Here is a 71,823-nt window from a genome sequence, read left to right on the forward strand (position 1 = left end):
ACCTTGTAAATGTGAGTGCTTCCATTTGTATGCACATTGGGCCTTACACTGGGTCAAAAATCTGGGTCAACCCAAACATCCCATAATGGCTTGGAGACCCCCCCCCCCCCCCCCCCCCCCAAACCCAAGTGAGATGCTGAATCAGCTCTTCTGCTCCACTTCAGACTCGGTCTGCCTCTCTGTCTGCCTCACTCACTGCCCTGCAGGCAAACCACAATTAATCCTGCTGTCTCTTCCAAGTCAGGAACTCAAGACTCTTCCTCCCTCCCTAGAAGCAAGGGTGTAGAAACAATTTGTTGTTCTTTCATTCATTTATTCGTCCACAAAACAAAACTTGTTTTCTCAGTTTCATGAGCTTGCTTTTGCCATTTTTTGCAGCCAAGTTGTTCTGTAGGATCGCGAGGAGTACAAAGGTAGGAAAGGGGCATAACATGGTAAAGAAGCCCAAAGTTGTGCCCAAAAACCCAAAGGCCACTAAAAAAGCCACCACTGTTGGGAAGTCCACGCCAGCCCCCGTGAAGCCAAAGGCCAAAGAAGCCAAAGAAATGCCAAAGAAACCAGTGAAAACAGAGAAACCAGTGATGCGTATGTATGCAGCTTCTAATTAGCATAGAGGTGTATGTGGTATGCATAACATGGACATAAGTATGTTATCATACTGTGTAGAACTGAAGGCTGGTGCTGCAACGTTTATCATGCTTCAGACGGGGAGACGTTGTGCTTCTCTGCAAGCTTCAGTATCAAGCTGACAGCTTCTCTGGTGGTCCGTCAGCCTGCAGTTGCCGCCTACAACTGTGTGCTTACATTTGCTTTTCGCTACTCTTTCGCTAGTCATTTGTCTTCTCAGCTATATAACACACCTTAATCATTTCACTTTTTTTTGATAGTTGTTCATGGACAATTTGCTGACACTCTTCTGATCTTGAGGAATATGAATAAGTAAAGGGTAGACTAACAGTGAAGTGCCAGATATTGTCAAGTTTTCGGTTGACGTTAATGGATATATAGTTGACAGAAATTTGAGAAATTAGGCTAGTTATAAGGAAACGCATAGCTTCTACAGGATTTACTGACTGTTTATAGAGTGTTTCAATCAGGCTATCCAAATAAAGTGTCAGTCAATCTGCTATTAGTGCAGCGAGTGTTATGGTCTGCTTTTGTTTTTGAGAAGTATCATATGACAACATCTGGGGAGTGTGACTGGCCGACTGAACATGACTCAAAACAATGTGGTGTTCAGCAGTGTCTGAGGGCAGGCTAGCCATTTCACAAGAGGCTGATTAATGTTCCTTAATGGAGTGTCAATATGTAGTTCTACACACAGTTCATGGAGATAGGAATAAGATTGTTGGTAATATGCATTGTGTTTGAAAGGTTTCGGCTAGAGGCACAGAGATATACAGATACACAGTATCACTTATCATAGCATTGAGAGTTGGTGAACACTACAACATGACCTACAATGCCTCTGAAAATGTTTTTTATTTGTAGTTTGGCCAGAAGCTTGGGGTTTAGTGGAAATCATTTGTCATGGAATTTACACTGATAAGATGTGAGGAAATTGTTGAGGAAATTGTCTTGTTTATTTGTTCCTCTCTTACATAACCTATACTTAAAAATGTTTGACAAGGTTCAACTTATCTGGTTTGCCCCAAACTATTTTTCAACAGAACTCAAAGAGAACAGACATTCCGTATGCTGAGACTTCCTGTTGAAAGTAAAAAAGTCCCTACGTTTTGCCTTGCAGAGTCTGGGCTAGCCATCTGCAGAATTTCCTCCCCATCTTCCCTGGTCTGTTTCTCCTGCTCTCTCTCTCTCCCTCCCTCTTTCTCCCTGATATCCATGGAGGGGAGTTTTTAGTCTGTTTTTCCCCAGTGTGTACTGCATGGGTCTCATGGCGAGTTTGGCTCCCAACTTCAGCTGGTGACCCTGCTCTCTGGGAGACTTCCTCTGAGGAACTCGAGGCCTGAATGTGGGGGTGTGAGGCCCCTTTTTCTGGAATCCACAAAAACGAGAACCACGGGGAAACAATAAAGGGTTGTGTGTGTGTGCGTGTGCGTGTGTGTGTGCCCCAAAGGCCAGTGAGAAGGTCTCGATCGCATGTTCCCCTCAGCTTGTTCTGTTAGTTTAACCCGTATTCCAAACCCTAACATTCAAATGTCCCATTCCGGGGGATGTTATCCTAAGCTCTGGAGCAGTCCAGATAGCGGCAAAGATGGATGCTGGCCTTGCACTGCATGCCTCAGTGCTTCTTTCAGTCGGAGAGATGTTTTATGGTCTCCAGCATTGTGTCAACACAAAGTCAACCAAGGGTCTTAAGACCGCCAATCATAAGTTTTGGGCAGCTCATGCAGTGATAAGACCCTCTGCTTTACTGCACCGTGAAAACGCCTGCGCTTTTATTGCATATTAGAGGCTTATCTTTTAAGCCAAAAGTTGATTGCTCACAGTCCCTCAGGGTAGTAAGAGGGTACTACGGAGTGGGAGGAGGGACATGTGGAGCCAGAACCAACAAACACTGATAAGTTTGCACTCTTGATCCGTGACAATGCAGTCAGCTGAGAGATCCAGCAGGCTTCAAAGGCAAAAGGGGGTATTCAGGTTTTATACAAACACTGAACTGACAAAAAAAAAGGCCTTGGCTTTGGGGTTCGTGTATGTTTAGATGGCTGGTGGACCCAGATGAACTTCTCAAACAATAGAAGTCTGTCTGCCCTCTCAGTTGGAGAGATGGTAATTGTGGGACTTCTTTTTCCCCTCTCTTTTGTTGAGATTTCCTTTCTTTTCATTTTCTTTCCATCCTCTCACTGTCTCTCTCACTCACTCAGTCTTACACACACATGAGTACTTACTATGCTATAGAATGCACATGGACTCTATGTATATAATACTGGCCACTGTTCTGTGATTGTCATAGAGAAAAGCATGTGCTTGAGGTGTCAGTGCTTTCCTGGGTTAAGGGCCGTTCACACCAACAACGATAACACAAAAATATCATGAATGACGACGTTCACACATAAACTATAACGATAACGACATGAAGAACGATATCTTTGGGGATCACTTTCAGAGCGATTTTGAGAACGATAAAAATGTAACAACACATCAGAACCCATCAGAACCCATCACATTTTATCCATCACATTCATTAACACAAGGAGAGACTTTGCTTATTGTTGGTCAGTGTGGACGCCTTTATCGTTATCTTTGTGGTTATAGTCATCGTTATAGTTATTGTTCTTGGTGTGATCGGCCCTTTAGACCTGACATATCAGAATGCAGGAGTGCACCAAGGACCTGCATTCTGTGCTCTTAAATAGAGCAACTCGTATGTCGATTTGCTTTCTATTGCAATTCAGTGAGCAATTTACAATAACATGGTGTTTACATTTGTCATACTTATCAACTTATAGTCATGTTCTGAATGGTCTGAATGACTCTCTCTTCTCCCAGAATGCCCTCCTCTCGGTCTGAAGTCTCTGCGGGTGAAGGACACACAGCTGACAGCATCGTCCTACCAGCGTACAGGGCTGGGACCGCATCGGGGGAGGCTCAACATCCAGGTGGGCCTGAACAGCAATGACAATGAGCATGCACGATTGATGAGGAGGAAAATGTAACATCATAACATTTCCACATGAACTGCATGCTGTACTGTTGACTTTGGAGTAAGTACCGGTAACTATGAAGCAGCAACTCTTCAGACATGGAGTATGAATATTCCTGGCAGCTTATTTTCTGTGATTCAAATGAGGAACAAATGACAAGAGAACAGTAGTTTCTAATGTCTTACTTTAACCGCTAGAAATCCTCACACTGCGGATTGTAATCTGTGTCTTTTCTTAGGACTCAAAACTGTTATCTTATGTAGTCGTAACATTCTGAAGACTGCAAATCTTCATCTGTGTATGTTTGCAAAACACTGTTCATTGCTAACCGTTATTGGCTGGTACCATGCTTGGAGAGAACACTACATTGGACTGTCTATACTCTCTTTCCATTGTCTGTGCTGTGGTCTGCCAATACATCTGTTCCATCTGCTCCTTGTGGTATATGTACTGCTCTGCTAGGTTGTTTACTGTAATGTGGAAATAAGTATTTGTCTGTGTGTGTGTGTGTGTGTGTGTGTCAAGTCAAGTCAAGTCAACTTTATTTCTATAGCACATTTAAAAACAACTGAGTTGAACCAAAGTGCTTACAAACAAACATAAAACAATGACAATGGTACAACAACAATAATAACATATGTGTGTGTGTGTGTGTGTGTCTGCGTGTGTGTGTGTGTGTGTGTCTGTGTGTGTCTGTGTGTGCGTGTGTGTGTGTGTGTGTGTGTGTGTCTGTGTGTACGTGTGTGTGTGCATGCCTCCTCTGTAGTCTGGTATTGCGGACGGAGACATCTACGACGGGGCCTGGTGTGCACAGTATGAGGATAAGAAGCAGTGGCTGCAGGTGGACGCGCTCACGCTCACCCGCTTCACTGGGGTCGTTCTGCAGGGCCGCATGTCCATCTGGAGGTCAGTGTCCCTCTCGATGGTCTGCACAGATTAAACACACAACTATTAACTATTAACTCCAGTCATACACATTGCATTGGCATATTATAGTTAATGAGAATGGATCTATGATATTTGTGAGGGCTCAGTATGCATTCTGGGACATAATCTGTGACATAGCTAAAGGTTAAATCCAGTGGGTTCAGATAATCATTTTATTCACCAAACTGAACTGAGTTTTTAGCTTTTAGTTTCAACTAGACTTAAATCTATGCTGAAATAACAAAACAAAAACTATGTAAAATACACAGGTGAATGTAAAGCTAGGTAAATAGTTACAGTAGATGTGTTCTTTTGCAGTTGGGACTTTGTGGAGACTTACAAGGTTCAGCTCAGCAACGACTCAATCACATGGAAGCTGTGCATGAATGGGACAGATGAGGCGGTGAGCATAACCAGTCCTGATACACTGTGGCCACATTCACACCAGTAGGTTATGTAATGCATTTTTCAATGTCAGAAACTGGACTGTTCCATGGGGAGGGACCCACATTTCTAGAACGAGGTCACAAATCACAAAGATTGTGCTGTCACAGAATCACACAGCCCACAGAGACCTGGCTAGTTGGGTATTCATTCTTCATCGTTAGCCTCATAGCATCATACTGTATTAGTGGATCATTTCTCCTTCCACACTCTTTTCCCCGAGCACAGGGACTAGCCAGGGCACTAACGGGCATGGTTGTCGTTGGCATTTGGGCACAGAGTTAAGTGGCTATTTTGGAAAGCCTGCCCTGCCTGTTGCAGTCCTTTTTTTTTGTGCCAGGCCGTGCCAAGGGAAAGCCAGCACACACACACACACACACACACACACACACACACACACACACACACACACAATCTAATGGGCAGTACAGAAAGTGGAATGTGATTCCTGCTGTCTGAACTCCACGACCTGAACTGTAGAGTTCTGAGCATAGTAAAATCTGGTTTTGTTGTTAGCTTAACTCATTGAGTGCCAAAAACGTAATATTAAGTTTTTAGCTTTTTTTTTTAATTACGAAACTAGACACTCTAACACACCTTATATGTGATTTTGGGAACTCTGTGATGAATGGAAATGAAATATATGACGATCGAAAACTCATGAAAACGCACAATCTGGACATATATCTGGACATTTTATCATAACTCGTTTGCCGCTTTGGGTCGAATCAGTGACGCATCCACGTCAGCTCAAAACCAGGCCATTTTCGTGGGTCTATCACTAGGTGGCAGTCTCGCCAGGTCTCGCTGATCACTTCCCGGAAAGTTTACAGGCAACACTTCATATTTCATGAAAGACGATATTTCTCCATTTCTAGAAAAAAACAGCTATTTTGATGAAAACTAGCCACTGTTTAGCTTGGGATTTCTCAGGAACAGAGGCGTGTAGAAATACACGGTTCGCACCCACTGAGAGCTTAAAGTGTCACCTTTTAAACGAGCCATTGTATGTGTTCATAGCTATAACACAGAATATACTGTGGCTGTACAAAAATCATCAACAATGGTCTAGATTGCTGGCACTCTAGGACAAAGCTTCCGAAAACAGCTTGGCATTCAATGAGTTAATGGTCTGTAATGTGTGTGATAAACGTAGGTTTTTGAAGGAAATGTGGACACCTATACCCCAGTCTTGGCCGTTTTCCCAGAATCAATGGTGGCCCGCTACATCCGCATCAACCCTCAGACCTGGTATGAAAATGGCACCATATGCCTGAGGGCTGAGATTCTGGGATGTCCTATTCCAGGTATGACTGCATGTCCTACAATCACCCATTTAACCCCCAATAATACCGTCTGTCAAGAAATCAACCCTCAGCAACACCAACAAACTTCTTAAGATCTTAATCACAAATGACACACGTAAGAACATTCACATGGTTACACAATGGTTGAAACACAGATTGTGTGCATCTGTGTCTTTATGCAGATGATTGATTACTATGTCCATGAATCACCATGCAGGTCTAGACTTAACACTGTGTGAATACCATCCTCAGACCCAAACAACATTTACATGTGGCAGGAAGAGGAGGGCTCTAGGGACAAGCTGGACTTCAGACATCACAACTACAAAGAGATGAGAAAGGTAGGATGGTTGTCTTGAGAAATGCTGTATTGTACTACAGTTAAGGCTGAAATCAGCGGTACCTTATTTGACCAGTTTTAGAGAAATTGTACCCCATACCTTTTGCAATGTTGTCACTCACTAGGTTGACTAGAGCACAGGTCACATTTCCGTGAAATCATGGCATATGTTTTAGTCTCAAAGCCAGTCTCAATGTCAAGTTTGTCATGAGAACACGTCTTTTTCTCATTTGCGTTCACTGCATGCAGCAGCTGTGTTTGATGTAGGTATTTTAAACAGATAGTATGTCTCTAAGTACTTCACGGATGAGAGAGACTGTTTGGCACATCTTAAAAACAACTGTGAGTGAGGAAGACATGCGTGAAATGTGAAAACTGCACTTTAAGCCATTTTCAGTAAGTTACAAAAAGTCTCAAATTCTGCTTTCTAAGAATCCAGGACTCAACCCATTTTGAGATTTAGGTGTTCTTCTAAAAAGCAGACTCACATGGAAAGGAAATGTACCAGTCAGACAGTCACATTGTTAACTTGGCACAGGAAGCTCCACTCCTCGACAGCTTTAAGTCGTGGAGTTCTTGGCCTCCATCTTGTTCATTAATTCCGTATCTCAGACAGGCTGTTGCACACTTGCACAGTTGCTGACTAATACAGAAAAAAAATAAAAAAATTAAAAAAAACAACAAAAAAAAACACCACAGCAATGCCAAAATCGCTGAGAATCTTGTTGAAGCAACACAGTGCAGTTCTTTTGAAATTACGCTTCAAACTCATTCTGATGCTACACTGACTTAAAGGTAAACTATGCAGTATTGGCAATTTCCTTTCTCAGTTTTTTTCTCAGTTTTTGCTTCTTTTTTGCTGGCTTTGTCATGACGAATGTCTGAGAAACTCCATCACTACCTTTTTCTAGCCGGTGCCTGGCGTGTATGTGTATTTGAATGCAGTAAAGCAATTCGTTACACTCGTTATACTTCCTGACACTGAGGCCGTCGGCCCGCCGGCCCGCAGTTGCAAGGGTGGTTTTTCCGCTCACAGGCGCTAGGGGGAAGTGAGACGGCCACCATTCAACCCGAAAAAAGTCATATAACCATTCCAATGACTCTGAAGCTGTTAAATGAAGGTAAATTAAGCCAAAAAAACTTGCATATTAAGCTAAAAAACCTGCATAGTGTGCCTTAAAATATGAAGAATGAAATCTCTGACGAGCCTCCAGAATTCCAGGCATTGCACTAGGTAACATTGCACTTTTGTATTGGTTTTAGAGGCACTGGCTAGCACCTTGGTGTTGAAGATTGACATCAAGGGGTACAAATACCAATTTTTCCATCGTGTTACTTTAAAAGCCAGTAAACTCGTGGCGAAGGTAACCAAAGCTCCCAGCATCCTCCTTCTCCCCCTCCCAGCGTGGCCGTCTTCGTGATTGGCAGTGGCACCCTCTCAGCGCAGGCCTGTGGTCTGAGGCTCCACAGTCTTTCCAGTGAACAAATATTATTCCAGCTCTGTCCTTTTTTTCCCTTCCAAGCTAGGCCAGTGCTACTGCAGCGGGCGGCTCTGTGGTGAGCTTGACCATCATTGCGTAACACTGAGTACATTAACACACACACACACACACTCACACACACACACACACTCACACACAAGGCAGTTGAGTCCTCCTTTCAGCCACCAGTGTCAGCGCTGTTTTTATCTTTTCGTTTTATTTATCTATCTGAAAATTAATGTAGCTCATTTTGTACATAACATTAAATAAAAATTACCGTATTTTCCGGACTATAAGTCGCACCAGTCAAAAAATGTTTCATGAAGAGGAAAAAAACATATATATAAATATATATACAGTATGTTGCACCTGAGTCACAGGGTCGGCCAAACTATGAAAAAAAGTGTGACTTATAGTCTGGAAAATACGAAAATGTACATTTCATTTTATTACATTTAATAAAAAATGGCATCAACAAATTCCAAGAATTTATTCCAAGAAAGTTAGAAGTAGTATGTGAAGTAGTATTTTACACAAGCTACCACATATATGATTTTACTATCTTTAAATACAAAGTGACAAATGTTTGGGAAAGAATCTTTAACCTACTCAACACCAATTAACACATTATACAAGTTTGATGGCAGATTCTGTACACAGATAAAGGACACTATGCTCCCCTGAATGGTGTCCAGTGCATTGCCAGCCTAAAAGTATTAGTAAATTGATATGATATAATAAAATATAATATAATTGACATGATAATAAAGTAAATTAATTACTAAAAAGAAACATCGAAAACACCAAGACTACTGGACCCTAGGGACAGACCACTCTTGTTTATGTGTCTCTCTCTGCCCAGCTCATGAGGTCAGTCCACGAGGCGTGTCCGGACATCACCCGCATCTACAGCATCGGGAAGAGCTACACGGGCCTCAAGCTGTACGTCATGGAAATCTCCGACAACCCAGGCAAACACGAGCTAGGTGAGAGAGTGAGCCGGCGCTGTAACAGTCCCACAGTTAAAGAGGAGCTTGGCATTGTGGGAAAGTGTGTGAGAGGGAACAGCAGGTTTTAATGTCTGTCATGTGGCGATGAAGGGAAATGTATGTATGTATGAGAAGTTTGGTGAACTGGTAGCCAGTGAGTCACACCTGGACTCTTAAATGCAGTTTATGAGAACAATGCTTCAGTGGTCTTTCTCTCTGCGTATGTGTTAGTTAGTGTGAGTGTTCGTGCTTGTGTGTGTGTGTGTGTGTGTGTGTGTGTGTGTGTGTGTTTAAACACTGTTTACTCACTTCATCTTCAGGAGTCGTGGGGTTCACATGCTGGGCCTCATTCATTAAGTCAGCAGCTTTGTTAACTCTAATACTGGTCCTGTAGCTCATAAACACTCACAGAGCCCAGATTACTCATATGAAAGCACCAATGTCTGGAGCCGGAGGGGAACTGCACTGATTTACTCTCCTCTCTCTCTCTTTCTCTCTCTCTCTCTCACTCTCTCTCTCTCTCTTTCTCTCAAATTCAAATTCAAATTCAAAAAGAGCTTTATTGGCATGACCATGTGGTATAGTGTTGCCAAAGCAGACACACAAACAAAAACAGCAACTAAGAAAAGTAAACTTATGACTGCTAAACTTCAACAATAAGACTATTTGTTTTAATTAATAAATTAATCCATACATAAAATGAAACTAGTAACTAAGATTCACCATATTTTTGGTAATATCAAGATGAAAAGGAAATTTAAATTTGTATGTCAAAATTGAGCTATGATAAAAAAAACTTATTAATGCACTTAAATAAAACTCTCTGTGCCAAATGTACGTACATTTGCGAACGTAGCGTTATCAGCGTCATGGACACACCGCAGATTGCGAACGCTGTCAGACCCAAGTTTCCGTCGTATTTATCAATCGTTCAATCCTTAGTGTAAACTGCACATTTCTCTGCCTTTCTCCGCCCATAAACGCAATTTACGAACGTCCATAACTGAATGGCAGAGCCTACATACAAGCGCAGTTGAATGAAGTTACTGTAACTGATGACAACATTAAAAAGAATCAAACGTTTAGCGATCATGAAATAATACCATACATGATAAGATGTAAACAAGCAGGGAGATAATGAAGATCAGTAGTTGTACTCAAACTACGTGTGCATGTAGGCTATGGAAGATTGGTCAAATCTAGCAAGTAGGAAAGTTTAAGTGAATGACATGAAAGTTAAAGTAAGACATTCGAAAGGCCAACGAAAGTTGCGGTTGCTTTTGGTAGTACAAATACTTTCACCACAAAAACTGGTGCTCTAAATAGCGATTCTGTTGTCTTTGAAAGGTTCTCTTATTGACGCATTGAACTGCAATTTGGATTAACACCTGCTTTTACAAGGCGGAAGTTTTTAGGCGCAGAATAGACGTGCGCTTTTTTAGGAGCAGTCTTATACCACGGAATACATAATTAGGCGCTCTTTACTCTTCCCCTCCCATCTTTTTACGTCAAACTCCCACTTTCCCCTGGATCCTCCCATGAATGCATATGCATGACATGACAAACGCAATCTGCCACTTTCAGCTCCCGCGACAGGCAGTTTGCGCTTTTACATCATTGCGGCCTGTTTGTACATACCTCGCAAAAGCGTTAGTACATCTGGCCCTCTATCTCTCTCACTCTCACTCCCTCTCTCCCTCTCTCTCTCTCTTTAAGCTTAAGGCGGGGAAGTGGCTACAGTATATCTTATGTGCCTCATGAGAAAGCGCTGTGATTGGTTCGGCCGGTTGACCCTGGAGTGTCGAGGTGTTTGCTTTGGCCGTCGCGTCGGCGTGCTTTGCCCGGCCAGCGCTGGCAGGCAGCTCTGAGGACCTCTCACGCCAGAACTCAAAAGGCGCTCGGGTCCCCCGGATAGTGATGCACTGCGGCAGGGCAAAGTGCCTGGAAACAGCAAAAAAAAAAAAAAACACCTAAAAATGGCACACCGAGTGTCAGATTGTGGGCCATGCAGCTTGGAATGAAGCAATACTGCCTTTTTATGACGAGCTTAAAAGTCCCATCTGTTTGTGATACTGTTCTCGTTGTGGAGTGATTGCTGGAAGTTGAAGCTTCCGTGGAATCTCCAGGTTTTTTTTTATCTCAGTCTGAACACTGGTCTCAGCCAGTGTTAACAGTCTGGGCAAGGAGTGAATTCTGATGTCTTTAGAGGGGATCCAAGTATTTTGTGGACTCAGACTCAGTCCATTTCATCATCCTTTACAGTGTCATGTAGAATGAATGAACCACCTCTCTGTTTACTGATATTCGGCTGTTTGACTTCTCCACGTGAATAATAGTCTGGCCACCTCAGTACAAAACAGCTCTAGGCGTACCAAACGTTCTTGGAAACATTACATTTTTCCTGATTATTTTCATGCATATCATAGATGAAAGCAAGATTTCAGACAGAAGCCAAGTTCATGCATCCCTAGTTTAGTGTGTTTTGCAGAAATACAGAAAAAAATAAACATGTGGATGTGTGTTACTCTAGGACTGTGAAATAGCAAAGTACCTGTTCCATTTTCAGTTATTGTTTTCATATCCTAGTGCAAAAAGGCTTTCAGGAGTTTGGGATACATGCAAAGACTGTCTTTGTCTTGATTACAGTTAAGAGATTATTTGGCATCATGGGACTCTGGTGATCGGCCATTAAGCCCTTGAACATGCTTCTCCATTCTGTTGATAGATCACAACAGATATCTAAGGGAAATGATCAATTATATTAATTATCATTATACACCAAAAAGGACCAAAACCTATTGCTGAGGGCTGCTGTAAAACCAAAAATGACGGCTCAATGAAAGCACCAAACAAACACGATACCTATTCATCATCATCATCATCCTCCTCATTGAGTGCCATGCCTAATAACGGTGATCATTGATTTCCTGCCTGTCTTCGCCCATACTCATTATTACACTGGTTGCGTCACTCCAAAGCCTGGTAGCGAGGCTTTCCAGGATTTTTTCTACCTTGGATTCTCGTCTCTTCAAGTTTTCCAGTTAGTCATTCTGTCTTTCCAAACCTTGCTGCCTCATGGCATGCTCGAAGAAGATTCCTTGTCTTTTGCAGACGCTGTGTGACAGACTGCTCTTCACTCCAGCTCTTTCCAGCTTCACCATGTGTCACTTTATGTGTCACTGTATTGTATTATCTGCACTCTCCGTATAAACTACATTTCTGATGTATTTATTGAGTGTGTTTATTCTGGTTAATGTTTACATTTTGGTTTTTGGCATTTCTTTGATATAACCATTGTCAAAGTTTTCTTGAGGTTGAGTCTGAGCCCCATTCTGTTACATATTAGGGACATTTAAAAATATACTCCAACCAGACTTTTTGTTATAAACACCTAGCCCACAAGTCTTCCTGGTAGAAAATTCACCAAAGCTTCTCTGAAAAGGCCAGAAGTGTTGAGAAGACAGCAGAACTGTTTTGCAAGGGTGTGTTTCGCTGAAGATAGTGCTGGCCCAAGCTCATCTCATACCTGTGGTTTCACGGTCCAATCGTTTGAATCTGAGGCGCATTGTTGCAATTGTCTAGGGACCACATGTGTTTGTCATCAGTGCTCATCAGAAATGCATTGATTCTGTGGTCAGAGGAAAGGGTCAAAGTTCAGCCTCTAACTGTTTTGGGAACAGTGTCTACGCTCCACCCCAGAGAATAGCTGGTGGTGGGAAGGCTAACTAGACCCAGCTTTCACTGAAAACTCTGGGTCTGAATAAATGGTGTGCTTGCCAGAAAACCAACTAAAAAGGGGGGGGTGGTTGCGTAACATTCACAGGCAAACCTAAAGAGAGTCCTTTCTGGGTGGGAACAGATAGAACTTGTGTCGCAGCTGAACTCGCCAGCGTGAAAACCGCTCATCATGCCATGTAAATATTTACGTAAATAAAGTCGATCTTGCTTGAAGAGACGTGTACGTTGCAAGTTGATGAAAATCCCTACCGTGAATGTATGAATACTTTCTGTGGAGCTAAGCATGGGGGAGCGCGAGTGAGCAGGCATCTGGAGATCTATGGGTAGAGAGGCATGTGGGAGCATGTCTATGTCTGAGTCAGGCCAATGATGGTGCGATTACATCCTGTGTTGGTAAATGGATGAACCTTCTTAGTGCCTCTGGAGCCTGCTGGTCCAACTAACAAAACTGTGACTGTTTATCATCTCAAGGAACTCGGAGAAGCCATCTTGACCAGCTTTAACGATGGGGTTGGGAAGGGAGGCAAGGGTCAACCTTGTGGAGCTGCAATGGCAAAGGCGGAAATTTCTAGAAACTCGCCATGAAAATGCTTTTGGAGCTGTTAGAAGGAGGGTGCCAGATTTCAGACCCCTCTGCTAGTGCATAGGCTACTACCAAGTCGAGACCTGGAGCTCTGTCAAGGCCTTTTCACAATGAATGTGTACAAACACTGACCACTGGACACTAAAAACTGCCTGGAAACAAAATAGAAATAAATATGATGGCAGACTCTAAAACCAGTGGAATAAAGTTGGCCTAAATATCAGAATCACAGTCACAATTGTGGTTTAATTGTGGGTTTTTTTTAAACTGTCCTAAAATTGTGAGAATTGTTCTAAAACTTACTGTTTACCATGTTGTTAGTCGCTTTGGTTAAAAAAGCGTCAGCCAAATGTAATGTAATGTAATGTAATAGCCAAGTATGTTTGTTGAGTAACATTTAAGTACCAACATCTGGTGTGTTTACATTCTTTATGTTCCAAGTTCATGTTTTGGGGGGGGGGTTGGGGGTCCATTGGCACATGTGGTATTTGCATTTCTTGTCCATGTATGTTTTACCTATTAAGGTGGCGTCAGTGTACAAATAATACATCTTATTCATGGGCGCCCTCTGCAGGTGAGCCGGAGTTTCGCTACGTGGCTGGCATGCATGGGAATGAGGTTGTGGGCCGTGAGCTGCTGCTCAACCTCATGCAGTACATGTGTCAGCTGTACAAACAGGGCGACCAACGCATCGTGAGGCTGGTCAAAGAGACACGCATACACCTGCTACCATCTATGAACCCAGATGGCTACGAAATGGCGTACAAGAAGGTTACACCTGTTCTGTTATCCTGTTTGATGTGTCCTCAAAGTTACATTTCTTAATAATTTAACTTATACACATTTAATAAATAATTGCACCTTACAATTGACATCTCAAATACTCACACGTTGTTTTCACATATACAATATATATACATATCTTTTTGTCTTTGAAGATTTGTATAATGGTGAATAAAGCACAGCATACCAACTTCTTGCCTCTTTTTTCAACAGGGTTCTGAGTTAGCTGGCTGGGCACTGGGTCGCTATAGCTACGAGGGCATTGATATGAACCACAACTTTGCTGACCTGAACACTGTTATGTGGAAAGCTCTGGAGCTAGAGACGGACAAGTCAAAACTCATCAACCACTACTTCCCCATTCCAGAGCAGTACACCTCCGAGGAAGCCTTTGTCAGTACAGTACACTCTCCCTCCATCTCATAGTGATTTCTAAGCCAACGCAAGCCTTTTGTTACTCAGTTTGTGCTTGTTTGACTTGCCTTAGGTGGCGTCTGAAACCCGTGCAGTCATTAACTGGATGCAGAACATCCCCTTCGTCCTCAGTGCCAACCTGCACGGGGGGGAGCTAGTGGTCACCTACCCTTTCGACATGACCAAGGACTGGGCTCCACGCGAGCAGACCCCCACACCAGATGACAGCTTCTTCCGCTGGCTGGCCACGGTGTACGCCAGCACCAACCGTGTCATGTCCGATCCAGACCGCCGCCCCTGTCACAACGAGGACTTCCTGCGCTTCAACAACATCATCAATGGAGCCAATTGGCACACAGTCCCGGGCAGTGCGTTAATCTCTTTGTTGTCCTGACATTTCTGGTTATTAGAAGATATCACAACACCAACATCAGCAATACCAGCTTGACTGAATGAGGCAGAATGATGGAGGATGGTGATAGTTTTATTTTTACTACCATATTTATCTGAAGACTCAGTCAGGACGATGGAAAATCGGTAAAAATAAAGCTGGTAATAAGCAAAAGGCCTCTAGACAGGCTCCTATTGAATTCTAACAATTGAAGGATAAACAAATGGTATAAGGCTGATTCACAATACTCTCAATGGCTTTATGCCTTTTACATCATTTAAGGTTGATGTTTCATAATGGCTGACTTGACTTTACTCTTCTAGGCATGAATGATTTCAGCTATTTACATACCAACTGCTTTGAAGTCACTGTGGAGTTGTCCTGTGACAAGTTTCCCCATGCCGGTGAGCTTCCCAGGGAGTGGGAGAACAACAAAGAATCTCTACTGGTCTACATGGAGCAGGTCATCAGCTACAAACATTACTAGTCCTATACAAGACTAACCTAACACACACACTTACGTAAGGGATAATGTATAGAATGCCGGTCATTATTGGGAAAATAATTAATTCCGTATAACTGGACACAACCTCGAAGGCTGTTATTCCGCTTATCACCCGGTTGCCACTATAAAGCAAAGGAAACACGCGGTTCCGTTTAAAAAGAAGCTCACTAGTTCAGCTTGTTGTAGAACTTTCGTTGGCCCAGTTAGCTTGTTTACAGTTGATTCCATTGTTGCGAAGCCTGCAACCAAAGATTCTAGAGCGCTGCAACCGTCGTCAAAGAGTTACTTCTACTCTTTGCCGTCGTCCTACTTTGGTTGTTATAGTATATCAGGAACGGTGTCCTGTTATTCAGAATTAATAGCCACCCCACCAGCCAATCAGAAAAGAGTATTTCTTCTCTCCGGGTGATAAAGGGAGGTAACAGGTGGGCACATAACTGAAGCATTCGCGGAGTGTCTGCGGCAACAATTAGCTGCCACTATAATCAGTGGAACTGGCTACACCAGACGTGATTGCGGCGCACACAATCGAAAACATTAGATCAGTTTTCTAAAATTATTTTTAAACTCCACAAATAGAGTGCTTCAGTTGCGGACCCTCTATAGCTCAAGCCTTACCATGCTCTCTTCCCTCTCTTCCCTCTCTTCCCTCTCCTCTCTATAGCCCAGGCCTTACCATGCTCTCTTCCCTCTCCTCTCTATAGCCCAGGCCTTACCATGGTCTCTTCCCTCTCCTCTCTATAGCCCAGGCCTTACCATGCACTACCCTCTCCTCTCACTACCCTCTCCTCTCACTACCCTCTCCTCTCTATAGCTGAGGCCTTACCATGCACTACCCTCTCCTCTCTATAGCATAGCTGAGGCCTTACCATGCACTACCCTCTCCTCTCTATAGCTGAGGCCTTACCATGCACTACCCTCTCCTCTCTATAGCTGATGCCTTACCATGCACTACCCTCTCTTCCCTCCTCTACCTCCTTCTACCATTATCTCCACCTACCACACTTTGACTAGTACTTATAACCTAGTCTGCACTCTTATGCTGCTGTTAAAGAGTTGGCTGGTGCAGTATTACTCTGCACTGCAGCTTGAATGGGGTTTCCCTTTCTGTACATTGCCTTTTATGCATAGTTAACCCCTTAAAGGTGTAGGTTTTTTAACATTCTAAGTTCCACAACAATTGAAGGTTCTAAAATTCTATGTTGAATTCAATGAACCCAGATATTCTTTAGAACGTTCATTTGTACTCCTTTAAGGGTTTAAAACACATTTTCTCAGATGTGTGAGTCATCTTGTGACTCGTTTGTCTTGGATTCTTTCTACACAGGTACACAGAGGACTCAAAGGCGTAGTGAGAGATAAAGACACAGAAGCTGGAATACCGGATGCAGTCATCCAAGTAGATGACATTGATCACCACATCAGATCAGGTGAATTACTAGCAACACTGACTCATGGGATTGGAAATAAAAACAGACTTGAACAAAAAACTAACCCACCCACACAAAGTAAGTAAGAGGTTAGAGTTGTTTATTTTTCTCTTGTTATAGCACCTGATGGAGATTACTGGCGACTCTTGAACCCTGGCGAATATGACATCACCGTCACTGCTGAGGGTTACTACCCCTCCAAGCGGCAGTGCCGTGTGATGTACGACCACTACCCCACCATCTGTGACTTCCGCCTTACCAAGACCCCCAAGGAGCGGCTGCGTGAGATAATCGCCAAGGGTGGCAAGATCCCCAAGGACTTGATGCTGAGACTACGGCAGCTACGCCTGCGCAAACTCCGCACCACCACCAAAGCCCTCAACCGCCGACGGGAATCACAGCGCCGGGCTCGGCAGACCCAACACTAGGCTGCCAAGTGACCTCTGGCCCAAGCTTCGGGCCAGTAACAGGACTATCGTTTGATCTAGTGAACAAACGGGTTGCCATTCTAGGCAACAGTGTGCTTTTAAATGCAAAAGGGAGATCAATGTGTTTAGACTTACATTTAGTCTTGTTCTCAGGGTTAGGCAGAACATGATAGGCCTATTTTTGCTTTTTGACATAGTGGTCTTGGAACAATGTGGGGTCTTATTTTTTGCTGTGGTAGTCCAACACATTGTGATACTTTTGTTATTCAAACTCAAATCCAGACAGATGTTCACTATGCTAAAAAGAGTGAGTGAGAGCGAAAGGATAATCAAATTGTTATACATAGAAATAAAATTGACTCAGCCTACCAATGACCACAAACGTAAGCTCATGTTGCTGGCAAATGGGGAAAAGATAGCAAACTACATAACTCTAACAAAAGTCAGTCTGGAACTGACACTGTATCTACATTAAAATGAAATATTTCACCTACCTCACTGGCTTCTGAAATTATTCTATAGTTGATGTTGGCCTAGCCCTGCAGCCTGCATAGCACATATTTGAATCTGAGATATTTGCTGCCATCTTGTGCTCACTTATAATGACCAAACCTTGCATATTTCACTGCAGTGTGCCTTATCAGAGAAGTTTTAATTATACCATATACACCTTGGTATAATATTATGCAGGCTTACCCAGTGTCCATGTTTAAAATCATTCTAATCACAATTATGCTGTTAAAGGCACACTATGCAGGTTTTTTAACTTAATATGCAAGTTTTTTAGCTTAATTTACCTTTATTTAACAGCTTCAGAGTCATTGGAATGGTTATATGACTTTTTTTTTTATATGACTGGCCGTCTCGCTTCCCCCTAGCACCTGTGAGCGGAAAAAACACCCTTGCAACTGTGGGCCGGCGGGCCGACAGCCTCAGTGTCAGGAAGTATAACGAGTGTAACGAATTGCTTTACTGCATTCAAATACACATACTCACCAGGCACCGGCTAGAAAAAGGTAGCGATGGAGTTTCTCAGACATTCATCATGACAGAGCCAGCGAAAAAGAAGCAAAAACCGAGAAAACAGTAAGGAAATTGTCAATACTGCATAGTTTAGGCCTACCTTTAACCTCACGTTATGACAAAACATATTGTAACAAACTGCACAGTTGTCTCAGAATGGTTTTTATTGGTTACGCACCAAAACACACAAACACATAATTCCGGGCCAGACCTGGCCCTTATGTTCCAGTACTAAACATCTATCTGAGGCTGTATCTAAAACACACACAAATCAACCCTAGTTATGAACAATGTAACCAGCTGCAAACATAAACACAACAGACAGGACATACAACGTTGTCAACCCACATGGTTTAGCACATGAACATTACACACATACACACACTGCACAGCATCATGGGAGCACAGTCATAAACAGCTAGGCTCAGATCATTACAATATTAATCTTTTCATTTACATTCATAAGTAAACGCACATACAGGAAAATACTTTTTAGTACCTAAACATGTGGGCCTACTACTAAAATACTTTCAACATTCAAACAGTGGGTTCCAGCACATATTGGAATTAGAGGAAATGAAAAGGCAGATGGATTAGCCAAAAAGGCACTAAAAAATAAAGAAATATAAATTAATGTTCCAATAGGGAAAGGAGAAGCAAAAACTACAATTAAATCTGAAATAATGAAGAGACGGCAACAGGAATGGAACCTAAGGCTAGACACTATTACAACAATCAGAAAAACATTGGAGGAAAAAGAATGAATATGCAAAATAGAAAAGAAGAAATAGTGTACACAAGATTAAGAATGGGACACACAGGACTAAATGCAACACTTAAACTGATAGGAAAAGGTGATGGATTATGTATAGAGTGCCAAACACTGGAAGATGTGGGGCATGTTTTGTTTAGATGTGGAAGGTACAGAGAACAGAGACAAACATGGCAAGAATTGGATGAGAGTTAATGAAAAGAATTTAATTTTTGGTTTTGTTTTGATTGGTTGTTTATTTGTTGGTTTCTGTTTTGTTATTATTTATTATGTCTAGATTTATTTTTACACCTTTCTGATTGAATAGCCAAAACCTCCAATAGCATCACTCTACACACTCCTGTACAGTAGGTGGCGGTATACATCAATTAAACTATGTAATCTGCCATTAAAGGAAAGAAGAAGAAGAAGAACATTGAAACAGGAAATGGTGTAGCCGACTTTTACTGACTTCCTTCGCACTATACAAAAACAGGTGCCCACCAGAAGAGTGCAGCTGGAGCCGAAAAGAAGAGCAAATAATAACAAGGCTTAGGATAGGCCACACTAGGCTGAACCATCATCTTCATGTTATTGGCAAACATGCCACGGGCCATTGTGATAACTGCAGGGAAATGGAGACAGTTCAACATGTTTTATTAGTTTGCCCAGCGTACAGCATAGATTGAAGATTCAAGATTTCTTTTATTACATCTCATTATAGGTTTATAATAGAGTAAAATTCGTTGTGTTTTTTTTCTCCTCAAAAAATAAATAAATGAAAGGGTGTGTGTGTGTGTGTGTAGGAAAAAAAAAGTGCCTTGTTGTCTTCAGCATGAGTTCAGCAATCTAATTGCTTGGTGAAAGAAACTACTTTGGAGTCTGGTGGTACGAGCTTTCAAGCTTCTATATCGTTTGCCAGATGGTAATAGCTCAAATAGTTCATGGTTGGGATGACTAGGATCATTCAAGATTTTTTTTGCCTAATGCATCTTCCCTCAAATAACTCCAGTATGGATGGTAGGTCACAGCCGCATATGGTCTGTGCTGTACGCACAACTCTCTGAAGTGCTTTTCTATTGTATTGAGAGCAGTTCCCATACCATGCAGTTATGGTCCCAGTCAAGATGCTCTCAATGGTGCCTCTGTAAAAAGACCTTAGGATCTTGGGTCGCATACCAAACTTTCTCAGTCGTCTGAGGTGGTACAGACGTTGTTGGCCTTTTTTTAGTGTTCTGAGTGTGACTGACAGGTGAGGTCTTCTGAGATGGTAACGCCCAGGAACTTAAAGTCTCACCATTGATGTTAATGGATTCAAACTGTTGTTCTTTCCGCCTGAAGTTAACTATCAATTCCTTCGTCTTGGACACATTCAGAGACAAGTTGTTTCCTTTACACCAATTCATAAGGTTGTTGATTTTGTTTCTGTAGGCTGTTTCGTCATTGTTTGTGATTAAACCGATTACAGTGGTGTCATCTGCAAACTTGATGATGGTGTTGGTGTTGTGTATAGCCACACAGTCATGCATATAGGAGTAGAGGAGAGGGCTCAGAACACAACCTTGCGGAGCTCCCATGCTGATGGTCAAGGAGGAGGATGTGATGGAGCCCATTCTCACCACCTGTTTTCGTCCAGAGAGGAAGTCCAGTATCCAGCTACATAGGCCGCTGTGCATTCCTAGACTCCTGAGCTTGCCGTCGAGTATATTGGGGACAATGGTGTTAAAGGCCGAGCTGTAGTCTACAAACAGCATCCTTATTGACTGTCCATGCACAATTTCAACCAAATTTTGCTGCTCTTATTTTTTCATTATTATATGTGCCCTCTTATTTACTTATTTACTTACTTTTTTGTTTACTTGAATGTTATGTTTGTCTGTGGACTTAAATTGGTAAAATGTCTTGTCTTCACCGTGGGATAGTGAGAAACGTAATTTCGATCTCTTTGTATGTCTGGAACATGTGAAGAAATTGACAATAAAGCTGACTTTGACTTTGACTTTGATCCTTACAGGGTGTGTCAGGGAGGTATGCAGTGCGCTGGTGATGGCATCATCAGTAGATCTATTCTGTCTGTAGGCAAACTGGTGACGGTCAAGCGTAGGTGGAATCATTTTGCAGATGATGTTCTTCACAGGACTGTCGTTATCCTGTTAAGCCCGCCTTAAGACTCTCTAACAAAATAGAGCGCTGTGATTGGATGAAGTCCATGGCGTCAACCAATAGAAATCCCTATGGTTTGATACTAGACGTACAGGCTGAGCAAATTAATTTGCCGCCGCTAGGGTGCGTCTAGATTTCTAGGCTAGAAGCACAAGGAAAGGAACACAACTTTTCTAGTGAGTGTTTCCCCACGGCAGGAATTGTAGGTGCACATTCAGGAACCTACACAACACGAGAACAGTCGGCATGAGTACGAGATAGGAAAAGAAAATCGTTTTCAAAGTCTGTAAGCGTGTACTGGTTAGATTTAGGTCGGGAACTTTTAAAAATGTGTTTTATAGCGTGAGGAAGTTTGCCTTAGAGTTTTGTGTTAACGTAATTGTACTTCGGCCCCGTTACTTTAGATCTCAGTTTTTGCACTAACCGGTCGGGTAACTAACTTATCCTAATGTTGCGGCTAACATTTGCTCACTTGGAAAACTTGAGTACATGAGTTTGTATTAAATAAAGAAGATAACTGTTCGTACGCGGGAAATTGTTTATTTTGCTGTTGAAACAGCTTGACTGCTTTGAAACAATGGTGTTTTTCACGTGCAATGCGTGCGGGGAGTCGTTGAAGAAAGCTCAGGTGGACAAACATGTAATGAAATGTCGGAATTGTGAAGTACTCTCGTGTATTGATTGTGGAAAAGACTTTTGGTACGTGGCATTTGACTGTTTCGGTGTCGTTATTTTTGTGCAATCTTCTGAGCATGTGCTATGTTAAATCAGCTGACTTTGCTGTCACCCTAGATGTCTAATTTATTTGAACCTGTATGGTTATGCAGGGGAGACGACTACAAGGACCATAACAAATGCATTAGCGAAGACCAGAAATATGGTGGCAAAGGCTACGAGGCCAAGTCCAACAAAGGTGATGTCAAGCAACAGCAATGGATTCAAGTAAGTTGATTAATTTATCATTCATTATTTATTAAAGTGGCTCGGTTATAGATCATATATGAAATGGCATGTAAGACACGGTGAGACGTAAGGTTGAAAACAACACTCTTTCCCCCTCAGAGAATTCATGAAGCTATGGACAAACCAGGAGTGACTCCAAAGCTAAGGGACATTCTCAAACAAGTCAGTTCGTATGACAATGTTCCAAGAAAGAAGGCAAAATTTCAGGTATGGGCCTACAGCATTGAAGACTTTCAGCATGATTTTGTTTCTGCACTTGGGATGAATTAAAAGTTTGTCTCTGAAGTGTGTTTCACTGTTTCTGTTGTGTAGAACTGGATGCAGAACAGTCTGAGGATCCACAATACCTCCCTGCATGACCAGGTGTGGGAAGTCTTCTCTGCAGCCACAACCAATGTAAGTGATTTGAGAATCTGTTTAGTCTAGGCATGCACAGATTGTGAAATTCTGGGCCGGTACCAATGTTTAAAATAACGATTAGTTCAATAACCGATATCAATACTGATATATTTTTTATTTGTTTACTTTGGTTTTGTTTGTTACTAATTATATCCTTTTGTGGCAAGGAAACTTTAAAGTGAACCATTGTCAAGCCTTTCAGGCCTTCTCAGCAATATCATACTAGCCAAAAAGGGTACAAAAGCAGCATATTTATTAACCACTGTTGAGGAATATTGAAATGGCAATATTTGTTCTGTGATCATTGAAGGGTCCAGAGAAGCAAGGTAATCAGGAAGCGCCTATAGATAAGACCAATGGGACCAGTAAGGCTGAGGAGAATGGGTCGGCACCGCAAGAAGCATCGGAGGAGGTGGCCCCTCTGAAAGAGAAGAAGAAGAAGAACAAACGGGAACGGAAAGAGGAGCGACAGCAGCAGCAGCAGAAGAAGCAGAAGAAAGCTCACGCTAACGCTAATGGCCAGGAGGAAGAGGAGCAGCAGCAGCAGCAGCAGAAGAAGCAGAAGAAAGCTCACGCTAACGCTAATGGCCAGGAGGAAGAGGAGCAGCAGCCCAGCGAGGAAGCCCCTGAGAAAAAGAAGAAGAAGAAGAGGAAAATGGAGGACGTGGAGGGGGATGACTGCACTTCTAATGGACAAACTGCTGAAGATACTGGGAGGAAAGCCAAGAAGAAAAAAGACAATTTAGATGGTGAGCACAGGTTACAGTTTGAAAGCCATCCACTTAATATTCAACTGAGTAGGAACATTTCTGAATTATTTGATTTTGCCACCATCCAGACACGCAAAATTCCGAGGTAGCAGATGATGCAGAGGGGGAAGCTAATGAAGCAAATGCCAAAGGTACAGTATCAGCTGTCTTGTAACACTTGCTTTGCTTGAATAGAAAATCATTAGCTTTATGTGCACCCAACCAATCTCTCAAGTGCTGTATTTGAAAAAAAGATTTTGTACCAAACAGCAGCATGGGTTTGGTGCAGCGGCAGCTGGAGACCACTAGGGCGCAGTGTTGTGTTTATATGGGGGTGCTGAGTCACTTTCCTGTGATCAGCATGTCAGCAAAATGTTCTCTGCTGAATCAGTCTGCATATTGATATCATGTTGGGTTTTATGTACTAAAGCCAAATATGATTTAGCCATTATAGATGGCATGGATAGATGAGTGAATCTTAAAAGAAAGAATTACATGCAGGTGATATGTTGGTGTGGTGCCAGATGTTGGCTTATGTCTTGTTCACTTTTGCTGTGCAATATTGATGACTTCTCTTTGCAGGCAAATTCAACTGGAAAGGGACGATTAAAGCAGTATTGAGACAATCACCAGATGAAGGCATTGCTGTCAAAAAGCTCAGAAAGAAGGTGACTCACCCTCTGTGTGGATATTTTTGAAAGGATCAGGGGCATTGGATAGTAATTGTATTTTTTTGTAAAGAATATTTGTACAGAGTTTGTGTCTTTGCAGTCAGAACTTTAGCCACAACAATACATTTCCATTTATATGGTTCCAATAGACCGTTCGCAAAAGCCACGCCCCCTAGTTATTGTTACTACGCCCGTCAAACTCAGAACGGAGTTGTCTAGAAATTCAATGGTACAGTAGCTGTTAAGACTGTAAAAGTTACAGCACAAGAGGCTCTTTTAGAGAGCCACGGACCTAAATTAATTTACAATAATTTACAATCCGTTGAAAGACTGCAGTATGACATGGAGACACATGTATAAAAACTCATATCTAGCTTTGTTGGGTGACAAAACTTAAACGGGAGGCGAGTGTGATTCACTGATATTAATATTAGCTTCTAGCTGTGCTAGATAGACTTGCATGCATGTTACAGACACTGGGCCATGTCATGTAAGAAACATGGTGCTGCCAAAAAACGGAAACATGGCCTACATTGCAGAGCCACTTCAACTTTATTATTATATGGTGAATAAATGTTACACTACTGTACACAGCCCACGGATCTATAAAGATCAGTGGCACAGCCCCATGCTTCTCTGACGTGACGAAGCTAGCACGTTATTAGCAGTGGTTAGCTAACTATGCTAACGTTAGTTATCTACAAGTCTCCTCCAAGTTTCAATCATATACAATGCTGCCTGGCAATGCTGAAAACAATTAACATCCTTATTTATCTGACTTACATTGAGTTGACTGTGTGGCCTAATCCACAGATGTCAAGTCAGTTTTATTTTTAAAGCGCATTTAAACATGCACAGAGCGCAACCCAAAGCTCCGCTCCACAAACAAGACACATAACAAGACAAAAGATGCCCGATGGAGTGGCATAGTCGCCAGTGTGCCCATGACATCAAAAATAACAAATACAAAAAATGCTGGACGGAGCGGCGTAGTCGCAGCGTACCCGTGACACCAAGACAGACAACAAAACAAATGAACAAATAAAAAGTAAAAAAAAATAAAAATATAAATATATAAATATAAAATATATATATATATATATTTTAAAAAGTGGGAAAAATGATAAAATTAGTCCAATTTCCAAACCAGCTGAAAAGTGTCCAAGGGCAATGATCCGTGAAAACTGCGCACAGAGCTGTGTCTTCACATGCAACGTCAACAAAGTTCTTTAGCAACTGACCAACCCGGTGAATTCACTGGCAGTCTGGAGATAACGTTAACGTTAGGCCTTGTAGACTGCAGTCTGGAGATCACTGGAAGCACAGTCTGAAGTAGTGGGCGATCGTGTAGATGGACTTTTAACAGCGACCGTTTGTTGCTCCGTGAGATTGTAGCTCTTCACCGTTAACGTTAGTCTGCAGTTGGCATGGCAGCTCGCAGGTCAGCAACAGCTCGGTGGCCACGGCAGATCTTTCACAGAGTAGCCTAGGTCCAGCTGTCCCGAGAGATCCCCTCGACCAGACAGTGAAGTGCACCGCTCACGGATGGATGGAAGGATGTCAGGCCCAGTTAGTCTGCAGTTGGCATGGCAGCTCGTAGGTCAGCAACAGCTCTGCGGCCACGGCAGATCTTTCGCAGAGTAGCCTTGGTCCAGCTGTCCCGAGAGAGCCCCTTGACCAGACAGTGAGGTGCAGCGCCGCTCACGGATGGATGGAAGGATGTCCGATGCCCAGCTAGGGCAAAAGCTAGCCATAGCAAGCTCCCAATGGACAAACGTCAACGACATCAGCTGACTTAGAAGCAGTAAAAAGGACTAAGAATAACACGAAAACTATAAAAAAAAAACATGACATTACATATAATTACGAACATTACATAAAAACAAACAAAAACATGACGCCAGACAGAGCGGCGTGTCTCGCCAGCGTCCCCGTAACCTAGCAACCAAACCACAGAGCCCAATTGATTTCCCCTCTATGACACACACACTCACACTCACACACACACACACACACACACCACAAGGATGTGGTGGAGCACTGTTTCGTTATGGTTTGCTAAGGAGTAACCCTTTACTTTAAAATAGTGGAGATCTGGGACCAGAGAATTTAATCTAATTTAACATAATTACAGAAAATGTAATCAAGATTGAAAGGCATTTTTCTGTGTATCGGTGTTGTTAATCCTACACATGTCATTTGACTGTCCTTTTCAACTCACTCAACTCAATATCACTATAAAATCCCATAAAACCGGACAAATATCAAGGCTCCCAATACATTTCTATGGAGCCGTAATGTGAAGTTGACGGGCCATGTCTGCCTGCACGGAGCTACTGGACTGCCATTGGCTCATCTGCGTTCGATGGGCGGGGTTTTGCGAACGGTCAATACAGAAGAGTTTGACATTCTGAAGAACAAGTTGAAGCCAAATTGTGACTACTTGATTTGCTCATTTCATTTCTGTACCTGTTCCACTCTTTCAGGTTCTGGCTGCATATTACTCATTCAGTGGTAATGGGAACTTCAGATCAGAGGAAGAGATCTTCTCCCTGTTCAACAAGAAAATCAACGGCAATCCCAAGTTCAAGGTTGTGAAAGACAAAGTCAGACTTGTGAAGTAGGCATTCAGTGACATTGCCCATGAATGATTCTGTCAGAGACCTATTTTTCCAAAAATCTCCCTCATGAAATGTTTTTAGTAAAAAAAATAAATGTTCTGTTAGAACCACCACATTTGCTTCTTCATTTTGACCAAATTTAAATTCAATAGAAGAGTCATCAGGTCATGCTGGTCAAAGTGGCGTCATGAACTGTCTATGGGCTTTGAATGTTAAAAGGAGCCGCTGGGCATCGAGTGGGCCTGGTTCTTCCACTCCAAAGAGCTAGATGAATCTCTTGGGATTTCTCTATTGTGTCCCTTTTGAAGAAACTGTGAGCCTCCTCACCCCAAGCCAAGACATGCCGCCGCCGCTGAAAGGCTCCTCCTAAATCGCCACCAATTTGGTGCGATAAGAACCGAGGACGACACCTAACCTCTCCTCCCTCCGCACCTCATTCAACACGGGAGAAAGGGCTGGGAAAACAGACCCTTATCTTTCGGGATTAGGCGTTTTCGGTGGGGTAGAGCACCTGAGGTAAATTTGACTCTCACGCGGGACGGGGCTAATGCACATTCCTCGGCACCCAAAACGGGGGGTTCGCTTGGCCGTCGACACAGAAGCCCCATAGAGGCCCGGCGAACGAGCGAGCGAGAGGCGGACCCCGGGTGAAAGTCTTAATGCTGGACCAATTTCCAGCAGGAGAATGAGAAGGCTGTTGGACACGCTGTAACACACACGGCTGTCCGCAAGGCACAGTTCCCTCCCTCCCATTATGAGAGAGTCCTGTTAATCCTGCATGCTGAAGCTGATCCCTATTCAGCGCGCTGCTTACCTGTAATTATATATTGCACCCTGCGGGTATTGGGGAAGATTTTACTCATGTGTTTGCAAGTATTATAAATATGTGCTCTGGCTTTAATGGTTATATCCTTATCTAGGTTATATTGTGAAATGCATATCACCACAAAGCTATTTAAAGAAAAATGATTAGACACAAAATGTACATTTTCCCAGTTTATGCTCAATGCATATGAAAGTTGTCCACATTAAGTCAGCCAGGATTGGATCTTATATGGGAGCTTGCTTTACTTTACCTTCCTCATCACACTCCATATGGCTCCCCACCTGAGGTTAGAGAATCTGTTCTGCCATTTTATTGGAGAGGCATAAAGCCTTGACTACACCATGTCAAGTTAGCTGTTATGGATGAGACTTGAGCTTGTGAAAGGTGTTTTTTGGGGGGCGAAGCCCCATTGTGCTTCTACATTTTCCTATTATTATTCTTCCGCCATGGGAGTCTATGGCGGCCCATAGAACCATCTGGTAAAAAGTTTGGCACACTGATTTGGGACAGTCCCATGATTAATTTCACCAAGTTCCATGTCGGTACCTCTAGCGCCACCAACAGGTCAACGTTGGATGTGCATTCACACATGTAACCTTTGACCTGTATGACCGATCTTCAAAAAGTATTGTTGGAATCCTTGGACCAAGCCGAGTTCAACGCACCCTATGACAACAATTTCCGCTATATTGGATTTCATCAAAAACATTCAAATAGGAAGTGAGCTCATATATCTCAGCAGCCCTTTCATGGATCATAACCAAACTTCCCACATGGACTCATCACCCCATTAGGAGGACACTCAAGAAATATAATGACCGTTGACTTCTAGGGGGCACTGCAATTAGCAAAAATGCATTTAGGCTTGTAACTCTTGATGTGTTTATAATTACAACTTACTAGGGAAGTCTGTTAATACTCTGGAAGTTCCTACGGCCGACATATACCAACTTGTGACCTCAACGTGACCAATCTTGCCGCCATCTTAGATTTTGTCCAAAATGCGTAAACGTTTTCACAGGTCACAGATTTTGTCCATTTGTCACTAAACCTGGCACAGATGATCCTCAAACTTAGTCTTAGATATGTTTTGATCTTTGAAGCAATATTCAAAAGTGTTCGTCCAACACAGCCAATCGAAATCCACTGCGAAGCCACCAAACTGGAAGAGACCATATATCTCAGGCAATCTTTGGTCGCTAAACATGTAACGTGCTCTGACATCTTACGGCCATATATCTGATGTAACAGCATTGAGTTGCCATTGCAACTCCAGCCTATCTGCTTGACCCCCCTCATTGCTGCTTGCAGCTATATTTATTTTCACAGAGCTGACAACTCTCACGCATTGACCGTGAGATTCATTCATTTGATTGGCTCCACGCTGTTGGATTCTCTGGTTGTTGCGTTGTGTTTTAGTTCTAATGTCTGTATTGAAGATGGTCAATAAAGCTTGACGGCAGGATCAGGATCGGCGATTAGATGATTTATTGTAGATGGTACAACAATGAATAACAGAACTACGGAGCCCCGGATATGTCATGGGGAAAATGTTGTGGCCACGAAATAGCAATTCGTTACCACAAAGTACTAATTTGTGGCCACGAAATATTAATTCGTTCCCACGAAATAGGCAATTTGTGGCCACGAAATAGGTAGGCCTATAGGCTGTGCACTGGACAGCTGGATGAGCAAATCAAGCGCAACTCTTCAAACAGGAACAGCCGCTGTCACACAATGGACAGGGATAGTATGGTAGAGTGCTATTTTAGGCTGGGAATGAAATACAAAGACATTTTGAAAAGCCTGGCATTGGAGGGATTCATTATTAGCGAGAGGCATCTCCACAGCCTTTTAAGAGGCAGGTCGCTGCACCGGCGTAAGTACGACTTGCAAACGAGAGAGACACGTTCGTTTTTTTATAAGGCGGCCGTGAATATTTCCATTAAAACATGCATCAGATAGCTGGAGGTGAATCTTCATTTCCCCCCCCCCCCTCCTCACTCTCACTTTTTCCCCATCCTCATCTCACGCCTTCTACCCCCACACCCATCACTGTTCCATTTCTTTGTTATTATTTGCATACGCTGCGCGCTGATGAAATCATATATCGGGCACTTCTATCTTTTGTAAAACGTCGCGTCGCAGAGGTGCGCTGACCCGAGGACCTGTGCCGAGATAGATGGACGGTCAGGAGCAACGCCGAGGCTGATGGAGAACCGGGACAAATGAAAAACTTTTTAATGAAACGTAATTTACAAAGACATTGTAAAACAATGAAAGTTAATATTTTGTCACTAGCAACCTACATCTGTCCTCTGTCAAATACAGTTGCATTTACAGCTCTGAACAAAACCGTTCAAGAGTTATTTAAGGAGAAGTCGAACGTGCGTTATGTTTCATTCGTCCCTCCTGGCTGGGACAAATGAAACAGCATGGGGGACGAATGAAACATACAGCTTAAATTATGTACACTTCCCACAACTTCAATATTTGACAACATACCATGAATGGTACTTCAAGTATGTGTTATTTTAGATAGATTGCTGCTGGGCTATATGTCTTGGTTCATGTCTGTTAACAACTCATTGCCATCATGGTAATGCGCGTATTTCGCGGTTATGGAAATAGCATGCACTATGCCATTAATATAGCTAGAATAATGCATGTTTCGAATTATATAATGTTTCTATAGTACAAAATGTTATTTCACTCTGTTTTTATGTGGTTAAAGACACCACATATCCAAATAAGTGCCCTTCATGACCCACAGGCCGTCAGTCTCCATAGGTTAACGTGGCAAAACTCGACCCCCTACCTGATATATTTGCATCTTTCTAAAACTGCTTTTCCATGTCTCACCTGCATAAAATATAGTATAAACACAGATACTTTGTGCATTGACTTAAAATAAATGGGGTTTACTGCGTGGTCGGGACAAATAGGTGTTTTAGTCGTCCCCCCACAGACATTTAGCATTATAGGCTGTTTTGCATCCATTACAAACAAACATGCAATGTGAACGTCTGGGATTGGGGAGAGCACTAAATGCTCTACTGCATAAGCATGAAGTCAATCCTTTAAATGAAAAACACTCTTTAATAATCCAAAAAAATAAACCGCTAAAGAAGTAAACTTGTGACCATCAGAAATCGTTTGATAACAGGACGGAACAGGATGGCATTTGGCTGAGCAACGGAGGTTAATATGCTCTATGTTTTGTCCAAATGATGTCTGTCTATCATCGTTGCACTTGGAGAAAACCGGAATGTTTCATTCGTCCCCCGTTTCAATCGTCCCGGTTGTACCCTACTGCAAACCAGAGAATTGAGAGCTGGTGAGGAGTGATGAGAAAAGACACGACAGGCTTCTACTGGCGCTCGATTTGCTCACCCAGCTGTCCAGTGCACGTTAGACTATACATATTTCGTGGCCACAAATTACTATTTCGTGGGAATTAATTAATATTTTGTGGCCACAAATTAGTACTTTGTGGGAACGAATTGCTATTTCGTGGCCACAACTTATTATTTTTTTTCCCCATGACATATCCGGGGCTCTGTACAGAACACAGGTTAAGTCTCAAACAGTAAAACTGTGCAGAGTCTAACAGTTGTGGTTGTTATTAGAAGCGGCTGCTGAGCTTTCCGACAGAAGATGCTCCTTGGGTCGCTTTCTCGATCCGTCTCCGTGACAAAGACTGTTATACTAAAACATACAAACGTCAATCATGCCAACGTGGCAGGTGCCAACCAGTGTACAAAACCCGGCCCTGGCCAGATGGAGATACAGTACTAGCCCGAATAGGCAGACATGCTGTCTCCCTCGGCCCATGTTATCACTGATGTTCCTCGGATGTTCCTAAACATCGGCCTGTATGACCTTCCTGCTGGTACACAGGCCTAAGGCACAGTTATGTACAATAAAATGGACCTCTCCCCGTTGTATACTACACACAGATGTAACATATGAACACATCAGAATACAGAGAGAATACCCCAGAATTCTACAGTCCCCCCTCTTGATCAATCAAAAAACAGATTTTTTATATGCATGGATTCCAGTTGCTGCTACTGGAAGAAACTGGAATCCATGCATTTCCACTGAATTATTTTTGGAATCTGATCCCTTATCATACCTGTTCATTCTTACTCGTTGCTCGACTTATCGTGACTAAATTCAAGATGGCTGCAAACGCTAAACTTCGTGAAGATACTGTCTGTATAAATCGTCTTGTAAGTAAACTACCAGTGCTTTTTCAAAGTTCTCAATGTCTCGTTTTAAATGTCAGGGCCCTCGGAAGTCTACCAATGAAGTGTGGAGATACATTGAGCCTCGTAAATTGGTGTAAAACAGTGATTTATTTGCATGGCTAGCCCAATGCCGAAGCACCACTATTGAAAAAGCTGTTGGTAGCATCGGCTAACTAGCGCCAGATTTTGGAGTGCAGGGGACAAGCTGAGATGGGCTATGAGACATACGTTCACACTCGGTATCATGTTTCAATACACTTTATTTTGAGTTTTTGGGGGCGATTTAGACAGATTTTTGGAGGATAAAAATTTTCAGTGTTTAGGAATAATTTGGATCCTCAAGTTATTTCTGAATTCCACAATCATTTTGGAAATAGCTATTCACTGGCCCTCTGCTGTGACACAATTGAGTAACAAAGGGAAGAACTAGCCTCTACTACTCCTCACGGTCCTCATCCGTTGTCCTGTCGCCGTCTTCTCCAGACTCTTCATCCCTGTCCTTCTGCTGTTTTTGCTGTGTAAATATATTGCCACATGTAACATCACTGCCTTTGCAGAAACAATAACTAGTACAGGCCAGGCCTACAGCTGCACTTTCCAGATACATGTACTGTATACACAGTTTTAACCCAGCTTTGCAGTTACAGCTGATAACATCTAACAAATCAGGTGGAGCAACAGGACTTGAATCGAGGGTGGGCAAGTTCCTCTCCTTTCTTCATACCTGTCTTCTAACTCCTTCCAAACGTGGTTATATCCACAGCCGGTGGATCAGGACGGTCTGCTGCTTTCCAAAGCAGCACCTGTAGATGGGCACGTTTTCCATGGAGGAGCAAGTTGCGTTCTGTAGGAGACAGTGTCTTCAGTGCTGGAGGAGCCGGGAGTGGGAGACCTCACCGCCAGGGATGAATTACTGCACGGGCCTACCAGGCCCGGCCCAGGGGCCCAAGGGGTCAGGGAGCCCTGAAGCCCAAGCCTTTGCATGAAATCATTGCCTCAATATCAACACATCAGGATGTAGGCTATGAATCTGATTGAATTTAGTATTGGCCATCCCCAAAATGCACCAGAATACAGGAAATCACATCAAACAAATGGGGGGTTTGGAAGGACCTCCAAACCCCCCCTTCCACATATGCGACAATTAATGGGGGGCCCTTAATACATCTGGGCCCAGGGGCCCGAAAGTTCATAATCCGTCCATGCTCACCGCTAGGTGGAGGCCCAAGCAAAAAGATCCGAAGAGAACCCTTGTAAGGGGTACTAAAAAGCTTACAGAGGCCTACGGATTACGGAGACCAGCCGTCGCCTGGGCCTGGCTACGGGAGGAGTGCTTGCCTGAAGAGGGTTTTGATGCAGTAGCCACAGCGGAGAAGGACTTCACGCGACTGGGAGAGCGGTCTGAGGAAGCGGCCTTGGAAAATAAGGTAGTGACGCTGGCCTGGACGCTGACTTCACCGAGAGAAGACCTTGAGCCCCTGCCCCCGCCGGACAGCTTTAGGCTGGAGTTGGCGGTGGCCCTGGCTGATGAGGTGGTGCCTTGAGGATGGTTGGCGGAGCCTGTTCGAGTCGGCCTGTTTGCCGGTACTCTTTAGAAAAATAAGGGAAAAAAAAAGTTTGTTGTGTGAAATCCGATGGCACGAGCCAGAGAGAAGGTCTAGGCCTTGGCGCGATTGTGGCGGTGTGGAGTGGCCGGGAGCAGCGGAGGACAGCTCTGCGACAAGGCAGCAGAGGAGGGACGCCAACGTCGGTAGCTGTAGCTGTGCGCAGCGTGGTCCGGCTGCGATGGAACTGGAGTCTGCTGCCCCGACTGGCGAGACGACGGAGTGGAGCATCGGAGGTGCAGTGCCGGGGAGTCTGTGGCAGTGGAGGCTAGGCCCCGCCAGGTGTTGGAGGAATGTTGCAGTGGTGCACACTGTGAAAGTGCGACCTGAGGGCGTTCTCTGAAGGGAGCTGGGGACGAGAGGCGACAGACCAGGTGACTGCTAGCATGCCCCGCATTGGGCCACTGGTGGTTGTGGTTCCCCAGGGTGAGTAGGGCTCTTGCGGTGTGTGCACCCCACCTGCTGTGTGGCAGTGCCAGAGACTAATTGCTAGACTGAATGTGTGACGCCCGCGCCGAGGATGGCAATGGCTTGTTGGGGGAGCTGTGCAAAGCCAGCGTGCTGGACTGTGCTCGAGATTCCCACGATGTTTCGCGCTGTGGATTCTGGGAGAACTGAATGATCATCTCAATACCAATGTTTCCCAAAAGGCTTGTCCCAAGGAGAACAGTATTACCTTAAACACACATGAGGAAACTGAACAGTCCAATCACCGGACTAAAATGTTTCAAAATGAGTAATTTCGGATTTGTCTGAACTGGCCATCATGTATCCAATGATATCGGCAAATGTTTGTTTTCCAAAGTAAGAATTTCACTTCACCATGCACCTTCGACAATGAATAGCTCATTACACTTATGTTACTGTTGAACGTAGGCCTAACTGGTATCATTACAAACATTATTCGGTGTCCTAAACACTGGCATTTTATGGCATTGTGTCATGTAAGGTCGTTGCAAAATCTACAGAAATGTGTGAGGTGGTCAGCGGGGGACAATTGAGACACACATTGGATTGTGTTATTACTTGCATTCCACACTATCCACAGCTGTGGTATCGGGGGCAGGAGGATTACTGTTAAAGCGCAGGCTTTATATAAAATTCTTCAACAGAAGGCCTGCCTCGAATGCAGGCTTGCCCAAAATAAAGGCCTGTGGTTTGCGCAGCCTACAGTAAGTAGGTTAAATAACAGACCCGCCACAATGTGCGGTATGATGATTTTTTACGAGCAAGATGTTTTTGGTGCTCTGCGTGTTCTTAAATAACAATTATCAGTAGCCTAATATTCGACCATTATTTTGTGTAAATGGGCTATGCATTGGGTTAGACACCAGGGGCCATATTCACAAAGCCTTTTATCTTACCACTAGGAGTAGGCTACTCCTAAATAGCAATAAAAGATTTTAGCTATAGGAGTTTCTCTTATTAAGTTATTCACAAATCCTTTCAGACCTAGGCTACTCTTAATAAGGGAAAATGACAACTCTTGAACAGATTCTGGAGCTGAGCGCTCTAGAATCTTTGACTAACAGTGTAAGAGTCAGTGAGTCTTCGTTGCTATGGATGACGTCAGGGGCGTGCAGAGACCTTTGAAGGGGCAGGGGCTCAAATTTAAAAAAGGGCATATGGAACAAAAGTTTCAGAAAACGTGTTAACTTTATTTAAAACTTAATTTTGATTACAACCCAATAGAGAATACATAGGCTTCATGCAAATTATATCAAAATAAAACATCTTCCATCTTATTGATTAAATTCAAAGCTAATTTGAATAGCCTAAAAATCTAGACCAGTGGTCCCCAAACTACGGCCCGCCAACTCATTTTGGGTGGCCCCCCAAAACATGTCAGTGGTATATAGCATCTGGCCCGCATGGGAGTACGACATCGTCAAAGTATAACCTCCTTAATTTCCCCCATTCATTCTCTATGGCGAGTCTTAACAGTACAGATGTAATACTCTTTTTGTTGTTTTGCCGCTGTTTCGCGTTTGCCATAGAAAACAGAATGAAATGTAGGCCTACTGTACCTGCAAACAATGTAAGAGGCCTATGATGACTGCATCAGTGCTCAAAGTATTCTAAAAGTGTATCAATTAATTGTTAATAACTAACTAACTTTTATTCAAGTCATATTTCTGGGATAATTACAGTGCATGAAAATGCACTGTACTGTTATTCCAAGGCTTTTTACAGTGCATGAAAATGCACTGTACTGTTATTCCAAGGCATTTTATTAGAGTGCATGAAAATGCACTCTACTGTTATCCGAATTCTTCTTATTATAGTGCATGAAAATGCACTATACTGTTCTTCCAAAATTTCTTATTACAGTGCATGGAAATGCACTGTACTGTTCTTCCTAGGCTTCTTCTTATTACAGTGCATGAAAATGCACTGTACTGTTATTCCAAGGCATTTTATTATTATTACAGTGCATGAAACTGCACTGTACTGTTATTCCAAGGCTTTTTACAGTGCATGAAAATGCACTGTACTGTTCTTCCTAGGCTTCTTATTCTTCTTCTTATTACAGTGCATGAAAATGCACTGTACTGTTCTTCCTAGGCTTCTTTATTATAGTGCATGAAAATGCACTATACTGTTCTTCCAAAATTTCTTATTACAGTGCATGAAAATGCACTGTACTGTTCTTCCTAGGCTTCTTCTTATTACAGTGCATGAAAATGCACTGTACTGTTATTCCAAGGCATTTTATTACAGTGCATGAAAATGCACTGTACTGTTCTTCCTAGGCTTCTTACAGTGCATGAAAATGCACTGTACTGTTCTTCCTAGGCTTCTTCTTATTACAGTGCATGAAAATGCACTGTACTGTTCTTCCAAGGCATTTTATTACAGTGCATGAAAATGCACTGTACTGTTCTTCCTAGGCTTCTTCTTATTCTTCTTCTTCTAACGCGTTTAATGCAGCTTCAACCGTTTAACGTAGAAACTTCATTCAAACTATGTTACGTAGGTCTTACTTAGGACATGGGTGCTATGTATTTTTCAGCTTTGTAACTTTTATACTTTTTAAACTATTAATTAAAAACTAGTCAAAATTTCCCCATAGACTTAACATGGGCTGATGACATCACAATAGAGCCGTTAAGCAATTAGAATCCTATGGCAGGTGTTCGGGCCACCTGGATCAACTGCCAGTCTCAGGCTTTAAGCATACAAACTGGCCCTATTAAGACTACACATCCTGTTCAACTGCTTCCTCTGCCAAAAACTGTTTCAAAATAAAAGTCCTCACTACAATATTTCACTGTTAAACAATGTAACCCTTTAAACTACTGAACTTTTTAACTGTTCAGCCATTGTAACTGTTACTTGTCATCAACTATGACTCCTACCCACTGTAGCTAGTTAGCTAAGTTAGCTAAGTCACATAGTTAGCATGTTAGCATGCTAATTAACATGTTTAGCAAAACTGCTAAAAATGATTAGCTAAGTTAGCTAAGTTAGCTAAGTCACATGGTTAGCATAGTTAGCATGCAAGCATGTTTGCATGCTAGTTAGCATAACTGTTAAAAATGATTAGCGAAGTTAGCTAAGTCATATGGTTAACATAGTTAACATTTTAACATTGTTAGCATGCTAGTTAGCATAGCAACTTGGTTATCATTATTATGTTTGTTAACATAGTTAGCATAACTGCTAGCAAACATTGGAGCCATTCCAACTGTTAGTTATCGTCAACTATCTGCCTAAATAATTTAACCATTTAAATTATCAACCTATTTAATTGTTCAGTCATTCCAACTATATTAAACCTTATCTACCAAGCAAATAATTTAACCAAATAAACCCATCATATTTTTGCATTTTCATGCACTGTATTTCCTTAAGGAAATGCTTTTCTAGTTATTTCTATTTTTTATTCACTCGTTCAAATGTTCATACAAATTCACAAAGTTCTCATCAGGTGAGTGAAATTGGTCATTTCAGATGTTTTTGCCAGCACTTCATAAAACTCTCATAGTTGGAGAACTTCAAGCAATATCCTACATATACTTTGTTCACAACTTGAGCTGTGTATGCAATGACACAGAGTTCAGAGTTCACACATTTTGAATAAAATATACTTTTGGGAATGCTATTTTTTTTATTAGTATTATTTCATTTGAGCTACATTTTACACTGATATGGCATGATTGCAATATAAACACAGCTAACAATGGTATTAAATTGCAGTAGCCTATGATTAAATGTAATGGAATATTCAACTAAGGTAGACTGCTGTTGTTCACAGCACTAAGCTATTTATGGTTACTAATATACTCTGGCCCTCTCTTAGAGCCAGGCATAGTGAGCTGGCCCTTGGAAGAAAAAGTTTGGGGACCACTGATCTAGACGCACCCTAGCGGCAGCAAATACGTTATTGCCTAGTCTGGCTTGTCAGGCTATAATTTTAATGTTTATCACAGTGAACTACCACCATTAGCAAGCTGGTGTCACGTTGCAGATTCACATGCTGTGAGTATGGCCACTGAGTGAAATGACTCATAATGTAGCCTAGGCCTACTGTAAACAGAGAACAACGTGTGGAATTGGGTTAGTTAAACAACTACAGTAGCCCATGTCGTCGGCTTATGACTATTTAGAAAAGGTTTACCTACTCTGTTTTATGAACTAGGTCTATAACATAGTAACCTAAACAGAATATGATATGAACGTTCAGCCTTAGATTTTCGAAGCTGCCAGGTTATTGAAATGGATGGATCATGACATGGTTAAAACGGGTTTGATAGCCTACTTCATTAAACATGAAACAACTTTAAACATTTTATTCTCTATCTCTAAGCTGAATACTATTGCATGTTCAGATAGGCTAACTGCCAAGTGACCTTACCGTGCTCCCAAACGTCTCCTGCAGCACTGTGCCTGCGTGCACCTTCTGAGAGTTCACTGAATGTATGACGTCACGGATTGGTGGCCGCAAGGCATTTCAATTAACACAGAAAATTGTTATTTTTGTAAATTTCTGATTTTCACAAACTATTAATGAGACATTTAAGGGAATATTTATGTTGGAACTAGCGGAAGTATTACAAATTTTAAAAAGTAAAAAACGGGTCTTGTCAAAAGGGCACTTGGACATCAAAGGGGCAAAAGGGCAGGTGCTAGAGCCCCTGTAGCCCCCCTTCTCTGCTAGGCCTGGATGACGTTATTACTCATGCACGAGCTTGACTGAAGTGACCACCTTGATTGGCTGATGATTGTAACGCGGGAATGATTCCAAACACCTCCCTTACGATGAGTGGCAGGTGATAGGTCTGAGAATGCGTGCGCTACACAAGGACAGAAGATGATGAATAACTGAATAAAAAGGCCTAGCCTAAATGAATCAAGAGTAAGGCAAAACAAATAGCCTAGTAGCCTAATGAAACATACGGATTGATGTAGTATCTTTGTAACATTATTAAATTAATCTGTTACTATGCCTACGTTTGCAAAAGAGAACCTTTTAATTTGATTCACAATAATGTTACATTTAATTTACATGTTGACAATGAGTAGCCTAGTTTTGGTTGTTGTTGGTGGCGTTATTGCATGTTAGTTATGCCTACAATGCAAAATTGCTTCCTCACGATTGGAAGTTCCTGTAGCCGCATAGGATTTCAAAACAGGCAAAATGAAAAAAACGGTTTGTGAATAGGTCTGTGAGTTAGGAGTCCTCTTGACTTCTTTTAAGCCATCACAGCTGGTGGGAAGGTGTGATTTGTTTGGGGCAGGGCCGAATTAACTGGGCACAAATGTCTGATGGCCCCCCCAGTCAACGTGAATCGGGTGGTCAGTTAATAGGCTATGCCGAAATAGTTTTCAACATTTTGAATATTAGTGTCGGGTGAATTAGGCTAGGAAAGGTTCTCAAAGTAGCCTTATGGCTGAAAGCTGCTTGGGATCCCCCCTGTCAAGCAATATAACCATATAAACGCGCGCACTCATTGTTTCATAAGGAGTACATTCGGCTTTGTCAGAACTGAGCTGTGGACGACACGGCACGGCATGCCCAATTGAAAATAAATTAACGCAACGCAACACAGACCCCGCTTCTCTCGCGTCAGTCACTGACATGAACGAAACACAGAACCCGCTTCTCACGGCAGTCACTGACAGTAGCCTAGAATAAATGCATGGGGAAAAAACACTTCCCCATGACAAAGACATCGTAAAACACTGAAAGTTAATATTTTGTCACTAGCAACATACATCTGTCCTTTGTCAAATGTGTTATGTTCCAAGTAGCCTATGCGTAATTCTGCTTCATAAAGTTGAACAAATACATTTGCTTATTTCACAGAAAAATATAAATAGCCAGTTAGGGTCTACAGTGCAGAGTTGGTAGCCTAAGTTATAGTAGGCCAACTTGGAGTGAACATACAAACAGGGGAAATTCTTTCTCTAGTAGCTGAGTAGCCTCATGTGCGCACGTAGACATAAGGCCGAACATGCAAGCGCCAATGAATCGTGCGCTCACGACAATCACGCCGTTAAACTTAAATAGGTTAACATCATTCTAAGTTCGCCTTCAAGCAAGGAAAACAATGATTTGAAGACATCTGTTTCGTTGGAAGGGCAAGGGGTAGCAACAGGGCAACACAGAGACAGGCCCGATGGCAGGGCTGTTATGAGAGTATTAAAATATGGGATATTCTACGGGAAAACATTAAAACGGCAAGACAGCGGGTGGGGGGGGGGGGAGTTAAAATACGTGAGAAACACGGAAAAAGTTGGCATGCATTGTTTCGGTCCCCATGCACAGGGATTATTTGTCATATTATTAATATGATTATTTGTGAAATTGTGCAAACAGGCGCAACACATTTCAAAAGGAAGGACTGGCAGCATGCAAGCTCACAGGAAAGATTGATTTAAGAACGTTATCACAGTGTGTGGCTGTGGCGCAAAGCAGCGTGGGCGGAAGACAGTGACAATTGGCAGGGGAGGGTCATGTCTTTTTTAACAATTCTGTCGGAGGGTCATTTCTAGCAGGCAAGGGAGGGTCATGCAACTTTTGACTGAAGCACTCAAAATTCCTCCGGTGGCCCCTTCAATAAATAACGAACAGTCCCTAGATTGCTGCTGGGCTATATGTTTTGGTTCATGTCTGTTAACAACTCATTGCTGTCAAACGCGTAGCCTATCTCGCGGTTGCATCCAACCAACCTAGCGCCGCTACTTGGCATTGGAAGACACAATAATGGGCTAAGGACAGAGCAGGGGCCTATTGCACAAAAGCAGAATTAAGACATCCGGGATAAGTTACTGAGCTGCGCTCAATGAATCCAAAACACGACCGTACAGGCTTAATTGGTTGCACAACGAGCAAGCCAGGATGAGCAGACACGGATTCATCAAGCCAGGTGAAACCTATCCTGGATAAGTGCGCGCTCGCGGCTCCCTCAAATAGACCCCGCCACCGATCACAGATTCACTGATTTACCATGGCAACTAGAGCGTGTGAAGTAGGTAGATAGCCTTCTCACAACAGCAAGAAACAGCAACACCTCTGTTAAGGAGAATATTGCAACTAGTTCCGCGACCACCACGCGTGAAATGGTTGTTAGGCACTCCCGTGACGTCACATTGTCGCATATGCAGATCGGGAATGGCGAGTATGTAAAAGTTATTTAATGATCACAAACGTTTAAATAATGACAGTGGGTCTAGGTATATGTGATAACAATGTGTAGTGGGCAGTGGAAAAAATATTGGTTTCCGTTTGTGGTGACTGCTGACTGAGATAAGGGATGAGATTAAATAGATCCTGGAACTTAGCCTGGTCTGGAGCAGGCTAGCTCCACAGAATAAATCGCCATGGTAACTTATACCATAACATATCCTGCTGCCCCCCATCCCGCGTTTGTGCAACTGGATCACGGATAAATTGAGCCAGGATAACCAAGATATCCCGGCTTAATCCCTTATCCTAGTTTTGTGCAACGGGCCCCAGGTCACCACTAGGGGCATACAAACAAGAAGAAACACAAACTAAATTTAATCAGGGGAAAACAGTGGTCAGGCTGTCACGCTGACAGCCAGCTGTGATCTATAGCAAACAAAAGAACAAGATTTTACTAATAAAATACATCATCTTCAATCATCACATACATGCTACATAAGTCATCATTTTACAGTTATAAATACAAAGAACTTTTAATCAGTACAAAATGTATGCATTTGAATCTTAAAATATAAATAACATACAAATAGATATATCTTTAGACCCATGTACCAACCCCAATCATTACTACATGGTTAACTGGCAGTACAAGTAAGCCATTGCTGCCTACCTTGGCCTTGTTTGTGCTATGGGCAAGAGGCCCGAGGAGTCCGAGTGGAGGAGGGAGGGCGCGTCGGCTATAAATGGAAAAAAAGGAACATTAAGCCCACCATAAAGCTAAACACTATGCATCATCCCCCCTTACCGTCACTAACCAAGCAGCCCAAGGTTTGTTTGTTAGTTAGCAAGAGAAACAAAGATAGCTAAAGCCAACAGACTACGATACTGCAGTTCAAGGTGAAACACAACTGCATACGTTAGCCTAGTATAAAAGTCCACCTACCGATGTCCAGCGTGAAATAAGCACAAGAAAACGCTCCTGTCCTCCAGAGTAGCCTACTGCCAGCGACGGCAACTTTCATCCCACGAGTCTCGCAGAACACCTTTAAATTTCCAGGGAGTGTTGTGCCCATTGGTTCCGTGTCATTCCCACAGGTGGGCACAATTAGTGTGCGTCTAATCAGTAGGCGTGCTCACAACTGGATAACAGATAGGCCTAATAAGGTGTTCCTCAGGCAACTGGTTCCCTGCAACTTCACCTGTGCTCCTGAGAACAAAGTTTCAGGTGTAATCATTTTGAATCAGCTTTAAATTCAGATACATATCATGAATTATTCCATTGGCTCGTTTAAGCCTCCCTTTGGGGCTAATCAACAGAGCCACTAAGCACATCATCTCTCACCTTCCTCTGTTGTAAACAAAGCGCCAGCCATTCTACCTCATGGTGAAACTATGGTAACTGCCTTTCACAACTTGTTTCCCTGCTTTGTGTCTGTGTGTGTTTGTTACCGTCAGGGTGTGACTGATCTTTCTTTCTCTCACGCACCCATTTCAGACAAAATATTCGGTCACAGCTTACTTTATGCTCCATGTGAAGAAACAAATCTGCTTAATATTTGTAAAATGTGGAAGACGAGCACAGCTGCACCCGGAGAGCAAGCTTCAATCTGAACGCCAGAGTAATCCTTCTTGAAAAAGCACACACTGGATGTGCAGTACCTGGTTTCTCTCTCTTTCTCTCTCCCTCTCCCTCCCCAGGGTAAAGATTTGTGATTTGAGTACTTCTAGGCTTACTGTGCGGTTAAAAATACTCCCCGCTAAGCCCCTCCCTATGATCTAGCTTTTGTTGAATCCCTCCCAAAAGACGACAAAGATATATTTTGTATCGAGCTCTCTGCATGGCATTGAGCAACATGTAATGTCCCTGTCATCAACTGGAACACACTTTGCTGCCAGCGCCCCAAACCCCCCCCTCTCTCAAGCTATTTAGGGATTGGCTGCATATGAATGTAGTGTGATGTATATGCATTAATTCAAAGTTGCCCGGAAAGCGGATGGCTTTGTGCATCTGAAGTAGCATTAGTCATGTAGGCTGGCATGGCAATCTCCAGGGAGCTCATTTGTGCATTTTAAAGGTGAGTTGTGTTGTGAGGACATGTGTGAGTGTGGCCCTTTTCTAGCCTCCAGCTGTGCACCTGTCACCTCCTAATCTTTCACTCTTGTCTACCGGAATAACTCACAGTGCTGCTATGACAGACAAGGGCTCATATTTGGACTGAACAGATATTCGCCATTATTCATATATCAAAACACCACAAGCACCATTCCCTCATCTTAAATAATCAATTTAAGAGGTTCTGTGGGGGAAAAAAAGTCATATCATGACAACTGACTCAGTGCTCTCAATCATTGGCCTCATTGCATCGGTGTTTAGTTTAGCACAGATTCAGGATCAGTAGGTATGCCACAGTGAATGGCACTCCAAAAGGACACAGTATACTCGACGATGCAGTGGTCACAAAAGTCACCTGAGTGCCAGACCAGTTTACTGGTGCACGGCACTAGTTGCAGTGTTCTGAACAGAGATGTCTCTGCTGGGGAAAGGCTTTCGCTACCGAGTACTGACTCTACTCTACTCTAATGTCTGCTAGTGGTCAGCTGGTTGGGCCACAGGTCCAACTGTCCTTGCAACTGAGCCCCATCCCCAGCAGCTTTAGAAGGAAGTTTCTTTTATGTGTCCAGACCCTCCTCTGAATGTGATCAGTCTGTATGTGTTGATAAGACATTATATCTATTTTATATTGATATCACATTATCAGGTCTCCATCTATAAGCCTTCTTGAAACCAAGACAACAGCACGTTATTCTTCTGTCTCATTTGTATGGCTGTGTTACTTAACCTTGACTTTTGTAAACAAGTCTTTCAATATGCAGTTGGTGCAAATACTGTAAGCCACAAATCACTCGTTGTTCAAGGTCATGTTGAATGTGTGGACTCTTATGTATCCTGCCAGACACCAGCTGTCTGTAGGTGTGTGTACTGACCACCCTTACAAATTCATTCATGGAGATCTGGGAGCTCTTCCTTGTTCAAGCACTTTTTTAAAAAAACAAATCTCTAGTGCCTTATCTTGCTGAATGGCAGGCTTTAAAAACTGAGACTGTGAACCGTTTTCAGCTCAAGGATTTGAGACATTATTCCAGTGAAAACCGAGCTGAGGTAGCCTACAGTCTGCCAGAACCAGGCAACTCAACCACAGGGACGTGCTGCATCACAAATTGAGTGAACTCACACTGAGTCTGTATGTGTTGATAAGACATTATATCTATTTTATATTGATATCACATTATCAGGTCTCCATCTATAAGCCTTCTTGAAACCAAGACAGCAGCACGTTATTCTTCTGTCTCATTTGTATGGCTGTGTTACATAACCTTGACTTTTGTAAACAAGTCTTTCAATATGCAGTTGGTGCAAATAAGCCACAAATCACTCGTTGTTCAAGGTCATGTTGAATGTGTGGACTCTTATGTATCTTGCCATACACCAGCTGTCTGTAGGTGTGTGTACTGACCACCCTCACAAATTCATTCATGGAGATCTGGGAGCTCTTCCTTGTTCAAGCACTTTTTTAAAAAACAAATCTCTAGTGCTTTATCTTGCTGAATGGCAGGCTTTAAAAACTGGGACTCTGAACCGTTTTCAGCTGAAGGATTTGAGACGTTATTCCAGTGAAAACCGAGCTGAGGTAGCCTACAGTCTGCCAGGACCAGGCAACTCAACCACAGGGATGTGCTGCATCACAAATTGAGCGAACTCACACTGAGACAAACTAATCTGTCATCGCTTACAATATCCAATTATTTGGTGAAAGGGATGAAGTGTTAGTCTTGAAAATATTGATTTTCAGTGGCCTATATTTTTTTCTGTCAGGCCCTGCATACTGCTAGCCTGGTAAACCAAACTCATTCACAGAGTGAATAGAGTCTGGTCACTCACGATTGAGAAACCTTTCCAGCACTTGCATCGCGACCGACGTAGACTTTTGCGCTAAAAATCATTGGTCCAGCCTAACCAATCACATTAATCAGAGATTCATAACGTTATTTCCTACTTCGCCTAAATTTAACAAACTGACATTAAGCAGCATTGGCAGTCAGAAATCTATGCAGGCTATGTTGGCTGACTTTTGCTATAAATAATGTACACATTCTTCCGATGGCAATATTTTTATATTTGCAGGCATTGCTACTACCGTTTACCACAGCCACTTTCGATTTCGAAACTAGCGTCATCCCATCTCCTCGCTGATTGGGCAGGTAATCTGCCGACCAATGGAAACATTAGTGAACTGGTTAAATTTAGGCCTAATCTTAGTATTAGAACTAAAACTTTTTTATAGCATGAGGTTCTTAAATCATGTGAATTAACCATCCGTGATAAGTCTGTTTCAAGGTCAGTGAGGTGTAAAGACTTTCATAGCAGTGGGGGTTAATGGTACACAGGCCAATATCAAGTCCAGACTGGGAATAAGACAGTTAGTATTTCAGCCCCTTCACACTGTGGACTTCAATGCAGACACCCCTTCATTCATGCCATCCTTAACCTGGAGCTCTGTTCATTCTGACGGGAAGGAGAGAGGCTAGTGTTGCTCTGCTGTGCACTTCTGTGCAGCACACCGTGGAGGGAATGTGTATGTAAAAGTACACGCCTCAGATAAGAGGCCAGGGTGCCTACTAGGGGTGCTGTTTAACTTTTCACAAAAAATTGGATTTAACGGTGACAGTGTGGTTTACATTTATTTGAAGGGTGTTAAACACTGGACATCAGCTGTGGGGGTCTTCATAGATTGTCACGGCACCAGTTCTAAAACTTGCTAGCCTTGTAAGCTGAAAGATATCATTAGCCTACATCAGACATGAGATCCATAGGCATCAAATAACATCTTTAATTCACTCGACAAGCTTGATAGCAGTTGACTCGCTGCAGCGATTAAATGCTAGCATTGCAGTAGCTGTAAATGACGTTGGCATAGGTCTATCAAAATAGGTTCCATGTGTTCGTCTGTTTACACCATTTGCCATGCTTGATGGCCACATCAAGTCAGTCAGTTTTTTGTTCACTCATTGTACCAATTTTCCACATTGGTCCTTTTGTTGTGATTTTTTTTTTTTTTTCCCCCCAGCTATATCACGTTCCTCTATAAAGCCCTGTTGGTCTTGCACCTGAAACTCTGATCCTCTTAGAGGTTGAACTGTGTTCTGCTCTGATTTTTTTTTTTTCATACCTTTTGTGTCTACGGTATATCAGAGGTAGCCCAGTTCTTTTGGGAAACACTAGCTGAGCTACACTTAAAAAAAGAAGGAAAAACCTGCTTGAAGTAGGCAAAACAGCTTTCCTTGTTTAATAGTTCGCATTTCTTTACACTAGCTGGTAGGTATCACATACCACTGGCTGCCCCTTTCAGTATATGAGAACCTGGAAATCTTGGCATGACGAACTGTTTGAACTCTGTGAACTACTGACCCTGACCCTCGAGGGACAGTTTTGACATGCTCTCCTTTGGGTCCATTGGGGACGCCATACCTGGGCAGCACTGGGGTGCCTCTCAAAGTTGAAGGACTTGCAAGTCATGCTGATGCTAGTCTGATTTGGAACAACCTCCAGCTCAAACCTTCACCTGCATTCTTTTGTTAGACTCTCTTACTTATACTGAGGTTGCACCCAAATTCTGAAAGCCCAGTCCATCAAGCTCATATATGATTCTGATTATTTCTGAAAATACAGAAGGCATCCCTGTACATTTCCACTGAAAATGAAATGTGCAAAGACATCTGTCAGCACTTTCCCACAGGTCATAAAGCTTCATGCAATTCTGCTTGTAATCAAGAGTATCTATTACATTTACCAAGGCCTGTATATTAATTGCTACCCTGGTTATTTTCTGTTTACCGTAGTAATATGCCCAATTTAAATGTTGGTGGCGGGTCCTTTAAATGTACGTCATAATTTACTTCCCGGAAGTTAACGTCATTTATCACACTGCCTGGCTCAAACCATGGCAGACTTTCTTGCAGAAAATGAACTAGTAACGCTAAGAAATCGATTCAAAAGAGATGCCGAGCTGCTTCTGCAAGGGATCTCTGATGATGGCGAAGAAAAGAGTAAGTCTAATTATTTTTGCTCACTTTCTGAACGGAACCTAGGAAATGTATGCTGATGTCAGGCCAGATATCCCTGGCGAAAAATGGACTGTACTTATGGCTAGCTTGCTATCTAAATTAAACAGCCACACAGATCAACATTGATTGACAGCAAAGTTTGGTTACAAGATATAAGATAATACACGCGAGACTAGGCCTACTGTCAAATCAAATGGTGCTTGCTATTTGTTGCTAAGGCCAATACAAAATAAAGTTAGTCAGTAACATTACTAGCTAACTTTTAACGTTTGTCATCAAAGAGCAATGCACAACTTATCAAGGAGTTGAAAACAAAACTGAGATCTTCAAAACAGCACAACATTCATTTACAGAGGGCTCCGCAGTCCTGTCAGACTTGCTTTGTCGGAATAAACAGCTTCAGTGGGTGCCATGGTACTGGTAACACAAACTGCATTGTTTGGGGATGACCAGTAGCCACTGTATGGCAGCTGTTCAGTTTGTCGCTGGCTCCTCCTCAAGCAATGGATTAGGATAACTTGTAACTAGGAAACAAGTTATGCGGTGAAAAAAAGACATCTTAAAAATGTTATTTTGATGATAATGTTGTCCCCTTGCCACATCGTGTATTGTATAGATTTACATCAAAACCTCGAATCCTCCACATAACGGTGTAATATAGTGTGCCCACGATATTAATTTCACGATACGCTAAGGTGTCTACTTGATACACAACTGGCGATTTATTTAGCCTGCTTGTCATAGGGTAGGCCTAATAAACGTATGGCTGGCTTATTCATTATAATGTATTGTTTATGGTAAATGCCCTATCAACAAATTATCAAGATGGGTCTCTGTTGTAATTCAGTTAGGCCTATTGTAGATTGTTTAGATATGTTTACATGTAGGCCTATTACTTGTCTGACCACTTGATTGAATTTTATAGGTAAACAGAGGTGGACAGAGTACACAGCTTCATTACTTGAGTAAAAGTACAGATACCCTTTGCTAAATTTTACTCAAGTACAAGTAAAAGTACAACAGTCAGATGTCTACTTAAGTAAAAGTACTAAAGTACTTGTTTTTAAAAGTACTTGAGTATCAAGAGTACAAGAGTACATTTTCTAAATATTGCATTACTACTGCCACAGTGCTTACATTTATGTACAGAAACATCCTACATGGAGTTATGAAACAATTTAATGTTAATACCTTGGAGAATGTAAAAGGAATTGAAAGTAAAATCAAGTCATTTTCATCTTTTTACCATGTTGCCAGGGAATGGCAGTATTTCTAATACATGTATTTAAAATACATATTTCAAATACAAAATACTATTTTGTAATGGAAACACTTGAAGCGAAAACTATTATTAACTTGTTCAGAAAATTGAAATAGTCTGGCGAGGTGGGGCCACAGCTTGGCACATATCCGGGATGGACCTGCTGCATCTTCATCCATTGTTTGTCTCCAACCATGGAGTTGACTTTGGCGGAAAGCTGAAGGTGATTGCTGATAGGCTGTCCCAATCAGTGGCGCCTGCACAATCCAATCACGTTTGAGAGGGAAACAACAAATTGAGGGTTTCCGAGATTTTTCTTTTTTCCTTTTTTTTTTTTAGAAGTAGTAAAGGGTACTCACAGTTATGGATAGAAATGTAGTGGAGTAAAGAGTGTAATATTTGCCTCTCAAATGTACTTGAGTAAAGTCATGAGTACTCCCCAAAAATGATACTCGAGTAAAGTACAGATCCCTCAAAACTGTACTCAAGTAAATGTACTCCGTTACTGTCCGGCTCTGTAGGTAAAGAAGAGAAAGATGACAAACCACTCCCACGCATTAACCGGCACTCCGTCTTCTGGATCCTAGCATCCATAGGGTTGACCTACTATGTGGATTTCTTTAATGTCGTCATGGAAGACACCGATATTAAGAGGTAGATTCTTTGCATGGGCAGGCTGATTTGTTTGATTGAAGGATCAATTGGTCATGATGCTAACAAAAAGGCTGGTTTTGTCATTATTTGTCTACAATTTGTCATTGCTCATATCTGTCTATTGATAATCCATTGTAATGGCCTAATTTGGACTTGATTGATATTAGCCCAGCCTTAATTTATTGAGCAGTAGCCTAGTATGCCTATGTAATGTAGTAGTTGGCATATCAATAGCCTAGTATGTCTATGTAATGTATAGTTGGCATATCAATTTCTTATTTTGATGTATTCTAACAATCTATTCTTATCTTTCACTCATTCATTCTAATAATATTTGTTGTTAAAGGGGAGTTTTCTTGCCACTGATTGTAGCCTCTTTGTTTGCTGTTGGGGGTTTCAGCCTTAGGTTCTGTGATGGATCCTGAGACGGTATCCCTTTGTGATGATGAAATATAATGGAATTGAACTTGCTCCGTTGTTTCACTGAGTTCTCCCCTCTGTCCTTCACAGCTGGTGGTTTAATGTTGGACTGGTGCTGCTGACTCTATGCATATCTCTGGCTGCATTCTGCATCGTATACCTGGAGTGGTGTAAAGGCATCCAACATTATGACCAGGAGTACCCTGCCATTCCCCCTTTAACTACAGCAGCCTTTATTGCAGCCTCTTGCAGGTCAGAAACTTCCCAGAGGTGCTCTGACAGACTGATATGGAGAATTATGTAATAGACATTCACATTCCCAATTAATTAAATGTATATTTGAGGAACAGGTATTCTCGTGGTTGTTATGTGCACTTCTGTTTTCATGTCATAATGTTGCTCAAATATGATGACTAAAGCGGATGTTTCACAAGGCAACTATTTGAGCAATATTTCTGGCAATGTTCCTGAGTACTGTTGCTGTATGAATGCTCATACCACCACTTAATTGTAGGGCTCCATGTTTAATGACATTGATAGCAGAAACGTTTGTTTTCTTTTTTAGTCGATCCGCGGTTTCTTGATCAACTGCGCAGCAAATTATCAGATGAAGCGCCGGGCCTAATTTCACTCCACGACTCCACGGACCAGCAGTCTCCATATTTTGGACCCATATTTTGAGAAATGCTGAATAGACCACAACCAATTTCAATACTCCGACACGGTCACCGTTAGACTAGGGGGAGAAGGGATGAGAAAAGATCTGGCCACAGTTCTTCCAGAACTTCGTGCCAAGTAAAAGCATTATCAGTTTGTGTGAATGAAACGAAGCGTAGGCCATAGTGTGACATGCGTAAAACCAATGGTGTAGAGATGATGCCACAGGTTTTTTTTTAAGTGAGCCACGTTTGCATGTAGGCAATTTATATTCACAATACTTGGGCCTACTAAAAGAAATATTATTTTATTGCATTTGTATTGGTTGTTTAGAGTAAAAAAAACAATCGGTCGGTATTAACGCAAGTTTACAACCGGCAAGTCGGTCGGACTAAAAGGGGAAAAAAATAAATATTTGGGTCGGTTCTAAATTGACAGGGTAGGTCGGGTTACGGCAAACGAAAATATTTTTAAGGATGGCCTAGACGTACAAGATGATGATCTGAACCAGGGTAGGAATTTCACGGCGGCCACGACGGCCATGGCCATCGTGGCCCCTTGCGTTGGCCGTGAGGCCCCTTTGAAAATCAGAGGTTAACAGGCCACGGTGGCCTTGGTGCCCCCTTCTTTCAATATTCTGCTTTGCGTCCTACTAATAGCGATTTTTATTTAGCCTGTGGCCTGTCAAAATAATCTTAGCATTCACAGCGCAAATTAATTTAGTCATTTACGCAGTGGAGAAAGTGGCAGCGCAAGAAAGAAAGTGCGTCCAAATTCACCCATTCTCATGTTGAACTACTCGCGAAGTAGCCTATTCATCATACAGACATCACACGTATCACATGAAAGAGCTTTTTCTCAGCTTTTAAACGATGTTAGCCGATAATTGCTGTGTTGAACGGTTCGCGAGAAAAGTAAATAATATAATTCAATTTAATCATACATTCTACTGAAGGTGTTGCATCCCATGATCTCCATACCCATTCATCTCGGTGTAATACTTTACGAACCCTTCTTTTAACACATGACAACCCATATATCAGAATAAACAGGAGACCTTACCGAACACAAAGGTGTAAAGCAGTCCCCTGTACAGTTAGCCGTTCCAGAGTAATCCAGTTTTGAATTTGCAGTAAAGTTCGACATACATGGATGTCTCCAAATGTGGGCTTTAAGTTTTACAATGTGTTTAAATTGTTCCACATAATTTCATAATGGGTCAAATACAAAATAAATGTTACAAATATCGCCTATATATTGGTAAATCAGAGGACAGCTGACTAAGAGTTTGTAAAAGTAGCCTTAATGATCACAAAATGCTAAGCATGCATCTAGGCTATTTGAGTTTCTTAAAGCTGAGCTGTGCTTAAATTGTTCAATACATGATTTCATAACAGGCCAAATATAAAATAAATGTTATATATAGCCTAGATATCTGTAAATATTAGATAGTCAGATTTACAGTTCTATGTAATATGTCATGTTTTCATTTCATGTTTTTGTAATGTTTCATACAGTGATGCAGGTCTACTGCAGTGAATAGGCTAAATACAACTTTGATAATTTTTATAGCCTACTACTAATAGTTAACTTTGGCCTTGGTGCCCTGACATGTGGCCTTTGTGCCCCCCACCAAATATGCCCAACTGAAGGCCAAGTGGCCTTGCCCCCAGAATGGTGAAATTCCAAGTCTGATCTGAACACTTGCTGCTGTTTCCTCAGCTTTAACATCGCCCTTTGGCCAGTGTGGTCCTTCTTCACTCCCGTGATCCTCTTCACCCAGTTCATGGGGGTTGTGATGTTCATCTCAGTCTTAGGATGACAGGACGAGGTGAGGCCTCTGGAGACAGGAGACTTTTACAGCACACTGCATCACCACATTCTGAAAACTCATTTTTCAACTGATGAATGAATTAGCTAGTGTAGCCCCCCTACCCTCTTACAGCCCTCGTAACACATACACACACATATCAAAAGGATTAGCTGCATTAACTTTTGTAGCTGTTCTAACTTGCCATATGTAACTGGGATATAGAGCCTAATATACCCTCTAACAACTTGATTTAGGTAAGCCCTAGTAGTATACTAATCAGCATTACTTGATGCTAGATTTGGAAACTTAAACATAATAGGCTATACTCTGTTCAGTAGTGGCGCTCAATGTAGTACATGTGAAATTTAATTACATAAAAAGAAAATGGTGGCAAAGAAGTAACTCGCTTTTTCTTTATTTTGTGATTTCACAGACGCCCAGGATGGCCAGACACTTTTGCTACCCCTTACAAGCGCGCATAAGACTTAACTTTTGATCAAACTGTTTCCATCACTGTTTTATAAATGTCATTGTTCTTTTGCCATAATTTTAAATTAACCTTTTTTTTTTACTGTGTCGTCCACAAATGTAAATGTTTGTTAATAAACCAGTAAAATTAAAGTGCTTTCCTATTTTTTTTTTATATACTGTAAGTCATCTGTCTATATGCAGCATTACATTAATCTCTTAGTCTCTATGAAAAAATCCAACCTTGAAGGGGAGCTAATTAAAAATATGTTTAAGATCAATGGACTGAGATCAGCATGGCAGAAGCTTGACTGTGTTGAGTAAGAAGTTGGATGATCCAGCTATGGCCCCCTTTTAGTGTCCTGGTAGAGACAGTCAAATTTTGTGTTCAAGTATTCCATGGAGCAGGGTTTCCGATGTCCGGTAATTACCATAGACTGTAAAAATACGGACAATGCGTCTGTGACGTCACCCATAGATTTTCTGAAGAACGGTGTCACTCCCCGATGTGAGTCCCTACCGGATGCGAGTCGCGCATGCGTCACTTTGCTACTTTGCGACTACTGTGCTGTTAGCCACAGAATAATGACATTAGCCTACACAGCAGTAATGTATTATTTAGCGTAAGGCATCACATTTTCACGGCATGATCTCTAATGTCAGTTCTAGATTAGAGGCTGAAGTAGCCTGCTAGCGAGAGACTTCTGTAATATCAATAAAAATGTACCTACATAACGAAGTTTGTTCACTGCTGGCAAGTAAGTAAGCAATCAAGCACAACAAAGGCTGTCACTTGAATGGCGTTTGCTAACGTTAGAAATCAAGCAATCTTAGATAGCTAAAACGTTTTTGAAACAGAAAAGTGAATTATTTTATGGATTTCAGTCGGATCCCTTGGCATTATGCCGTAAAACCTATCAATCTGAGCATGCGTGACTCACATCGGGTAGCGACTCACATCGGGGAGTGACACCATTTATGGGGGGTATGGGCGGCGTCATCTTGGAAAACCTTGGGAAATCCTAACCCCGCCTACCTCCTAGCCAATCCATATATGGGTAAAAGGGCGGTGCTTTGTATGAGACTGAGCAAGCCGGTGAACCCGCCTTGTCGTCAGCCGAGCAGCCTCAGCTAACGTTAGGCCTACAAGATGGACTGTCTGGCACAGACGTTGCTGTAACATTGCTGGTAAGTTTGATCTGCTAACGTGAAGTTCATGTATGTTTCTTAATGCCATGTTCAGACACTTTTTAATGTTGTATGCTAAAAGGTTATATTCAGGTGAACGGTTGAAAAGTTGAGAATAGTTGAGTTTGCAGATTCTAGCTTCTAGGTAAAATAAACTAACGTTAGCTATCCCTCCCTGGCTGAAGTTACGGTCAAATAACGTAGAGTAATTTAGCGTTACAGGTTCACCAACTCACGTAGAGTAACTTAGCAGTTTACAGGTTCAGCAACTCATACTGACAAAAATGTATCTTTGCCTTTATTGTTTTGTAATTAACGTTATCCATCTCATATCCTCAGTGCCAGCCATCATTGTAACGTTAATTAATTTACGATAACATCAGCCAGCTCGCTGTATTCTGTCAACGTATGGTGTGAATTGATAACAAAATCGTAGGGTATTAGTTAACTTGTACATCATTAATTATTTTTGATGTACAATTTATTGTACAATTATTTACTCTTAATATCACGTTTTGAAATTGCTAGCAGCTATATTGCTCTAAAGTTGTCAGTGGTAGTTTGGTCTAAGATGACATTGAAATTTCTCATCGATGGCCATTTCACGATCCAGTGTTCATGTTCGGTTAGCTTGCCTTATTTCACCTTGTCAGGCTATAAAAAAAAAACGTTAAATCCCGTTAGTGTCCGGTGTTTGGCATAACAATGCCAATATTAGTGTACGGTCACTGAAGACCCATTTCAAATCGCACAATAGTACTACAGCATTGTACAACAACTGTACTTTTGTTGATTACAACAAGTGGTGTTGGTTTGCATTATTGTATTATCTTGTAAGTAGGTAGGTGTGACTAAAATGTTTACCTTTTTGTTTTTGCAGTTCACCATGGGGAGGAGGCGGCAAGGAGGTCCATGGGCTCTTAACCCTCTAGGCGCCACGGGCGACTATAGTCGACAAGATGCGGCACTGAATAAAACGGCCGATTTTGTCAAATAGGGTGTCATAATTCATTCAAACTCCACTCCACTAGATGACAGACATGTCATACGTCATCACCGAGTCGAAAAATCGTCATGCTTCTATACAAAATCTTCCCGCTAGAGCTCATTGAATCAGTGCGAGAAATACCGGAGCTAGTGTGCGTGTGTGCCATTTTTATCAGAGCGGTATTGTCAACGTCAGAGAGTATTTGCACTACATTATCGTGTAATGGCATCAGAAAAGTTTACCCGCAATGAAGTGTTGGGTTTTCTATTCGCTGACCCTGATTCTGAAGGAGAATATCTGCCTTTAGAAAATGACGGTGATTCGTTTACTCACCACGCTTCAGATGCGTCCCTGCCTTGCAATGGTGCAGCTGGACAAAGTTTAGACCTACACCAAGCACAAATGAATCCTTTGCCCAATGTAGATGGTCCTTTGCCCAATGTTAGTGCTGGGAACAATGTTTCACGGGGTCGTAGTGTTCATCGGGAAGTTAGCAGGCGTGTTAGTGATGTGGGAAACGAGGCTGGAAGTTATGCGGGGGTCCAGTCTTTTTACAGCGCTAGCCAGCTAGCTTCTTTGTCTTCTGACCGTGTGCCTCTCCGCAATCGCGGCGACAGTAACGTGTTGTTGGAGCATTTGTCTAATGCCACTGGGGATGTTAGACGAGGTCGAAGTGTTCATAGGACAGTTAGGGGGCAACGTGGAGGCAGGGGGAGTCGCAATGAGAATGACAGTAGGCCTAGTTCGAGCTGTGCAACTTCTCTCCACTCGGCGCGCGCGCGAGGCAGATCAGGCCGTGCTAGTCGCAGCAGGAGCAGAGGCGGTGTGACATGGGGCAGAGGAGCCATGAATAGTTTAGTGCAAGATGATGGCTTTGAGTACTTGGCCAATGAGGAGCAGTACCAAAGTTGGATCACGCCCTTTGATCAGCCAATTGGTTATCTGGGGGAAAGAGAACTCTCCAATGCCAATTCGCCCCTAGATTTTCTATCACTCTTTCTCTCTGATGAGTTCTGGAATTTACTTGTTATTGAGACAAATCGCTATGCCCATCAGTTTTTAGCCTCCCATCAACTCCAGCCACACTCCAGATTTCATCAATGGTCTGACGTAACTGTCGGTGAAATGAAAGCCTTCTTTTCTCTGCATTTGAGTATGGGTCTGGTAGAGAAGTCAGAGTTGGAGGATTATTGGGCTGAATATTGGCCAACAGCAACACCTGGATTTGGGAAGGTGATGTCCAGGAATAGATTTGAGATGATTTTGTCTTTCCTTCATTTCACTAATAATGAGGAGTATATTGACAGGGGTCAGCCAGGCTATGACAGGCTATTCAAAATCCGCCCAATAATTAATTTGGTCATCCCCCGGTTTTCAGCAGTGTATGGCCCATCTAAGCAGCTGTCACTGGATGAAATGACGATTGCATTCAAAGGAAAATCAACCCTAAAAATGTATAACCCAAACAAACCAGACAAATATGGTTACAAAGTATTTGTTCTGAGTGAGGCAAAGTCAGGCTATGTGCTACAGTGGTCCATGTACACTGGACAAAATAGGCCTAATGCTGATTTCGGTGCCACACACCTTGTTGTCCGTGAGCTGATGGCCCCGTACACAGGGAAAGGGCATGAGGTGTACATGGACAGCTATTACACCTCGCCAGCCATAGCAGATGAGCTGGCAAACAATGATTCGGGTTTGTGTGGGACTGTCAGCAGTAACAGGAAGGGGATGCCAAAGGGCCTCACCCGTGAACAGCTGCCATTGAGCAAGGGAGATGACCCAGTCTTCATGAGGAAGGGGAAGTTGCTAGCTTGTGCGTGGCATGATACAAAGCGCCTCACAATGCTCTCTACACTGCATTCCAAGACGTGTCAGAAAGCGCATCAGGACCAAACACACTGATAGTGGCTATAGGGAGATAAATAGGCCTGTTTGTGTTGATGACTACAATTCATTCATGGGGGGTGTCGACACAGCAGACCAGAGAATGAAGACCTACCTCTTTCCCCATAGATCAAGGAAATGGTACAATAGAATTTTCAATGGCATTCTCAGTGTAAGCATGGTGAATGCCCACATCATTTACTGCCGCTGCACTGCTGCTCCTCACAAGCCCCTGAAAGTCTTCGTGCAGGATGTCATCTCTGCTTTACTGGAAGGCTTCTCCAGGAAAGAGAGCAACAAAGGCCGAAAGTCATCCTCACTGGGAGACATGCCACAGAGACTCACTGAGCGCCACTTTATGTGCCAGGCTGATGGTAAGCCAGATTGTGTCGTTTGTTCTGATCGGACCCGCCCTAAAGGCCGCCGTCAGACAAAATACATGTGTAGGCAGTGTGGGGTGGGTCTTTGTGTTGTGCCTTGCAATGAGAGGTACCACACCCTGAAACACTACAAGAAATGTCACCTGGATGGATAGGGAGTCATTATCTCTACAGCAAAAGGCCTGCTACATAAATTCTTTTTTTTGTCTGCCATTTATTAGTAATGATTTAGACTGTTGATTTACTATCCATTTCCCTGACCATAGTAGTGTACACTATGTGTTCTTTTTTGTGAGTTCATGTCCTTGTGATGTATGTGTCTTTGTCAGCTAAAAAAAACAACCAAAAAAACATCAACAAAAACAACAAAAAAATACTAACATTGTCTCTCGTCATCTCACTCCTGGTCTGTGCCTTGCCGTGGCGAGTGAGCTTTTGAACTAAACAGGTCTTGTCTACTTGTGTTTGTGTGTCATATGAATAATATATATGTACCCCATACATGGCTTCAGAGTGCCTACTGTATGTAGTAAATGGAAAATCTCTACAGCAAAAGGCCAACCTACAGCTACATTCATTCGGTTTGTTACTGCCATTTATTAGTAATGATTTACACAGTTTGTTTACTACTTACTATTTACCTGAGCATTCAGTATTGTGCAATATAGCACACAGAAGGTGAGGGACATTTTGGGGGGAAAGAAGTGCTGAATTTTATCATTCAAACATGTGACTTTTCATGAAAATTCTATAATCCAAGATGGCCGCCACGTCATATGACGTCATAATATGCAAATTAGATGGGGAAATTTAATCCCTACATAAACTTTGGGTCATCCTTAATATTTCTCTAATTTACAGAAAGTCTCTATCTCTTATCACTTTTAAGATATAGCCTTTTGAAATTAAGAAGTTCAAATCGAACGTTTCGAAAAAAAACCTCTGGCGCCTAAAGGGTTAAGCCCATTAACGTTAGTTCACAAACATACTGGGGTAACGAAGCATGTGTTCTCGTCAAAAAACCTTTTGTAAATACTCTCTGTGTGAATGCTTAGTCCGTTGTCAATTTATTTAGTCTTTGGGTTGTCACATTTAAGATAGAAAAGCGTTCGTTCAGATAATAACTTCAGCCGAAGCATTAGCTAGTGGAGGTAAAATTGTGAACCACTATGAACCATTGACTATACGTTGAACATGGAGCTGATAACGAGCGATAACGTTAGCTAGTCACCATAACAGTTGTTAGTTATAACTGACGTCTGAAACTCTTGATGCCGTTTATTTGTTAAACACAAATTTATTTATAGTATCATTAACTCGGATCAGTTGAGTCCTACTACAATTCAATCTAAAACGATAAACAGCGCCACACACAAACCTCTTGCAACATTAGCTAGCCTCCTAGCCCTAGCCATAGTAGCTGCCAAAAATGTAACAATTTCGTAGGCAACCACAACTCCACAAATTAACTCAAGGGACTGAGTGAGCAGGCAGTCCGAGATAACTGGTTAACTTCCCGCAGAGCCGGAAACATTGCAGACTCACAGACCATGAGACTCAGATTGGAGCGGCTGAGTAGCAATCCGGGTTAGTCGAATCAGCCGGCCGGTTAGGCTACGTTGAGTACGAGTCAGTCGAATCAGCCGGTTACGTTGTCATGAGTGGATCTGCGAGAGCGAGTAGCTCCTCCTCGAGGTGAAAAGCAATTACACAACAAAAGCCATTTTTCCACTTCTGAAATAACATTCAATGTTCTGCATGTAGCCTAGACATAATTAGATTTGGTGTATAGATGTAGCATATTAAAATGCAATTAGGTCGTGCAGACAGTCCGAACTGCACGCTCATGGAGCTGCTTGAGTATCTACCTGGGTCAGTCGAATCAGCCGGGCGGTCGGTTACGTTGTTATGAGTGCGAGTCAGCCGAATCAGCCGGCTACGTTGTCATGAGTGGATCTTTAGAGCAGCGAGTAGCCTAACTCCTCGTCAAGGTAAAAAACAAATCCACAACAAAAGCCATGCTTTCACTTCTGAAATAACATATGTTCTGCACGCATAGCCTACTATAAAATGCAATTAGGTCGCAAAGACAGTCCGAAACATTGCAAGCTCTGTATGGAGTTGCTTGAGTAGGCTACCTGAGTCAGTCGGATCACCCCGGCGGGCCGGTTACGTTATCTTGTTATGAGTGCGAGTCAGCCGAATTAGCCGGCTACGTTGTCATGAGTGGATCTTTAGAGGGGCGAGTAACTCCTCGTCAAGGTGAAAAGCAAATCCACAACAAAAGCCATGCTTTCACTTCTGAAATAACATGTTCTGCACGCATAGCCTACTTTAAAATGCAATTAGGTCGCGAAGACAGTCCGAAACATTGCAAGCTTTGTATGGAGAGTAGGCTACCTGGGTCAGTCGGATCAGCCAGGCGGGCCAGTTACGTTGTTGTTATGAGTGCGAGTCAGCCGAATCAGCCGGCTACGTTGTCATGAGTGGACCTTTAGAGGAGTGAGTACCTCCTCGTCAAGGTTAAAAGAAAATCCACAACAAAAGCCATGCGTTCACTTCTGAAACTAGATGTACCGCATAGCGGTACAAAATATGACCGCCGCTCAGTCCTGTACATCCGTTCCGCGAAAATAAATCACACTTCAATTTGTCTCCATATTTTACTCCATCCCCCACTCTTGAAACTTTTGTGTATGCTTGTTTGGCATGCCTGAGTGTGTGTGTGTGTGTGCGGCTGCACAGAAAGTAGCCTACTGGTGCTGAAAAGGTGAATAGATTGTAGAATAGCCAAAGAAGATGTAGAATTGTTATAAAACCTTTAAAATCTCTAAACAATCTCAAGTAGGGCAGTTCATCACAGTTCATCCATTGCAACTGGATTGATGAAAGGTCACTTACACCTGTAGGCTACATTGTATTTGGGAAAAGCAAAAGGTATCAGCATAATGTTATTTATTTATTTATTTTTTATGTATTTATAAACAAAAACATCTCTGTCAGTTCCATGCCGTTTTCAACAGCTATCAAAAACAAAGGTCATTTTTGGATGGATGGATTTTTTGTGAATATTTCTTCTTCTACATAAGATTTTAGTCATCTTTAGTTCATGTAATACTTTATTGTCAATGCACAAATTAAGTAACAGTAGTCTGAAACGTTATTGTTAATGCACAAATTAAGTAACAGTAGCCTAGTCTGAAACGAAATGCTGTTTTACATCTAACCAGTGGTGCAAATAACTGACATGTCCAAATGGGCCTTGATGAAATGCGTCGCCAAACTGTTCATACACATTTTAACGGGCCAAAGTTGAAGAGCTTTTGTCCGTTATTGTTAGTGCAAATATAGGCTGATTCATGTTCCCTTGCATTGTTTAACTGAGGTCCATGGCTAGTCTGGCTTTCATCAGACCAAGCTCAATTTTTTAAGAAATGAAAAAATAAAATTCGGGCAGATCAGGCTGGGTTCACCCAGCCTAGTCCATAGGCACCCGATATTGTTTAATTTTCCGATTGAGATATACACGTTCTGGCTATTCTAAATGCAAAAATGCATCAAGGAGTTATGACAAAACGGTAACTAACAAACTAGATCCTAATAGAAAGCTGTTAGCTTCCCTAAGCTTCAGGTAGGATTATAAGGTAGGCCTATTTACAACATAAATTGTCAATAGGCTATGCTGGCGACAAATTGAAATTTTTCCGTAAAAGTCTAGTGGGGCTACATACCCACCAAATTTCATGTACCCCGGTGGTTCGGTGTCCCGGGTATCAATGACCAAAAATTCGGGGAGTAGATGACGGGAAAAATTCTTGAATTGTGTGCATGTGTGCGTGTACAAATTTGTGTTTATGTGTGTGGGTGTGTGTGTGTGTGTGTGTATGTGCGTGCTTGTGTGTTTGTCTGCGTATGTGTGTTTGTGCATGTGCATGTATGCGTACATATGTCTACTGTGTGAGTATGTGTCATACGTATGATTACTGTAAATGTATGTGTGTGCGTGTGTATCTGTTTATGCACATGTGTGCACATGGAATGGGTTAACATGACCCCTGGAGGCAAACATACGGAAAAAATTGGTCATCCTAGGCCCTACAGTTCTCAAGATATTCACAGAGAACTGTGTCTGCCCTACCCTCCTTTCGGGGGGTCCAGTCCAGCGGGGGAGGGCTACAGATCAAAACGAAGAATGACGGTTCCATGCTATCCATGTGGGGGTACATGCCCACCAAGTTTTGTGTACCCCGGTCTTTCAGTGTCCCGGGAATCCTTGTTGGTGTACGTCACTAAATGTACACATAAATTATTTTATTGTAAGGCCCCCCATGAACGAAAGTACACAAAACTTGGCATGCATTCGGAGGGTGTCATAATGATCCTACACTTTTAATTTCGTGCAGTTTTGACCTTGTCAGCGAGAGATATTGTGATATAAACACCTAATTTTTTGCTTTTTAATTTTTAACTAGGTGGCGCTATACATGAAATAAGTGGTAATGGGATGGGTTGACATGCCCCCTTAAGACCAACATACATAAAAAAGGTGGACCTCCTAGGCCCTACGGTTCTCGAGATATTCACAGAAAACTGTCTCCGGCCACCTACAGGCCAGTTGGTGTATAGTAACATAAATTAATTTATTGTGTGGCCCCCCATGAACGGAATTCCACAAAACTTGGCGTGCATACAGAGGGTGTCATAATGATCCTACACTTCCAATTTCGTGCAGTTTGGACTATGTTAGGTCACAGATACCTGAGATTACAACACCTCATTTTTACTTTTTTGTGTTTAACTAGGTGGCGCTATACATGAAATGAGTGGTTATGGAATGGGTTGACATGGCCCCTTGAGATCAACATACAAAAAAAAATGGTCCTCCCAAACCCTACGGTTTTCGAGATATTCACAGAAAACTGTGTCTGCCCTACCCTCCTTTCGGGGGGTCCAGTCCAGCGGGGGGGGCTACAGATCAAAACGAAAAACGATGGTTCCATGCTATCCATGTGGGGTTACATGCCCACCAAGTTTCGTGTACCCCGGTCTTTCAGTGTCCCGGGAATCATTGACGGAAATTTGGGCATGCGAAAAAGAAAAAAAAAAAAACGCTGCGCGGCGGTCATAATAACATATATTCTGCACGCATAGCCTACTTTAAAATGCAATTAGGTCGCGAAGACAGTCCAAAACATTGCAAGCTCTGTATGGAGTTGCTTGAGTAGGCTAGCCTACCTGGGTCATTTGGATCAGCCGGGCGGACCGGTTACGTTATGTTGTTATGAGTGCGAGTCAGTCGAATCAGCCGGCTACATGAGTGGATCTGTAGACGAGCGAGTAGCCTAGTTTCTACTCGTGTCAAGGTGATAATAATAATAGGCCTAATGAGAATAGTAGTAGTAGTAGTAGTAGTAGTAGTAGTAATAACAACAACAACAACAACAACAACAACAACAATAATAATTTATTCACTGCAGGGCATTTCTACGTTCCTGTATCTATGTCTACATTGAAAGTCAATTGCTTAGTCTAGGTTAAGACAATAAATAAACAGTCTGGCTCAAACTGCTTTCTTTCCCGTGAGTGGGTGGAGGTTTTGATGCTATTATATTAGGCTATATTATATTATATTATATTATATTATATTAGGCTACCTAACAGTATAGCCATGATTAATAGTAATATTAGTTGCCTGGAGGATCATGGAGGATCCACATCCAACATGAGAAGGCACTTAACGAAATGAAGCACCCCACGGCACTGCTTGAACGTAGGACTGAATTTCTTTGCGATTTAGCAATACTGACTCAAGTGACTCAAGTGACTCGTACAACCCGGATCAGTTTAGTGAGTGACTCAGAATAACCCGGATCCTTAAAAGGAATCGAGTTTGACAGGCCTACTAGAAAGGAGGAGTGGGAATAAACTTCACCTTTATTTCCACTGCATGTTCTCCTGAGTTACTTAATGTTTTTTTCCTATGCCGGATCATACCGGTCAACACCCAGCACCCTCCCGTTTTGTTATTTCTCCCGGAAAACTCCCGTAATTTGCATGGCCATCAAACTTAATTTTAAAATCATTGATCCATTCAGGTTGCCAGATTGTGTATGAAATACACCCTACACATACACAATCACTTAGTTTCAATTTTAACCGTTTTGTCATAGGCTAAAACCTGGCAACCCAAAACCCAAATAAGGAAGCGGGTGCCGACTGCGCAGCCTGAGTCTCGTCGTAAGCAAGCGGCTTGTTGAATGGCCTACTCCAGAACTAGCTGTTGTGAAATTGTTGGGAATTTAATTGATTAACACATCACATAAACTGTTATTGAGTGTTGTTGATACACTGAACTTGTGCCCTCGGAACCAAATCTGACAGCAAGCAGCTTTGGAGTTTTGGAAGTAGGCTGCAGGCAGGCAGCTGGTGGATACATAACTGGCATGCGTAAGGTAATGGTGAGGTAAAAGCAACGACCGAAATGCAGTGTTGAAACACGTGTATGAAACGTATTAGGGGTTTGCACGGAGTGTCATCGGATCTGGACATCGCCATATTGGAGATACTCGCCTCATTAGAAAGCATTAGGCACTGAAGTAAATCCCTAACATCGTCAAGGAAAATGGTTCATTATTGCCATGTTTTAGGTTGTACCAATAGGTCAGACTGAGAAAAACATCTGGTGTAGGTATCGACTTCTAAAAGTTATTCTCCATAATTCATAATTATTCTTCTTAATCTTAGACGCATTTTGATGAGCTTTTCTGTTGTTTAGACACGGCTACAATCACGTAAGATATCCAAAGTGCATAATACTCCATTGTACTTCATTCACCGAGTATCGCCAATATGGCCGCGCGTGCTGGGTTACCATAGTTACCGGCCAGAACGTGACGTCGGTGCAAACCCCTAATTAAATATGCAAACACAGATCCGGTATAAACACTGACAGCCCCCTCCGAAAAAAAATCTCCCGTTTTTGAAAAGCTAAATGTTGACAGGAATGTGCCGGATGAATGCGCCTGCGGGTACACAATTGTTGAGGATAGTACTATGCTTCCTACTCTTTACTGGGCTTTTTAACGCTATGTTGGGAGATCCATTCAGCCATGGTTCCATTGTTTACACCCGCGAACAGCTGTTAGCACTATGCCACGCAAAGGTGCTTCCCGTTTATAGACCTGTGATCCCCACGGAATTAAGGAGACGGAAAAGGGGCTGTAGATGTGGAGTTAAGTGCCGGGAGAAAAAAAAGACTCTACAAACCTCATGGGGAACGTCAGATCTCTCCCCAATAAAATGGAAGAGCTATCGGCGCTAACCAGGCTGCAACCGGGAGTGCAGCATATTATGTCTCTCGGAAACCTGGCTGAATGAACTCACTCTAGATTTGCATGTGGAACTAGATGGATTTAAACTTGTGAGGGCGGACAGGAGGACAAAGGAGAGTGGTAAGAAGAAAGGAGGGGGGCTGGCGATGTATGTAAACAACAGGTGGTGCAACCCACATCATATTCACGTTAAGGAGCAACGTTGCACCCCGGACATTGAAATATTGGCGATCAGTCTGCGTCCTTTTTACCTCCCGAGGGAGTTCTCACACGTCATTGCCATTCTTGTGTACATACCTCCGTCCGCCGATGCTGCCGATGCTGCCACTGCTTGCGAGCTCCTACTAACTGTGACAGACATCTCATCCCCAAGCTCTCATTCTCATCTCGGGGGATTTTAACCACGCCTCCCTGTCTGCCACTCTCCCCACATTTACGCAATATGTTATGTCACACCAGAGACAATAAAACTTTGGACTTTGGGTTTTATGTTAACATCAAGAATGCATATGCATCAACACCCCTACACCCACTGGGCTGTTCCGATCACAACCTTGTCCATTTGACCCCTGGATACATACCCTTAGTGAATAAACATCCACCGACTAAGAAGTATGTAAGAAAATGGTCTGATGAGGCCAGCATGGCTCTTAAGGACTGTTTTGATAGTACAGCTTGGGAAGTTCTGTATAGCCCTCATGGGGAGGATTTGGATAGTATAACAACTTGTGTCACAGATTACATACATTTCTCTGTGAACAACACTACCTGTTAAAAGGGTACGTTGTTTTCCAAATAATAAACCCTGGGTGACACCTGAACTGAAAGGACTGCTTCAAAGTCAAAGTCTGCTTTATTGTCAATTTCTTCACATGCCCAGACATACAAAGAGATCGAAATTACGTTTCTTACTATCTCACGGTGAAGACAAGACATATTTTACCAATTAAGTCCACAGACAAACATAACATTCAAGTAAACAATAAAAAGTAAATAAGAAGGCATATACAATGAAGAAATAAGAGCAGCAAAATTGGGTTTGGGTGCAATTGTGCATAGACAGTCAATATAATAGTGCAAAGTCAGGCCAATAAATGGCTGAGGTAGTTCTGTTTGACCTAAGTAAGCAAGTGGCATAGTGGTGCAAGTTATGTAAGAGCAGCAGAAGGAGGAAGGACACCTACAGGAGGAAATTGGAGCAGCGCCTTCAGAATAACAATGCCAGAGAGGTCTGGAGGGGATTAAACATGATGTCAGGCCATGGTAAAGTAGGAGGTAATGGACCTGAATCCGGCGATAAGGAGTGGGCAAACCATTTAAATCTATTTTTTAACCGATTTGATACGGATGCCCCCGTTACCACTCATGACCCCACCCACCAGAGCCCAGGCCAATCTGTGACACAAGCATGCACCACTCGGAGGTTACCCCCCCCCCCCCTCTCCCCTGTCCATCTACAACTTCTGTACACTCCAGCCCTTACCACCCCCCACCTCCCCACTCACTCAGGGAATGCCTCCCCTGCCTGTGGGAGTATCAGTACATCACCCCCTTTCCCTAGCCTCCTCATAACTGAAGAACAAGTGAGGGATGTGTTCAGGAGGACAAAGGTGAGGAAGGCCACAGGTCCTGATGGGATCAGCCCCAGACTGCTCAGGGGGGTCTTTCTGCACAACACCAGCCTCAGTCTGGGGAGAGTCCCAGTCCTGTGGAAAACTTCCTGTGTGGTCCCTGTTCCAAAGATAGCACACCCCAGAAAGCCCAGTCACTTCAGGCCAGTGGCTCTGACATCACACCTTATGAAGAGCATGGAGAGGATTGTACTGAACTACCTCCGTTGCCTGGTGGGCAGTAAGCTGGACTCCCTCCAGTTCGCATATCGACCAGGGGTCGGTGTGGAGGATGCAATAGTTTTCCTCCTCCACCGTTCTCTCTCTCACCTGGAGGGTACTGGGGGCTCTGTTAGAGTCGTGTTCTTTGACTCTTCCAGTGCATTCAACACAATACAACCTGCACTGCTGAAGGGGTGGCTAGAAGGAGCTGGAGTCGACTGTCATCTTGCTGCTTGGATCATCAACTACCTTACCAACAGACCACAGTACGTGAGGCTACGTGACTGTGAGTCAGATGTGGTGGTCTGTAGCACGGGGGCCCCACAAGGCACAGTGCTCTCCCCCTTTCTCTTTTCCCTGTATACCTCAGACTTCCAATACGACACAGATAGCTGCCATCTCCAGACATTTTCTGATGACACAGCTATTGTTGGCTGTGTTAAGAAGGGGAATGATCTGGAGTATAAGGGGGTCATCACCAGTTTTGTTGAATGGTGTGGAAAGAACCATCTGCAGATAAACACCAGTAAGACAAAGGAGATGGTGATTGACTTCAGCCGTAAGGCATTATCAGTTGCACCAGTGAACATCCAGGGAATAGACATTGAGGTGGTATCAGTCTACAAATACCCGGGTGTTCACCTTAACAATAAACTAGACTGGTCGCAAAACACAGATGCCCTGAACAAGAAGGGCCAAAGTCGTCTCCACTTGCTGAGAAGACTGAGGTCTTTTGGTGTGTGCAGGTCATTATTAAGGACTTTTTATGACACAGTCGTGGCGTCAGCTATTTTTTATGCTGTAGTCTGTTGGGGTAGTGGGTTTTCTGAGAGGGACAGGAAGAGAATAAATAAACTGGTGAAAAGGGCAGGCTCTGTCCTGGGCTGCCAACTAGAGCCTGGAGGTGGTTGGGGAGAGGAGGATGTTGGACAAATTCATCATCATGGCCAATTCCTCTCATCCGCTCCATGGGATAGTGGCTGCGCAAAGCAGTTCTTTTAGTAACAGACTAGGTATTTTATTCCATCTGCCATCAGAATGTATAACACCACTGTTATGAAAATTTGTAATGTTAATGTAGTGTCTGAACTTCATTATTAATATGTGCATTTTCCACTGTACATGTGATGTGAAGCTTTTTTTATTCACCATATATATTGGTTCACTTTGCCTCAAAGTATTGGTGAAACTCTAAGGCGTGTTGCAATCACTGTGTGATTTTTGTTTTTAGGTGTGCTTGTATGCTGGGCATACTGTATACAACTTTCTTACTCTCTTATTTAAATACTACTGGGCTGTTGTGACAAGTAAATTTCCCAGGTGTGGGATCAATAAAGTCTTATCTTATCTTATCTTATCTTATCTTATCTTATCTCTTAAAGGAGAGTTTCTCTACAAGGGAGGAGTGGGAATAAACTTCACCTTTATTTGCACTGTAAATCTCCTGCAAAGGAGAATTTCTCTGAAAAGGAGTGGGAATACAGCTCTTTATTTGCACTGCATGTCTTCTTGTGATTCACCTGCTGACAAATGACTATTTTACCTTGACCACACTTTAAGATGTTAAGAATGACGAGAGCATTTGACCTGTGCAACCTTTTGTACTTTAATGGAACAGGAAGTGACAAATTACTGCCTGAAAATTCATGGATGCTCTGGTTATCTTAAATATGTAACATACAAATGGAAATATGCTTCCGTTATTTTTTTTATAGCAATAATGAGGCACATCTATTTTTTCTTATTTTCCAGTGTGAGGTTAAGCTAATTGACCCAAACCTGGATTACGTTCTACTCATCTCTACCAGGGGTGCCAATGAATGGAAGTGGGGCAGAAACTGCTGTATGAGAAATGCTTGGTTATTTACATATTCTGTGTTGACCAATGTCAGTGTGTTGATTTTGCTGAATAAAAACCTTTGTAACAGTGTACACACTTTTGGTAATTTCTATATTTAAAGGGCTTAGGCTGTGTAGTATTTTCAGGGTGTGGGACAATGAGGTTTGAAGATATGGAGGATTGCGAAGTTCAGTCAAACAAAGTTGTGGTTCCCTTGAGTAAGACATGTCACCTGACTGATGTGTTTGGCAAAACTCCAGCAGTCAACAGCTGACAGAGCTACTAACAGATCAAATGACTGTCTTACCTTTAGGAAGTTGCTATAGCCATTGAGATAATTGATCTTACACTATCACAATGTTTGATTAGTGTATCAGTTTGCAGAAAATGGATTCCTGTTGTTTATTGCTGGCAACAGTTAGTTGTGCTGACTTTCTGATTGTGGGAGGATGTTTAACTCCAGATTAAATCAATAGTGTGTTTGCTCCCTGAATCTATTTTGTTGGGAGGAAAAATAAGTATAAGAAGTAGTAGCATGAACATATCTTTCCAGGAAATGGAACCAAAAAGGATAAGATATGGGTGGAGATTGTTCTCTTTTGTGATTGGATGTGATTGTGCTGGGTTAGTTTCTGGGGTTTTGGGAGATGAAAAGAATGTCAGAATGAACTGCGGAGAGTGCGGTCGTTAGAGTATATTGCCCGCCTTGACGTCAAACCTCCGAATTGTTTCCCGGAATGCAGCATTACCATTCAGCCATATGATATGAAATACATAATAAATATCTGAAACCATAGAGTTACTGAACCTCTCAAGTTTTGTTAACTTAATTATATTTCAACATGATTTAATTTTTCTCATGCTAGCTTTCGACATACGCTGTGTTAATTGTACACAGTGGTGAATGTTTTAAGTTCTTCTTAACATGTCTCTCTGCGGAGTTGTGCAGTTGATGTGGTTGAAAGATGAGTCATAGGTCCGCAGCATTGCCTTGGATTATATAAAGAGCCATTGTGGGTTTGACAGAATAGAGTTGAAACTTGAGTACCCCCCTTTCTTTCCCCAAGATCTTGGAAAGAAAGTCTTGGCCATGAAAATAAAGGGATTATCTCAAAGTGTGTGTTTTAGGTGACAGTGATCAGTCTTATCCAAACACTTTGAAATGGTTTGATAGGTTCCATTAACCATTTGTCTAAATTAAAATAGGTGTTAGCTGTGGGAGTGCATGCGAGTCAAGGTGCATATCAAATGACTGTTTTGCTTGGTCTATTGTTTCCAGGAACTGTTCACTTTCTCCTCCTTTTCCAAGAATGTACCAATAGGGCAACTGTTTAAATTACAATGTACCTAGCGAATCTCACATGATCATCTTAAGTTATTATTTGTGCAAAGGGCACGCACATCCAAGAGGTTAAAGTAGGGGCTGTTTAATCACCATGGTAACAAGAAACAAAGCCTCTGTGATGTAAAATATTAACACAAATCAGTAGGCCTAAATTTCAAAATATTGTCAAAATTGTTTGACATTTCCAGAATTGTATATCTGCCAAATATATTTGTTTGATGATAGTAAACGCACCTCTTGTGAGGTGTTTACGGAGGTAGATAAAGACATAAAATAAGAAGTGTAGTGGCACACTCAGAACTTCAATATGCAATTATTTATTAGACCAACGTTTCGGGCCTGGCCTTCATCAGGTTCATTTGATCTGCAAAAGATAAACGGATGGAAACGGATTTTGTTGGACATAGTGAATACTAAGTGAAACTTAATATGTGTATTTAACTTTTAAAATATGTATTGTATGTACTTTTATATGTACTTTTAATATATGTAATATATGTATTTAACTAAAAGGCTGTGCACTGCCTTTAGTTTTTAATTAGGTTTGAGTCAGGGTTGATTAGTGAAATGTGATTCTGTCCTCTTTCAGTAGCCTATCCTATCCTTTAAAAAGCTCCTGGTCATGAGAGTCAACTGATTATTTACAACTTCACAAGATGCTACAATCCTATCACAAAGCTCTCAATTGTTGTCAATAAATTCTAGCCACTCATCAGTTTTAATCAGGATTCAATACAAAGGGCACAGGAAACATATATCAGATAACCTTTCTAATTGACCAGAAGTTCCATAAACTGCTTACCTATCTAAACCGTTCACCCAGTGGGTCTACCATCTAAAAGTGCTCCACGCTGACAGTTTAAACTACGTTCCACACAGCAAGTAACGCGGAAAAAGCTAGCAGAGCGACTTTTCGGCACAGGAAAAGGCGCTTTTGATATCTTTCATTTTATGTCTTCACCGAATGGCGCTTCTGATATAGAAAGGGGTGCTTTACAGGTTCAAGTAAGCCATTAAAATATTTATTGCAAATTCAGTTCAGGAGACCAAGGACGTGATGAACGAATAGACGGCGGCTCAGCTTGCGGCTATATGCTATACGTTCTTGCAACCGTTATTCTCATAGAAAAGGACATTAAGTAGAAATTCACTGAGCAGCTTTGTACCTGGAATCCTGACTGATGAAGACATGTCCTGACATCCACCAGTGATAACCTACTTCCCGCAGGTTGAAAGGTGAAACAAGAATGTAACCTTAAAATACGAAATGAATTGTTTGGTTAATAATTAGGACAGCGAGGCTTGTTCAGAGATGTCCAGAAGTGTAGGCTATGCTGTGGGAGACTCCCGGAAGTTCCGGGAGAGGTGGGATGTTTGGCATGTTGCCCCCTTCCATGCAGTTCATGTCGATTGCAACAGGTTACGCAGCCGGCCCTCTCCAAATGCGCTTAAAGTGCTCCGTGTTGACGCGTCTCTTTCTAAGGATTTTGCTCCTATAGATCTTGGTGCCATGGTAGAACACGGCGGACTGGATATTATGTGCCTAAATAAGTACTGTAACAGCTCATCCTCGTCTTCCACGTCAGACGGAGATAAGAACTTGTTAAAAAAGTTGAGAGTCCGTCTCACCGAAAATTATCCCCAGAAAAACGCAGAGGTTCTGAGTGCCCAGTACGGCACACAGTTGCTGCTGATTGGGGTGGCGTTAATGTTTGCTCTAGCTAACAGTGGACCATCCGTTCACGAGGAGCACCTGCTGTCCTTCCTCACCACCCTCATGATTTTGCAGCTTTTATGGATGCTCTGGTACATTGTGCGCAAGGACAGGCAGAGGAGTCTGGTATCAGAGAAAGACGTGCATGCTGGAACCAGCTGGATAAGAGGTAACTTGGATGCATTTCACACCTTGGTCCTTTTATATTAGCCTAGTACTTTTGAACAACAGAACGTTTGTGTCGACTTTACTGACTTTAGCTAAGATGCGGGAATAATTGGAAACTGGAGATAAACGTGTACAATGTCTATTTTCACTCATTTTATTTTCTAACAGGAGTATTTGCCAATTATCTTTTTGTTAGAGAGGACTAATATCGCACAGTTTCTTTCTTTGTGTGTGTATGTGTGTGTGTGTGTGTGTTTTGATTGTAGATATTCAACGGTTAAAGGAAAAATATAAAGCTTCTATGTCTAACACTTATATGACTTAGTTGTGGTCGTTACATAGGGGGACTGTCACTACTGGCTTTGCTATCGCTGATTATGGATGCTTTCCGCATTGGTTACTTTGTGGGATATCAATCGTGCATATCCGCTGTGATCGTCGTATATCCCATCATCCACGCGGTCCACACAATATCTCAGGTGAGGTTTTTGAGTGCATAACGCTGTATTGATAAAATAAAAGCCCATGTCTGTCTGTCATTTCATATCAAAGCAGCTCAAGTGTCTCTCAGATCCTTGAGAGGGGTGGTCCCGCTCCCGCATAATGCGTCTTTGTTTGCCAGCCAACATAAGGAGTTTGAACTACATAATCCTGTCATTGTAGCCCTAAATCTCTTCTTTAAACCTGGCAAGAGTTGTCGTTTGTTTGGTGTATTATTGTAAACCTA

The 71,823-nt window shown here is 42.4% G+C and overlaps 4 protein-coding genes and 1 long non-coding RNA gene across 6 annotated transcripts in view; 4 read left to right on the forward strand and 1 right to left on the reverse strand.

The window, feature by feature from the left end:
• cpxm1b (carboxypeptidase X (M14 family), member 1b) overlaps positions 1–17,862 on the forward strand; it is a 19,380-nt gene extending 1,518 nt beyond the window's left edge. The window contains exons 2-13 of the mRNA XM_042074303.1: positions 3,454–3,563; positions 4,375–4,514; positions 4,854–4,938; positions 6,136–6,286; positions 6,539–6,627; positions 8,970–9,093; positions 13,992–14,188; positions 14,414–14,593; positions 14,688–14,982; positions 15,329–15,468; positions 16,838–16,940; positions 17,061–17,862. Coding sequence (XP_041930237.1) covers positions 3,454–3,563; positions 4,375–4,514; positions 4,854–4,938; positions 6,136–6,286; positions 6,539–6,627; positions 8,970–9,093; positions 13,992–14,188; positions 14,414–14,593; positions 14,688–14,982; positions 15,329–15,468; positions 16,838–16,940; positions 17,061–17,368 — 1,922 coding nt within the window. The 3' untranslated portion in view covers positions 17,369–17,862. The remainder of the gene's footprint in view (positions 1–3,453; positions 3,564–4,374; positions 4,515–4,853; positions 4,939–6,135; positions 6,287–6,538; positions 6,628–8,969; positions 9,094–13,991; positions 14,189–14,413; positions 14,594–14,687; positions 14,983–15,328; positions 15,469–16,837; positions 16,941–17,060) is intronic.
• A 3,609-nt stretch (positions 17,863–21,471) lies between these two features.
• On the forward strand, positions 21,472–26,821 carry lyar (Ly1 antibody reactive homolog (mouse)). Its single transcript, XM_042074304.1, has 8 exons — positions 21,472–22,004; positions 22,133–22,247; positions 22,368–22,475; positions 22,581–22,664; positions 22,978–23,416; positions 23,506–23,568; positions 23,999–24,084; positions 26,574–26,821. The coding sequence occupies exons 1-8, from the start codon at positions 21,883–21,885 to the stop codon at positions 26,709–26,711; spliced, it is 1,155 nt and encodes a 384-aa protein (XP_041930238.1). The 5' UTR covers positions 21,472–21,882; the 3' UTR covers positions 26,712–26,821.
• A 14,488-nt stretch (positions 26,822–41,309) lies between these two features.
• Positions 41,310–42,504, reverse strand: LOC121694255. Of its 2 annotated transcripts, XR_006025712.1 has the most exons (4): positions 42,367–42,504; positions 41,968–42,231; positions 41,695–41,761; positions 41,310–41,450 (listed from the first exon to the last, which is right to left on the reverse strand). It is a non-coding gene; the product is annotated as an uncharacterized LOC121694255 (long non-coding RNA). The 2 variants fall into 2 exon arrangements; XR_006025711.1 differs by having other exon boundaries at positions 41,310–41,761.
• A 4,482-nt stretch (positions 42,505–46,986) lies between these two features.
• tmem128 (transmembrane protein 128) lies at positions 46,987–52,573 on the forward strand. Its single transcript, XM_042074305.1, has 5 exons — positions 46,987–47,129; positions 48,930–49,062; positions 49,573–49,734; positions 51,862–51,970; positions 52,386–52,573. The coding sequence occupies exons 1-4, from the start codon at positions 47,024–47,026 to the stop codon at positions 51,959–51,961; spliced, it is 501 nt and encodes a 166-aa protein (XP_041930239.1). The 5' UTR covers positions 46,987–47,023; the 3' UTR covers positions 51,962–51,970; positions 52,386–52,573.
• A 17,512-nt stretch (positions 52,574–70,085) lies between these two features.
• The window catches only part of otop1 (otopetrin 1), a 6,570-nt gene continuing 4,832 nt past the window's right edge, over positions 70,086–71,823 (forward strand). The window contains exons 1-2 of the mRNA XM_042075035.1: positions 70,086–71,097; positions 71,439–71,575. Of these exons, the coding sequence (XP_041930969.1) occupies positions 70,527–71,097; positions 71,439–71,575 (708 nt within the window). The 5' untranslated portion in view covers positions 70,086–70,526. The remainder of the gene's footprint in view (positions 71,098–71,438; positions 71,576–71,823) is intronic.

This window comes from Alosa sapidissima, chromosome 20 (genome assembly GCF_018492685.1).
Source record: "Alosa sapidissima isolate fAloSap1 chromosome 20, fAloSap1.pri, whole genome shotgun sequence".
Classification (NCBI taxonomy): Eukaryota; Metazoa; Chordata; class Actinopteri; order Clupeiformes; family Clupeidae; genus Alosa; species Alosa sapidissima.

Coding starts and splice junctions, on each gene's coding strand:
- lyar (XM_042074304.1), top strand. CDS start 21,883: ATGGTGTTTTTCACGTGCAATGCGTGCGGGGAGTCGTTGAAGAAAGCT. Junction 22,476..22,580: donor GAAAGAAGGCAAAATTTCAG/GTATGGGCCTAC, acceptor TCTGTTGTGTAG/AACTGGATGCAGAACAGTCT. Junction 23,417..23,505: donor GAAAAAAGACAATTTAGATG/GTGAGCACAGGT, acceptor GCCACCATCCAG/ACACGCAAAATTCCGAGGTA.
- tmem128 (XM_042074305.1), top strand. CDS start 47,024: ATGGCAGACTTTCTTGCAGAAAATGAACTAGTAACGCTAAGAAATCGA. Junction 47,130..48,929: donor TGATGATGGCGAAGAAAAGA/GTAAGTCTAATT, acceptor CCGGCTCTGTAG/GTAAAGAAGAGAAAGATGAC. Junction 49,735..51,861: donor TTTATTGCAGCCTCTTGCAG/GTCAGAAACTTC, acceptor CTGTTTCCTCAG/CTTTAACATCGCCCTTTGGC.